We start from the raw sequence: 57,130 nt of genomic DNA on the forward strand, positions 1-57,130 counted from the left end.
GCTGTTGCTCAAGGCTCGAGACACTTCCAGAAAATGGCTAACGAAGCCGTGGGGAACCGCGGCACGGCGGACTTTCGTGCGGTTGAACGCGCCTGACCTCCCAGTCCACGCAAGGGTGTGTGGGGGGCGTCGCACCGCCCAGGTGGCAGCGGCCGACTCCGCAGCGCGCGCTGGGCGCCATCCTCCGCCTCCCGCCAGTGCGCACGCGCGCCCCTCATCCGGGTGCTGGTTGAGGCTGCAGGTTGCGCCGGGGTGGCGGACAGGGGGCGGGGCTAGTGGCTCATTGTGCGCAGCGCTGTGCGGCGCCGGCGGCCGGCGAGGCCTGAGTTGAAGTTGGAGCTGCTGCCGCCGCCCTGCAGATCACTTGCTGCCTAGGCAGCGCGCTGTTCTTCTAAAATGGCTGCCGCTACCGGTGCTGTGGCAGCCTCGGCCGCCTCAGGTCAGGCGGAAGGTAAAAAGATCACCGATCTGCGGGTCATCGATCTCAAGTCCGAGCTGAAACGGCGGAACCTGGACATCACCGGAGTCAAGACTGTGCTCGTTTCCCGACTCAAGCAGGTGAGGCCCGGCTAGGTCCGGGAAGGCGAGCTTAGGCCGCGCCTCGGAGCCCCCACTTCCGCCGCAGCCCCCGTCCGTTCGCAGCCGCCGGGGCCCGCGGGACTGCGAGGTGGGGAGGTCCCGGGCGGCGCCCGCGCGCGCGGGAGGCAAGGACCCTCTCGCGGCGCCCCCGCCCCCGCGCTCCGGGCCGGGCCTGCGAGGGGCCCGCGAGCCGCCCGGGACCGGCCGCCGCAGCCCAGCGCACCCCTGCCTCCCCCAGGACGTCCCTGCCAGGCTGCGGCCGGCCGGCGCGGCCTCCCAAGGGCGATCGTGGAGACCCGGGAGGCGCTCGGTCCCCAGCCTTTAGCGATGGTGAACGCGTGCATTTCTTGGCCTCGTAGGGACTGGTTACTTTGGTGACTTCTGCGAAGTTACCGTGTAATTGTGTCCAACCGTTTCCTCCCCCAATTGGGGGGTAATTGGTAGTGGGAGTTGATGGGTGGGTAAGAGAAAGGGTTTGTTTTCCGCTGGGTTTTCAGTTTTGCATTAGCGCAATAATCTTCTTTTTCTTCCCTGATTATCTTTCTGGTTTGAGTGAGCGTTGGAATTGTAGAGGAGAAATAAGTTTGTACTATAGAAATTAGGAAAGCTCATTTTAGTTCTTTACTTTCGTAGCTAGCAACTTCTATGCAATCGAGAATATTTAGACTTTTGTTCAGTATGATAATATGTGTTAGTTAATTTTCTTGACTGGGTAATATGTAAAACTCCATGTGATTTTGATACCTAATGATATTTCCTCCTGAAAGTTTCTCACTCTTGTAGTTTAATTGCTCCTTTGTGAAGTTGGTTTATGAAATGACTGGCAATTCTAATGTCTTGAGGCTTGAGGTTTGCTAATTTTTTTTTTCGTTTTTTAAAATAAGTTTAGATAGACTGTGTAGCATATTAACTTCTCTTTCTAATGTAGGCTATTGAAGAGGAAGGAGGCGATCCAGATAATATTGAATTAACTGTTTCAACTGATACTCCAAACAAGAAACCAACCAAAGGCAAAGGTTGTTACGAGTTATAAACATATTTTAAAATATATTTTGGTTATATAACTTGCCTCTGCTCTTGTGCCACTTGCCCTGTTTATATAGTGCTACTCTTTGCTATTTCCCTCTGGCACTCTGCCTTGTTGGGTCAAGGAAGAAAAGTTACTGTTGCCAAGCTTTGGGTGACTAGTAGCCCTTAAGATTTGGCTGAAGCTGACCTGAAAGTGAGACCAGTTCTTTCTTGCTTCTGAAAAAATTACAAAGTCAAGTTTCATAATATTTCTTCCTTCATAGTGTGAAGACCTGAAGAATAAAATACGGTTTAATACATGTCTACCTTGCCCCACAATTGGCAGAGTATTGATGGAATTCCTACCAAATCTTTCACCTTGGCTCCTTGCTGTTTTCTCTAGTATATTAAAATTTTATAACCTTTGTGTTTAGTATTTTGTTTGATTTGGTGAATTTAATTTGCATTTATGCCATTAAACATTCTAATTTTTAGTGAAATTCAAAAAGACCTTACCAATCATACTAACAAGGTAGGGAAAAAAAATCCATGACTAATTAGCTTAAAAATAAAAAGTTTTAAGTTATAGGGATATGTTAATGATTTCGATTTTATAACTTTTAAAGGAGGCCAGAATATATTTCTAGGATATGGTGATTTAATGAATAGGTAGAGGTTGTTTTAAATTAATATTTTAACAATATAAATGGGACTTAGATATATTTAAAAGGTTCTGGTAAGTGAAATACTTACTTGAATAATTACGGATTTTTCCCTCGGTCCTATAAGGACAGTGTCAGAGGGTGGGCATGATGTGGGTATCTGGATCCTGGTACCTACATACAAGTTCCATGCAGCTGCAGCATTTTAAAAACCTAACACTCTTTACTGCTTTAAGTGATCCTAAATGCTACTCTCTGCTGTAGACCAGATTGATTGAACTAGAGTAAAATGGTTGAATGGATTAACCTTGAAAAGAAGGAAATAGTCAAGTTTGATCTTAAGCAATCTGCATGAGTATTGGGACCAGGCACATCTTGATGCCATCTCACTGAGAGTTTTTGTAGGTTTGCAAGAGTGCCCTATTTGTGCCAAAGGAAATTGAAAGGGGCAAAGAAGCATTTTCTGGATGGGATGGGAATGGCAGAGGTAGAAATGGTGTTTAGAGGAGTAACAAAGTTATCTTGAAGATCTGTGGCTTTTAATGTAATTCTTAACTCAGTGTATCACTTTGAGCGATACATTTCCCTGTGTTAGAGAAGCTTGTGTTGAGAAGCCTCTGCTGACAAACTCAGAGGCACTTTCAAAATGAGGAAGCATAAAAAATTCAGAAATAAGTACATCAGGAGTTAACCATGTTTCTTATTGTGATTTCTTATAATGATTTTGATTCATGTCATTTATTTAGCATATTGTGGTAGTTTGATAGATGTTATGTATTAATCATAGTCCCAAATTATTTAAGCTGATTACTGATTTTAGCATGTAAAGTAAATCTCATGTGATTTATTCATTCTCACCTACTTTTAATTTAACTGTGTATCACTTTCTTTTTTAGTCATTAGGAACTTCACTCATCCTACCTTTAGCAATAAATTCAGCAATATACCATTTTAAGAAGTTTTTCAGTATACATATATATGTGTATGTATGTATGTGTGTATATATATATATATATATATATAGTAAGTATGTTAATTTTTTCCTCTTATATGGATTATAAGGATACTTGAAATTTAATTTTTCCATAACTCTGATGTTAAGGTATCTTGTAGTATTTAGTCAGGAGTTGTAACATTAATTGTCTGCAACACACTACAACTGAGTACTTCATGACATGTGTGATAAATAGCTCTTGTCTCCTTGAGTTCCATTTATCATTGTTCTGAAAATCCTGTGAATGAGAAAGAACATAATGTAAATCCCAAACTAAGAACCTAGTTTGAATTAATTTAGTTAAGATGCTTATAAGTAAGATTATTTTAAATTTTAAATTAAGTTTAAAAATAATTTTTAGACATCAAATTTGAATAGGGAAACTTAAAAATATTAATAACAGATTTTTAAAACTAAGGATTCAAGAAATTAAATAATATTGTAATATGATGTTCTTTTTGTCACATCTTATTTCACTTAGCAGTATCTATCTTGAAAGTAATTGCATCTTGGTCATAGTACTTTTCCTTCAGTGGGTATACTTCCTTTTTATAAAATTGGAAAATTTACTAGACCATCTGTAACGGTCTCTTAATTCTGAAATTTAATAATTATATGTAGCTAGGAGCCAGAAGAAACATTCTTTTTTTAGCTAAAATAGGTATATAAGGAAGGAACAGGAAAACTCATAGGTCCTCAGTCAGTATGGATATCTTTAGCTGGGAATACTAGAAAAGGATAAGAATAAAGAAAGGGATTACTTAGAGGCAGTCATGTAGACAACAGCAAGACACCACATTTAATAGCTTGTTAGGCAAAATAAATAATTCTTATGATGATGTGACTTAATGTAGCAATAAAATTAAATGATGTTGAATGATAAGGTAAGAGAAGCTTCATGGGTCTTGAACAGTTACTTAGGTGAAATATTAAGTTCGTTCTCTTATAAGTGCAGGGTCACTATTTCTCAAACAATTTTTTTGTGTTAAAGTGATTATGTTTTGACAGATTAGAGGAAAAGGAATCTGCATTCTTAAGTATATTGTAGAATATTTTAAAAAATGCTGTTATTACAAGCACAAACTCACAAACTTGTAACAAATGTTGATAATGTTATAGCGGGTCCTAATATTTATGGTTAACATATTTGTAAAATCTATTTGCATAGTTAGTGGGGTGAAATTTTAAGCTTAGATTGGTTCTCACTTCTGAGTCTTTTCACATTCTCTTTGCTATGAAATTTTTAATAAGTAACCTAGAAGAGCGCTTCACCAGTAAGAGTTACTGTCATTATTTGGGTGTGTGTTAAGAAAGCGGTTAAACAGGTAGAGCTAACTCCTCATTAGCTTCTTTTAGAGATTATAGATGTAAACTTTCTTTCGGTTCACCTGTAAACAGCATATCATTCTTTTGGATATTCAACCTTTCGAGTCGCCTCTAAACTTCAGCAAAAGTTACTTTAAGTAGTTAATCAGTGCAATATTCAGAAGTATATGTAATCAGTACTTAACGAATTGAAACTCACAATACTTGCAGGTTTAAAAAAGATTCAAACTGCTATATAAAATCTGTTTTGTTCCCACTATAGAAACAAGTTTATTTTGGGGTTATAGGTTTATCCAAGCATAATGCCTGATTATGTGTGGAAAGTACCACACTCAGTATAATTAATTACATGTTTACTGTGTAAAGCTTTCTAAAATTTGTATGCCAAGTAAGCATATAGTAATCAACCACATAAAATGAATTTCATATAATTTAGTATCAGTGTACTGTAATGCTTGCTTTTTTTAAAAACTGTTGCGTGTTTGGATGTTAAGGAAACTTTAATCAGAACTGTGGCATTGAGAAGCATTTTGGGAACAAAATTGTCATAAATATTTTTTGGGTACCCACTGGGCTAAAAGCTTTGTGGGGTGAGGACATAGTCTTTTATATACATTAATCTCTGTAATGCCTAGCATATTGCTTGGCACATAACATGTTTGTTGAATGAATACTGAGGGCCATATGATGACTTTCTTAACAACTGCTTTTAAAAATATTTCTTTTGGTGCTTATTTTAATTGTATATTTCTTTGTAGGCAGCAGTCTATCAGAGATTAATAGTCTTTACTATTTTCCAAACAGTTTTTCTTTTTAAGGTGCTTTTCTCAACAGCACTAGTAGCTTCTCCTTAAACACTGATTGTGAAATGTACTTACTTTTAGAGTATGTGAATCATGACGCTCGCCTTTTATCCCTCACCAAGTTGTTGCTGTGTTGGAAAGCCTCATAACTTTTGCTGGAATATTGTCCAACCTCAGAAGTTGTGTATGTCATTTTCATTTCACAAAATCAGGCCCTTTTACCTCAGCCATTAAAACCTGCATTTGACTTATGCAGTTGTATATGGTGGATTATGTTTATCATCAAAGCACTTTTGTACTTTTTTCAGCTATTTTATTGTGTCAAATGTGGTGTGTGTCAAGGATCCTGGTGGGGAGATAGATAAAATTTTCTAGTACTTTATGACAGTGTCTTTCTCCCATGTCATTCATCTCCTAGGCGTTTTGAATTAAGGACAGAAGACTTCAGACTTTTTCTTCTCTTTCATGAACTCATGTAAAATAAAGTGAGAATTGTCCAGGAATTAGAGGAAAAACCAGTCATTATTATCAGTTGGTGGCATCAGAAATGACTTTAATGAAGAGACTGAACAATGGCTTAGGATTTAAGGCTGAAATTTGCTGATTTATTTAATCAACTATAAGTTAGTCCTCACACATTACAATAAAAGGGCCTCGGTGTGGTGCAATTCCGGGAGTTAACCATTCACACCATAAACTCCACAGCCCGAGTTAGCCTTATGTGGCAGTTCTGGTAGCCTGGAATAGTAGTTTGTATTACGGCTTTACAGAATTGTTTTCCAGATCATAAAAGTGAAATGTTTTCATTTTAAAAATTAGATAATCCAGTGCTCGCTTTGGCAGCACATATACTAAAAATTAGATAATCCAGAAAAGTACAAAAAAGTGAAAATTGCCCGTAATTCCACCACTCGGATTTTATCACAGATAACATGATCTAAGGTATATATGTACATGTGCATGTACTCATAGGAGGTTTATGTTTAAGGATTTTTTTTTTTAACCTTGTCGAGAATTAATACCGGTTCATGCCTACTCAAGGTGTTTTGTTGAAGGTGGGTAGAATTTAAATTTTTTCTAATCTGGAGAATCTGAAAACGGTAACCTTTTATGTTCTTCTCACTCCAACTTCTTCAGTTATGCTCAGACTGCTCTACATTAGAGTCATTTGAGTTTTTAAAAATACAGATACCAGGCTTCTGCCCCCCAGAGAGTTGGTTTTGGTTACTCTGTTGGGGGCCCAGGAATCAGTCTTTTCTAAAAGTTCGCCAGGTGATTCTCATGCAGCTAGGGTTAAGAACCACTGGCTGCTCTAGATTACAGCTTAAAATTTAGCATCATTTTCATTCATCTCTTTCTGCCTGTCAGTTTGCAATTAGTTCTCTGTTACAGTTTTCAAAACACTTTCACATTGCTTTATTTGATGCTCACAATAATGCTGAGTTAAGCAGTGCTGTTTTCTTTTGATTGATAGGATAGAAAAGTAATCCGTTAAGAACTCAGTTACATTCTTGCTGCCTTTTAAAATCTTGTGCAAATGCTCACAAGTGTGTGTGGATGTTCAGTTTGGTTGTCTTTAGATGACACAGTTAAGAGATTTTTAAAAAATATACGTTTGGTGTTTTCCAGATTTATTTTATTATAATGAGTATGAATTATCTTTATGGTAGATTTTTAAAAAATAATAAAATGACCTATTGGATGACTGCTATGTTTAAGACAGTGTGCAAGGCCTTTTAGAAAACTGATTTCATTAGTGAAATACCATTTTAATAGAAGAGAGACTAAAACACATATGCAAATGGTTAACACAAGGCATAGTATGTGATTATTTTAAGATTTCATACAGTTGAGGACAGGTTGTTGCTGGAAACATCAGTGTTGTTCAGTTTGGCCTGGTCTCTGAGTCTTCCCCCCTCTTATCCAACAGAAATTTTATGACTGAACATTTTCTACGTTTCATAGCTTCTATAAATGTTTAGGGGAAAAGTTACTCAGCCACAAAATTTTTTTGGCAAAATTACTTTAAAATCTACTTGTTAAGTGAATTTTTTGTTTCATTTTGTTTCTGGAGGTATTTCTGAACTTGAAAAGGAAAATTACCAAACCTTGTAAGGACCAGTTTGCCTTCGAAGGAGAAAACCAAATTGCCATCCAAAATTCTTTATTGTTAATTCTGAAATACAAACATTCTGAAAATGAAGTTTTTTCTTAAGTTTGGTGACAAAAGTGAGGCTACTTATAGTCTTGATTTATCCTAATTGATGTTAATATTCATATATTTCATTGCACAAGTGTTTCCGTGATTGATTGAGAGAAACTGTTCCAGAAGCCACTGGAAGGTTTAAATTAACAAATGGTATATACACTATTGTACTCTCTTAAAATCTGACAGTTCTGAAACATGTCTGGCCCCAGTGGTTTCACTGAGGATTTGTGGACCCATACAAACAATGTTGTATAATTAAGGAGGTATTCTAGTGTCGTCTTCCTTTGGTATACATTTTTACTTGACCATTTTACTTTTGACCCTAAAATCATTGCAGTGAAATTTCAAAATAACTATATGTTACTACTATGATAGTTTGAGATGTGATAAGTAATTTTGCTTCTATTTTTTATTTTGCTATTCAGACTATCTTTACTACTCAATTTATTTTCTAGTTTTGTTCCTCAGAGCATTAAAGTTAGGCTTCCGACTACATTGCACTTTCAGTTAGCTTCCTCATCCTGGTGGTGCTACTTTGCTTTGGACCAGTTCCCATTTCTGTGGTATATGCCAGATTCCCTGAAGGACAAAAGATTCATTTATTAGTTTGTTGTAGGAGCTTTCATAGCACAGGCTTAAATGGGATATGGGGTATAAACGATTACTGACTGTACAAAAATGTGCCTAAGCTGGTGGTGCTTGTTGAATTAAGTGGGATTTGATTTTTCTTTTAAGTTATTTCTTATCTGTGACATCATAAAAGTTAGGAATCTGTCGATGTACTTTGTAACATCATTAAAGTTGGAGTTTACAGTCCTTACTGACAGGATGGGGTTGCACATGATGCTAGTTTGACTGGCGTGTCACGTCTTACCTTTGTTCCAGTGAGGGCTGATAGAAATTCTGAATTGAAATCCAGACCTTGTTTACTGCTAGCATCCAACCTAGAACCTACACCATTATCAGTCAGGATATATATAATGCTTGAGTATCTACTTATTATATAGCATTGTACTAGGTTCTGGGCTGGATGATGAACATCATAGCTTTTTAAGATGTGAATTATTTTTGTATGGTGGAGGGGTGATACTTTTTTTTTTTTTTTTTTTTGGCGGTACGCAGGCCTCTCACTGCTGTGGCCTCTCCCGTTGCGGAGCACAGGCTCAGGACGCGCAGGCTCAGCGACCATGGCTCACGGGCCCAGCCGCTCCGCGGCATGTGGGATCTTCCCAGACCGGGGCATGAGCCCGTGTCCCCTGCATCGGCAGGCGGACTCTCAACCACTGCACCACCAGGGAAGCCCAGAGGGGTGATACTTTTTTCATAAAGGAAGAAATTACAGTATAGTTTCTAATTCATCATGTGTAAACAAATGCAGAGTTACAGATCATGAGAGGAGTCAAAAACTAGTGTGTGAAATGTCAGTTTTCTTAAATATTATGTACCTATCAGGTTATTACTAAAGTTTCATCACTGTATGTTTGAAAATCTCCTCCTTGTGGTTTTTATGTTTACAAGCTTATGACACATTGTGTCCAGTACTTTCATGTGATACAGCTGTTAAAAACAATAAGGGATATAGCAAACTTGGACCTTTTTGTGTACCTCTGCCTCTTGTTGCCTGTTTGTCATGGGGCAAGTTACGTAATCTCTGTGACTCTCACATTTTAAAATTTTATGGATGTGGCTTGTGGAGCCTGTGTTCATGCTAAAAGAGATAACATTTTTAACAACTGGCACATTGTAGCTACTTGAACATCAATGGTTTTGTGGTTTTTGAGGAGTGGGAATAGGCCTGGGATTAAACTGAAGCACTACCCTTACTAACTTTGTAATCGGATTAACTTTTCAGCATTAGTTTCCTGTTTTGTAAAATGGGGCTAGTTAAGAGGATAAAATAAATGCATTAATACATATGAAGCATTTATCCTAGTGTCTGCACTGTGGAAGCTGCTTAAGCAGTGGTAGTGACTGCTGTTGTTGTTTTGGTTGATGTAGTGTAATTTGGTTTTCCTTTAAGTAAACTAAGGCAAGTGAAACTCACCATGGAGTGTGCATAGTATATGTAGCTTGTCATTATGCTGAGGGCTGCCATTTCAAAGATGGTATCTTTAAATTGAGTTAATTAACCACTTCTTACTAGAATAATGTCTTTTAAGTAGGTCATAGTAAGATGAAGTGGAAAGAATTTAAGACTGGAAATGAGAAGCCTTGGCTTCCAGTTCTGACAATGCCATTTACTAGCTTTGGGCAAGCTGTGTAACCTCGGGTTCATTTTCTCTTTTGTAAAATTGTGATTCTGGCCCTATGTACCATGGGGTGCTAGGAAAAATCAGTTGACCTTTTTTTGTTTAAGTGCTTTGCGGGACTTCCCTGGTGGCGCAGTGGTTAAGAATCCGCCTGCCAATGCAGGGGACACGCGTTTGAGCCCTGGTCTGGGAAGATCCCCCATACTGCGGAGCAGCTAAGCCCGTGCACCACAACTGCTGAGCCTGTGCTCTAGAGCATGCGAGCCACAACTACTGAAGCCTGCACGCCTAGAGCCCGTGCTCCGCAACAAGAGAAGCCACTGCAGTGAGAAGCCCGCGCACTGCAACGAAGAGTAGCCCCCGCTCGCCACAACTAGAGAAAGCCAGTGCACAGCTACGAAGACCCAATGCAGCCAAAAATAAAATATAATAAAATAAATTTTAAAAAAGCGCTTTGCAAATTGTAAAGCATTTTATATTTGTAAAGAGTAAATAGTATTTGCAAATGATCTGAAGGAGTTCACCCAAAAGCTCTACTCTATAGGTTATTTGGTGGTGTGTGTGTGTTGGGGGGTGGAATCCTATAGTTTTATTTTATTTATTTAATTTAGTTTTGGCTGCGTTGGGTCTTAGTTGCGGCACGTGGGATCTTCGTTGAGCCCTGTGGGATCTTCGTTGTGGTGCGCGGGCTTCAGGGCCATGGGGTCTGTAGTTGTGGCGCATGGGCTCTGTAGTTTGTGACACGTGGGCTCTAGTTGAGGTGCGCCAGCTCAGTAGTTGTGGCGTGCCAGCTCAGTAGTTGTGGCATGTGGGCTTAGTTGCCCCGTGGTGTGTGGGGTCTTACTTCCCTGACCAGGGATTGAACCCTCGTCCCCTGCATTAGAAGGCAGATTCTTTACCACTGGACCACTAGGAAGTCCCAGTCCTGTAGTTTTAAAAAGCTTATTTCTTCTCAAAGGTAGCATCTTTAAAGTTTTTATATTATGGAACTTTCTCTAAACGTGATAAAACAATTTAGTGAGCTCTTTCTCACCTGATACTGTTTTCTTTTGTAAGGAAGGAACAGCTCTCTTGTTGCCCTTACAGTAACTTCTAACTTGTATTTTCTGTAAAATACAAATGCCACTAAGCTCCACATTTTGTTTCTGTTTTGATTCACACAAGCCCTCAGGGACATGAAGACCTCTTTTAACCTCAGTGGATAAAAGAAAACTCTTTACTCTTAATCTTTTCACATATTTGGAAAGGACCAGTATCTTGTTTCACTTTTTATCTCTCATTCATGGAAAGGATTTCAAATTGGGAGTAGATGGAAGATAGGAGCTGGTGAGGAGACATGGGAAAAGGAGGCATCCTAACTTTTTTTTACAGTTACCTCACAACTAAACCCTCTCCTCTGTGGGTCCTGGGGGTCATGGAAGCTTGAGACATGGCAGCTCCTGTTTTACGCAAAGGAAAGGTTGATTAGTTAGCCTCAGGAAAGAACATTCATTAACATCTGAAAATCAATAAAAATTTAATAGTAAAATTTTAGCCGCTGTGATTTTTTTTTTTACAGCATTTCTGGTACATTAGGGGCTAGGTAATTAGTAGATTTTTGTGGACTAGCTTGAAAACACAAACTTTTAGCTTTGGCTCTGTGGAAAACTTTTTTTTTTCTGATGTGGAAGGCATTTTTAAAATTCCAACCACCAGTTTGCAAAGTTTTGAAGGTGAGGGTTGGGTCAGGGAGGCCTGTAGTCTATCTAGAAGCTCTTAACAGTTTTTGGTCTGAAGTACTTTCTACTTGCCTTAAATCAGTTAAATCAGTCATTAAGTTAAGCGCCCAGCGCTATTTATATTTAGGCCTTTGGAGAAACACAAAATAAGCATAAAAGCAGTCACTGCACTTAAGGTATTTTTTTAAATGGTGAAGCAAGATGTACTTGAGAGTACAAGGCAATATATAATCAGCTGATGGATTGTGAGGTGTCAAGTGTGGGAATTTTATTTTAGAGAAAGCTTGTTGACAAGGAGAACTTAGGAAGGCTTTATTGGGGGGGGATATGAGTCTTGAATTTAGCTATCAGATGTCTGGTTACGTATACAAATAGAGAACTGTTGAAAGGTGCTGCTACTTCTGGGAGAATTGGAGGTAGAGAATTTGAGTGGTGTAAAAAATGTATCTCATGTCAAGTCGGTTAAGATGATGGGTTCATATGTAGGATTCATTGTACAGTTTATTTTAGTGAAATGAAACAGCATGACATTGATAATAAAGCTTTTTTTTGTTTGGGACAGCTGTGGCCAGGTGGTTTATAGGCAGTTGGCATTAGCTTTGTCAGGTGATTTGGGAGTGGAGAGTGGTACCTCGGGGTAAACGTCTCTGAATGTTTTTTGCTTTTAAAGTAATAAAATATTGGTTGTTAGCCCATTTTCCTTCTTTCGCAGGTAAAAAACAGGAAGCAGATGAGTTGAGTGGAGATGCTTCTGTGGAAGATGATGCTTTTGTCAAGGTAAAGTGTTAATTACACAGGTTAAGATGTTTATTTTGAGCCTAACATTTTGCATGATGAATTCATGCATTTTACTTGAACAGTAGACACTGAAATATGTAGGTAAAATAACGATAGAGACTTATGTAATATTGTCAATCTTATTCTCATAGTTGAGAAATATAATAAATAACTTTATCTTTAGTTAAATGAGACAAAGCAAAAAATGTTTGTCTGAGCCTTTAAGTAGAAATCTGAGACATAGGGGCCAGAGGAACAGCTACAGGACAATTGTTATCTTAGTTCCTGGACAGGGTACTGCCCATCGCATTAGCTTTCGTATATAACAAACAGAACTTAGAATAATGTAGTCCCTAAAATGGAGGAAGTTGCTGATCTGTTGCTACTTGGTGAAGATCAGATTAAGAAATTTGTTTCGCCCCTTAAAGATAAGCCAGGTCTTTATTGGCTAAAAAAGAATGTATTTTCAAACTGACCAACCAGAAGTATGAAGTATTTTAATTTTAATTGAGGTTGTGGCAGTTCTATATACTGTTATTTTTAATCAGCATTAGATTTTTGTTTGTTTTCATTTTAATGAAGTGTGATCTGCTATTTACTGATCATTAGATCTTAGGTAGTGGAGCATTTGCAGGAATTATTTAATGAGCATAGTTCCTCTTAAATTATGTACATGTACACCCCATGTATTTCCGTTTTCTGTGTACAGTTAGGCCATATTGCCGTAACATCTTGGGATGTCTGTGTGCTCCACCATGAAGCCAGCTCATGTCCATTCACCCATCCATCTCTCCTACAGTCTAGCTCTCTACCCTCCCTACGTTATACACACACAAGCCACACAGCACCATGCGTCTCAATGCTTTGTATCTTGCACTTTGAGGGCAGGCACAGAGAGAAAGAGATGTTTGGTTGAGGAGTTAGCCCTGCAGTCAGATGGTTTAGGAAATGTTTGCTCAGGGATCCATTAAAATTGATGATTGCATGTCTGTAACCCGCTTTCGTTTGAGCATTTAAGAACTCTTCAGTCTTTGTATTCTTTTATCCTTGTGGTATATCTTCCATTAGGTTGTTCCTTTGCTCTTATTTTCTCTAGTTATCTTCACTAGTGAGTGCATGATTAACCAAAATTATACATAAGCTGGAAAAGTATTGTGACTTAGTAAAAACCCTTTTAGTTTTCACATTTCTAACTTCCTTTCAGCTCTTCAATTCATAAAAATGTTTCAGTCGTTTGAAACATTATGAGATGTAATATTGCTGTCTCTTATATGTACTGCAAAGGATGCCTTTGTGTAATTATTAAATGAACCTGGTCTCATAATGTCTCGAAGAACAAAAGAGCTTTTTAAAGAATCCTATTTAAATATATCTTCACTCTCTTTATATTTCTTTTTCCCTTTGGAAGTATCTGCATATGTGATGAATTTGATAGAAATTAAGTGAATATGCTTTCCCTGTTTCTCAGAGTTGGTAATTTTGGAATTTATACAGTAGTGGTGGGTAAATGTCACCTACTGCTTAGATATATGAATACTATAGGAATTACTTCTACTTATAGGTGAGGAGAATGGTCAAAGTTGGCACTTCAGAGTAGATGAAGTTCCCTCAGTGACTTCCCTTGTGATTTTCTTTTGTTTTGCACCTATTCTTCTACCATCATATAACCAACCACCTACTCCATTTTCAATCCCCTATGTTCCTCCACCCATAGGTAGTGAAGCTGGTTAAACCTCTGTCCCAGAGACACCCTGCTCCCCAAGCACTTCATATTCCAGAACAATCGTATTTCTTCTCGGTGCCCACCAGAAATTTCTATTCACTCATTGCAGTTCAGCTATGAATGATTAATAGTTATACCCCTGCACTTTTCCCCTTTTAACCCAGGAACTTTTTGTTAAATCTGCTAGATGTACCATGAGAATAGGAAAGGAGGAAGGAATGTTCATTGCTTTCAACTCTTTCTCTGCAGCTAATCAAAGAGGGAACTAGGCAGATTGCTGCTTTTCTTTGTTTCTACTGAGGTACCCTTGTATCCTTAAACTTCGAAGGGCAAACATATTCTTTCACAGAGGCAATCCCAACCTATGTTCCCCTGCTTGATCGGCTTTGTGGCATAGTGGTAGATTTCAAAGCTAATACATTTAGATTAATTATTTGCATATTTTCTAAGAATAGACATTGGTGTAACAGTTGGGATTCCTTATTATTAATTGGAAATAAACTTTATATTATCGTATGTAAGATTTCCGTGGTCTTTGAAGTTAAATCAAACTGTGACATGTGGAGAAAAGAAGTCATTTCTTTGAAGCCATGTCTTTAAGGACAGCTCGTACAAGTATGTGATTTGGTAAATATTAAACAACTGGAACTTGAGAGCAATCCAGTTAGTATGTATGTATTTCAGTGTAAGAGATTTGGGAACTCAGATGCATAGTTTAATGACCTTGGTATTAGACTCCCTCTATTTTTAAGGACACAGTGTGTCCTATAAAATGATTGAACTTTGACTTTGGGAATAATGTCAAAATATGATAAAAGTGAAAATGTTTAGAGATATAAATTACCAAAAAGGTTTGGTGGATAGCCTATAGTACTTTGCCTCGAGTTGTACCAAATTTTCTTACCATTAAAAGGACTGTGAATTGGAACATCAAGAGGCACATGAACAAGATGGAAATGACGAACTAAAGGACTCTGAAGAATTTGGTGAAAATGAAGAAGAAAATGTGCATTCCAAGGAGTTACTTTCTGCAGAAGAGAACAAGAGAGCTCATGAATTAATAGAGGCAGAAGCAGTAGAAGATATAGAAAAAGAGGACATCGAAAGTCAGGTCTTTAGCCAGTTTTTTTTAAAACGTGACACAGTTAAATTAAGTACTAAATAATAAAAAAGTATTTTTCTAGTTCAATGTGAAAGTCGCAGAACTTTCAAAAAATATATTTTTAAAGTTATTTATAAATCACCCAGACTCCTACCATCTAAGATGACCCTTTTATTTTTGCTTATTATCTTCCACATATGTATATATTTTTACCTAGTAGTTATCATGCCATAAGTTGCTATTCTATATAATATTTTCACATAACATATCATAATGACTTCATAATTCTTGTGTTACACCACAACTTATTAGACTGTTTTCTATGTATCTAATAGCTACTCCTTTAATTTGGGATATTTAACTTTTAAGTTGTTTACTACCCCGCTATGAATGAGTGTACCAATCTAACTCTGACCTTGCTAACATTATCAGGTGGTAGTTTTAGTTTCTTTTGTTTTTACTACTTTAGTAGATATAAAAGACTAATTTGCATTTATTTGGTTATTATCAAGTGTGGGGAAATTACTTGTGAAGGTTTAACTTAAAAGCATATAATTTTTAAGTCTTTTCTTTGAATGAAATAGATCATTTGTCCTGCTTTGAAGTATGTTAGTACATCTTAAGAAAATCAAGGGATTAGGGGGTCAGTATTCATGCTTAGAACACTTCGTTCTACCTAGCCTAATAAATGAAGGGCTCATGAAGGACATTTTTCTAATTCTTTTATCAATGTGACTAAGCGTTTCTGTTGGCATAAAAAATATAGCCTGAATAATTAAGCATTGACTTAGGACCCATGGTATCCATAGACCCTGCACAGAACACGAGGCAAGTGATAATCGGGTATAGCATAAAAGCATTCTCATGTTACCCAGATATTTTGTAAAGCAAAGCTATTGTATACCCTTTTACTTAGGAATTTGAAGCTCAAGAAGGTGAAGATGATACCTTTCTAACAGCCCAAGTAAGTTTACATTTAGTCCTATGAATTTGATATTGTGGGTGGAAGGGCTTGGAAAAGGAATCTTATTTTGACTTCATAATTCTTTAATTCATAAAATTGCCTTAAATTTAATACTGAGTTACTTACGTGGTATATACAAAATACTTTAAAGTGGCAGCTGAAATTTCTGTTGCCATAGAGGTAATTGGAAGTTATTACAACAAGGTTCCTACCATTTTCAAAATAAAAATAAAAACAGTCTATCCTTTGTATAAAACATGACTCTATTTACCAGTCTTTTGGGAAGCCTTCACACTCCTTGATTTTTTTTGGTCACTTTGGTATAAAATAAATCATTTAAAAGTACTGATATCCTTTTCAAAGCTTTAAAATTTTGTTAATTTAACACTCCTAGGATGGGCATAGTATAAAAATGATAAAAATCTGTTCAATTAATTTACTTGGGGTATGTATGTATGTATGTGTATGTGTGTATAGAAAATGACAACTCTTCTATTCTGTATTAGATTTGGTTTTTGGTATATGTGATACGCATAATGTACATTTTAAAGTATGATGTACAGATGCTGTAAACACATTTATAGCTCAATTTCTCTACTAAAAAATTATCCTTTGTCTTTTTCTCATATCTGTACTCAAGAATGCCTTGTTCATGTACCCTCTTTAAATAGTATACTTTCAAATAGAGATAAGGATTCCCTCTGTTTACTAGATTTAGAAAAAATAGTGATCCAGCCGTATTTCCTCACTCTAATATTTACTGGAAGAGTATATAATTGGGCATATATTCACAGACTGCTTAGCTGATTGCCTCTGGTCATACCTTCTTTCCTGCAACTCTCTTGCCTTTGAAATGCTGGTGACGCTGTATATCGGCTCTCTGTGTTTATTGCAATGGGGGAGAAATTGCATTTCTGGGAGAAATGTTTTTGTTAATTTGGAATATTCAGGAAGGAAATATTAGGACTCTGAAAGTCTGTAGACTTGTCCCCCATACTACCCTCAGGTACATTCATTTCTGAATGATGAAAAGTAGATGAGGAAGATCAACTCCCAGACTGGAGGAGTACCTTTTCTAGATTACTAATTTGCAAAAAGGTAAAGTTGAACTCTTCATATTCTTTGGCAACAAGTTTTTTAATTTTCATCAAGGGCCTCTCTTACAGTTGCACAGGTTGTGAGTATGTGAAAGCATCACATCTAAGGGTCCCCATTCTCATAATAGATTATATATTTATTGTAGAAATTTAACAGATAGAAGTATCTTAAGGAATGAGTGCCTTTTTCTAATTTTTGCAAATTTTTATGGGCTAGATTTGGACTTGCTCCCATTCCATCCTGAGAATGAAATAACACATATACTTCTCATCAAGGGGCAAGTTTTGCCTTATCATATCAAATGGGAGGTTACATCTTCAGAGAAGTTTTAAGTAAAATGACCTTTTTCCTCTTCCTAAATGATGTATAGTGGAATATCTAGAAATATATATGAATGTTTCTGAGTTCCATCATGATCTGATGCTTCTAAACATGACTAATGAATGTATTGTCTTACTACGTGTGTTAAGGAATACTGCATAGAGTGTACCCATCACACAGCTTCTGCTGTTATCAGTTCACGGGCAGTATTATTTCATCTATACCTCTGTTCACTTCCCCTTTTCTGCATTATTTTGAAACAAATTGCAGACATTGTATTTCACTTTAAAGATTTCAGTACGTAAAAATTTAAAAATTTTAGAACTCTTTTATTTTTTACATTATTACTCCTAAAACACGTTTTTTAATACCTTCAAATAGTTGTCCAACATTTTTTTTTAAAAAACAGGTTTTATTTGAATCCAGATACAAATAAGATCGAGACATTCTGATTGATTGAAATGTCTTTTAGGCCTCTTTTAATCTATAGATTTTTCTCTCCATCTTTTTTCCCCTACTATCTTATTTGTTAAAGAAATTGAGTTGTTTATCCTATAGAACAAGAGTTGGCAAAGTTTTTCTTAAAAGGCCAGATAGAAAAGGCCATTAGCCGTTGTGGGCCATATGGTCTGTCACAACTATCCAACTCTGCCATTGTAGTGTGAAAGCAGCCACAGACATTAGGTAAATGAATGGAGATGGCTGTTTCAGTAAAAATATTTACAAAAAGAGCATCTAGCATAGTTTGACAAGTCATAGAGCTTCCAAAGTCTATATTTTGCTGATTACATTCCTATGGATTCGTTCAACTCTGCTTACTGTATTTCCTGTAAATTGGTAAGTTGGTTATAGGATCCAGAGGTTTACCATCTGATTCCTGCGCCCCCATCTCCATCCCCGCAAGACATACAGCTAATTCCCAGGTAGTGTTGTATTCTTCTATTTGGATACACATAATGTTTGACTGTATCTTCTTGGTGATGGTACCAATCATTGATGATCCATACTGCACTGATTATTTAGGGAGATCAAAGTGGTGATATTCTAATTCTGTCATTTTTTTCTTTATTTGTTAGCTGGAATGTTCCTTGGAAAGAGAAACTTCTCCTCACCTGCTATTTGGTTACCCCGTGGTACCATTTACAAAGAAAGGCGGGATATATGTTTGATTATTTTTCTTTTATTTGCCAATTTTCAAAATAATGAGCTGGTTCATGAGCATCTCCAATAGTGACTAATGAGGTTCTTTTTTTTTTTTCCCCTTTTTCTCCCATAGTTTCATTTTGAACTCATGGACTTAAATATTTTTAATGTATTTCAGTCCATTGTAGTTATTATCCTTATTAATGCTCAAATTGTCCCATCTGTAGCCAGTGAGAGCCTCTTCAAGTTGGCTTTTGAGTCCTTTCAACATGATCCTAGTAGTCTTTGCTTCTGTGCTTTCTGGTAAAGATGTTCCATTTCCTGCTCCAGACCTGTAATTAGCCATTTTTTCCTTTTAGTGGTAAATGGTATTTCAAGACAATCATCTCCATGGTAGGGGTATTCATTGTCACTGGGTTATTCTTGTTTTCTAGGCCTTTTTAATGTACAGTGCTAGAGAATGTGTTTTTTGTTTGCTTGTTTTTGTTGGTTTTTACTTCTAAGATAAAATAGATTTTGAGTTCATAAGGATACTTCTAAGTTAATTATTTTCTTTATCTCACAGTGTATATACAATAGTCCTAGAATGATAATACCAACACCGCCATCAGTGTGATTTCTGAAAATAATTTAAGGTTTTTCCCCCCAGTTGTATCTCTCCTAAGGATGTACCCCTCTAGGAACAAACAAATCACTGTGTTTTAGACTAGTCTTCTGTATGATCACCAACTAATACATATTTAGGTTGACTTGTTTCATTTTATTTTCAATGTTTAAGTATTGTTTTTAAAAAATTTTAATCTGTAACTTCTTGTGAGTCTATAATTATTTCAAAATAAAAAGTTATAATTTTAAATTTAATTTTATAATTATTTTAAATATTTACATGGTTCCAAAGTCAAATCTAAGAGACAGGATATATTCAAAAAAGTCCCCTTCACCCATCCCCTTATTGGTGAACTTTCTAAAATTCAGGATTTATCCTTTTATTACTTGTTTTTAAAAATATAAGTAAATAGGCAGTGCCTTTGTATAGGGATATATTTATTTAAAGCCAGTCTTCAGGCTTTGACTTGAAGCTTAAATCTTTAGCTTTCAGGTGTTAGCCTCTAAGCAGTTTGTCATACCAGGTAGAATTTGGTTTGCATTCTGTTAGTTACTTATAATATTGTGAGTTTGGACATGTTTTCTTAGTCAATTTCTATGTCTGTAAAATGAACATTGTAAGTCCTACCTGCTAGAGTGATGAGAAGATCAATCATATACCCTGGCACATAGTACATGTGTAGTTAGTGGTTACTTGTAGTATTGTTTTACTTGCTTGAAGCTATCAGTTATTTGAGAATTGTTTGGAAAATTTTCTCCAAAATGTTTGTATTTGGTAATGCTTTAATTGTTAAAAATTTCCTCTAGTGTCAATCTTGTCAATCTTCTATGATTGCCTCATGTATATTCCTTTTTCCATTTGCCTTTGCCCCTAATGTTTCATTAACTTGAAGGGCCTTCCCTTTTTTTGTCATACGAAGTCTATATACCTCTCAAAGCCAGACTTATCTCTGTCTCCTCCATAAAGCTCTCTCTCATATCTCTCTCATGTAGTGCTTTACTGTTGACAGAGAACTTTTTACACCCCTTATCTTATTTAATTCTGTATATCCTATTTAGGTCATATGTTATCTCTATTTTGTAGGTAAACTTCACCTAGGTAGATGACACTACCACAGAGTAAAACTGTTTTAGTGGTAAAGACAGAATAAATACCTAAGTCTCATGGTGCCTAGTCTGGTATTCTTTTCACTAAATGACTCCACACTCGTAATTGTTGTTTTCTGAATTCCATTGTACTTACACAGTGCTGCAGTTAGTTCAGTCCCTCCACCTAAAAACAGCAGTGTCTTACACTACAGTTATTCAGTAAATTCATTCCACAAATATTTGTTAAGTGCTTATTATGTGCCAGGTATTTTGTATTTCCCAGAGTCTTTAGCGTATTGCCAGATAGGTAGCAGGTAGTTAGTGGTTTAGGGTTATTTTGAAGGTTTATTGTAAATTATTCAGACTGAATACAGTGCTTATATACAAGTCAGGGGAAAAGAGGCCTTCCAGAAGAGGTCTTCTTACTTAGCACATATATGTACATGTATCACAAGATTAACCTAGGGGAAGATAATAGAATGAGTATATAGTAAACACTTTGTTAACTGAAAAACAAGTCCTAGGCTTGTCTTTTATCTCTCATGAGTCATTGCTGCTCCTAGAATGAAATAAAAATAGAGAAGCTTTCTGTATTAATTTTCACATTTGACTTAAGGGTTATAGATCCCATTACAAAGGTAAACAACATAAACATTATAGACATTTGTTTTCATTTTCATATGTGAAATACATTTTTTCAAGATTAGCACAAAAAGTAGTTAATTTAAAAGGTTGCTTTTCATTGTGGTTACTTATTTACCATATTCCTTATTCTGAAAAAACATCTGTTTTCAGTGGAGGAAAATTATTTTCAAATAAAGTACATGTCATGTCTGTGCCTATATATCATTTACAGGGAAAATTTTCCACTGTCTTTCTTGTATTTCTTGGTTTGTTTCTTTATTGTAAGGAATGGTTTAACCTTAGTAGTGAGTGCTATGTTTACTGCACATACTGAACAATAACTCAAATATGCACTGGTATGTGGCTCATCTTTTCTACCAACCCTAGTTGTTTTTGTGCTTCACCCCCATTGTAATCAGTTTGTTTTCTGGAAGTTGGCTCAGACTCCTTTCCTAGGGACATTTAAGTATATGTAATAAGGCTAGTGTTACTACTATTTTGAGAAACTAAAGTTGTGAAACCCTTCAGAAGACCTGTTGAGTAATTAGGATAGATACCTAAAAACTCTTGAGCAAAGTAAGGCAAACCTTACCAATTATTTTAGCAGCTAGAAATAACGTTTCTAATTGGCAGAAAGTACAGCAGAAAGATTTTGTTTTTTACATCACAGTAGTTTTAAAAATTTTACTTTTTTTAAAATGGCGAATACTTTGGCCATTTTTTTTTCTTGAACATATCAATATTGCATCTCTAAAAGAATATCTTGGAAGTGGTGTGCTGTTGTATCCCAGGTAGATAAAGGAGAGGCAAGTTGCATTCTTTAAGTTACTTTATTCTGCTTTTAGGTAAAAGTTAAGATATTCCAGTTTATTTATCCTTCTGAGGTAAATGACTAAAAGAGAGTTTGGGAGAAAAAGACTTATCAGTAATTCCAGCATAACTCATCCTTCCTTTGCTGCCACTGCCTACCACTCCACCCAAGTTAAAGCATTTTTCTTTCCTTTCCAAATGTTGCACATTAGAAATGTAATGATTAAAACTAAATTCCAGCATAACAATTAGGAGATTATTAGAGCACAGTATAATGGACTTATATAATAATAGGATTCACATTGCTGTCAGTCAGTAATCTACTTGTTTTGGACTATTTTACTTCCTAAGCTTATGGCTTAATTGTTTCAGTGTTTTCAGTTTCCTTCACGTTACTTTAGTTTGTAGTACGATTGGTCATTCCCTAATTGGGGCACTTATGTGTTAACTTAAAGTTGAAAAATTATTTTAAAAATGACTTCTCAGAAATACGTTTGTTACCCAAATGTTAATTTTGAGCATATGGTAAAATATTTGACATTTTTAAGGACTGCATGCTTTTATATGAATCTAAAATTATGTTATAAGATTAATGCGGCATTTAAAATTTTGTTTACAGTTCAGTTTTGCCTTCAGTCTAATTTCCCTGCTAGGCTGTCGCTCTAAGGCACCGTTCTTAAAGTTGTAGTCCCTGGACCAGCATCAGCATCACTGAAACTTGTTAGAGATGCAGATTCTCAGGCCCTACTCCAGACTTGAATCAGAAACTCTAGGGTTGGTGCTCAGCAATCTCAGTCTCAATCCCAAGTCCTCAGGGGATTCTGATACAGACTCAGAGTTTGAGAACCACTACTCTAAGCCTTCGTGTATGGTAGCTTCACACCACCTTGACTAAAAACAATCTACTTCTACTCAGCTTTTATTTTAAAAGTTATAAGTTAAAACATTCCTTAATTTTTTTCCATTACTGAGATTATAATGCATATTACTAGCTTATTTGTTATGATCTTTAATTTTGGGAAATGTTTCTTTTTTGCTATAATTCAGTTATTTTTGTAGTATTAGCTTGGTGTAGACTAAATAAAGATTTTCCCCTCTGTGCTATTCTTGTTTTCAAGCCAGCACATGCTTAATTTTAGATTATGTGATGTCACAAATTTTAAAATTGAAATATCACATATTTTAAAATTAAAGCCAATCATTTAAAAAATTGTGTTACTTGTTTTGATTACCTTAGCAAAAATACCATTTTTAAAGTGGCTGACCACCATTGTATATGAGACAGCTTATGAATTTATTTTAACAGATTAAAAAGGAATGAAGAATTTGAAACTACTCTTGTAGTCATTCTTACTTCTGAAATGCCTAAGAAGGGAGTGTTTTTTGTTTATTTATTTTGTTTATTAATATGCATTCCATCCCTTGAAAAGTATATGTTTTCATGTTAGATTTTCTGGTACATTTTGAATAGTATGTCCTAAGAGTGCCTTTGAACCGAGTCATGTAAAATAATCAGGGCAGGCTTTTTATTGGCGTCTTTTTGCATCCTCTTTTTTTGGGGTGGTGGGGGGCCTGCCCCTCACGGCTTGCGGGATCTTAGTTCCCAGACCGAGGATCGGACCCAAGGCCCAGCAGTGAAAGCGCCGAGTCCTCACCACTAGACCGCCAGGGAATTCATAGTGGCTTTTTGATATGAGTAAGAGTCTGGTTATTTAAACTAGTTTTGAGTAGTGAAACTAAATAATCCAGTTCATTGTTGATATAATCATTGACAGATTTGCCTGTTGTGTAAAATCATGTATACCAGACATATGCTACATTTCTGTAAATGTGTTTTGGTTCAGTTCTGATTGGAATATCCTGTATTTGTTAGTGTTAGGTGTCTCTAATATTATTAAATCATTCAGCAATTAAACTTGATAGATCTTGTACTATTACTGAAATCCAGTTTTAAGTGAATTCATTTTACATTTGATTATTCTTTGAATTTCAGGATGGTGAGGAAGAAGAAAATGAGAAAGGTATGTTTGATGCTAAGTAGAGTTTAAAAATTGGTGACATTTAGAAAAACAGTAAATTATGTGAAAATAAAACATTCCTTATTTGAAATCTTATTTTTGAAATGAGTTTATTTTCAAATTTATCAACTTAGTGAATTAAGTTAGCACCTTGATTTTATTTTTCAATTGGTTTTAATTTTCTTTTTAACACTTTAAAGATATGTTCTAACTTAATGGTACATATCAGTTACTGTAGTGGACAATGCTATTTTTTATTTAACCCAATTTAAATTTTATTTTTAAAAATAACTCCTAGCATACGGTAAGTTGATTACATTCTTAAGACTGGTACTGCAGTAACTCATACGTGCTTATTGGGAGTCCTGGTATGTAATGGATAATTAATTTTACAACTAGCCCTAAAAATGTTGGGTGACCAGGAGACTGACTTTTTGTTTGCTGCTTAGAGAAATTTCGTACAGTCTTCTGACAGTTTCAGTAGTTTAGGAGAGCTATCTCATCCAATACAATTGCAGGGACACCAGTAGTAAAATATGTGGTCAGTATGAGGTTTATGGAAGAGTTCTTGGAAAGACGTCAAAGGATCCTCCTACTTTGGACTAGAAAGGACATGGAACAGGTTTCTAAGCAAGGCAGAATAAAAAACCTAGAAGAAATGATGAAGTAAAGCTACCAGCTGAAAATCTCAGATGCCCGAAGCCTTTCTATTTTGGGGGAATGCAAGACATCTTTGAAAATGGTAACTGCAGGACTGACTGGACAGGATGAAGCCTGGAAATAACCACTTTCCTAAACGTTATGGAGCAGGCCATCTTTGGAGCCTCCTGTAGCAGTTTTCCATGTGATTCTGGACTACACAAGAACTGAATAAGAAGAGCGAAAAAGATGAGGCCCTGAATACTTTGAAGACCGATTGGTATCCTCAGACTGTGACCTTTCAAGACGTCACCATGGGAGTTCTGAAGGTCACAAGGGTTAAATCCCAAGATAATTTGAACATTGAATACCAAGTCTGCACATTTGTCACTCTCTCATGGAGGAAAAAAATCTTCCATATGCCATTAACTTATAACCAGAAATGAAGAGCTGGTATCCTCAGGATGGAACCATTTCCTCACTTTTGTTGTTTGGTATTTGTATTTAGAGATCATTTTTTCCATGAAGAATAAGTGATCCTGGGTAAAGGATTGTTTATGTTAGTTAATACCCTTGTGTTTTTCTTCCTAACCTTCCATCAGTGCTAATAACTGGCTTTATATTTTCTAGGTCCTATTCTAGCTTATGAATATGAAATTGTTTAAACTTCTTGTTTTGCCGTATTTATTCCTGTTAAATCCTCTTAGATATAGCAGGTTCTGGTGATGGTACACAAGAAGTATCTAAACCTCTTCCTTCAGAAGGGAACCTAGCTGAGGCTGATCACACAGCTCATGAAGAGATGGAAGCTAATACGACTGTGAAAGAAGCTGAGGATGACAACATCTCGGTCACAATCCAGGCTGAAGATGCCATCACTCTGGATTTTGATGGTGATGACCTCCTAGAAACAGGTAAAAATGTGAAAATTACAGATTCTGAAGCAAGTAAGCCAAAAGATGGGCAGGACGTCATTGCACAGAGCCCGGAGAAGGAAAGCAAGGATTATGAGATGAATGCCAACCATAAAGATGGTAAGAAGGAAGACTGCGTGAAGGGTGATCCTGTCGAGAAGGAAGCCAGAGAAAGTTCTAAGAAAGCAGAATCTGGAGACAAAGAAAAGGATACTTTGAAGAAAGGGCCCTCGTCTACTGGGGCCTCTGGTCAAGCAAAGAGGTTTGTTTTTCTATGTCAGTTCTTTACGATACTGAATTCCAGCATTCAATAAGATCACTCTACATTAAGGGGGTGGCTTCAAGACCATGTACAGTAATTAGTACTTATGATCCTGCCTATAATATTTTTGACCGTCATAAGTTACTTTAAAAAAAATTCAAGATCTTCGTAATATGCAGTGTGTCCTACTGATTGCATTGTCGAATTGTCAGCATATATTTGTTTTTTTTGTTGTTTTTTTTCAAATTGACAATTTTTTTGTGTTTTATTTTTAAAAATCCTTGTGATGATGGTTAATGAACAACTATCAGTCCTAAGAACACAAAATGAAGTCAAGTCCCAGTCCTGAAATCTGGAGAAGATGGCCATATATCCACTGAATAGAATTGTCAGAAAATCTAGATCTTCAGGCATCTTGGGGAAAATCAGTGCAAGAATCCTAAGGGAATCATTTGTTCAAATAACCTAATCTAGGCCTTTGGAATTATTAATTTGTATGAATAGCACTAGTTTGAAATATAGTCAATATCAAGCTGTTCGATTTTTGTTCTTTTGTTTTTTTCTGTTGTGTTTTTTTTTTTTTCTTTTCAATTTTCTTCTGGTGATTTGCTTCTTTAGCTCTTCAAAGGAATCTAAAGACAGCAAGACATCATCCAAAGATGACAAAGGTAATGGATTTCTTTTCCTGTTTATTTCAGTGATAAATTTCATATTTTCATTAAAAAGTAATAATTGCCTGGGGTTTCCTTTGACATTACTTAGTCCTCAAAAATTGACATACTAAAATTTTTCGATGCCCTTTTATGTAAACAGTGGAGTTAGATTACAGCAAATTCTCAGTGTGATTGAAGCATTACTTTCTTAATTACTTAATTTTTAAACTGGTATGAATTTGCTTAAAATATATTTGGTCTGTGTTTTTTACGTTGTGTTCTAAGCATCTGTATGGAATATTCATATAACAGATATTTTGTTTTCTTATATTATAATTTCAAGTATTTTATCTTTGACTGTAGTCACTTTTAACCCCTATACACCACCACAGTCTTTTCCCTTTCTGTCTAGTAGGAAATATGGTATAAACAGTATTTGTGTATATTTGTGGAGCTGAAAGAAAGTCAGTCTCTTAACACTGGGTTTTACTTTCTTGATTCTTTAAATCAGGGCACACTTCTGTTAATATAGCCAGTTATACAGTATTTTAATTCTTCGGAATTTACTTCCTATTTGACTTATTTTGCATTGATGAGAGTTTTATGTAGAAAAGTAGATTTATTTTAATTTTTGTAAGCTTAAAGGTGCATTATTTGATTACTTTTTGTTACTGGGAAGTCTCAGTCTCAGTTTGTCTCCTGGTCATGTGCTTTAGTGTCATCTTGTATATGCTGTATATTGAAAAATATTTCTTGTGTTCTAAAAAAGCATTTTAAGGGAAAATAACGCCATTTAGGTACTATAGATTCTGAAAATGCCTTGAGTGCCTGAAAAAGTACTGTGTTCCTTTTACTTTTTTTAGTATATTTTGTTGGTATATTTTAATAATTAGAAATTTTTGTGATTGGTTTAGTAATTGACAATTAATTAATTGCATTACCCACATTCCTTACAGTTTGGTTAATGGATAAGATATAATAAATGTTTTAAATGTTATCCTTTAAACTTAGAAGACTAGTGTAGTCTTAATTAAATGTTAACTTTTTCCTGTCATTAAATATTTTTTTCTGTAGTTAGAGAAGTACGTGGGCCCAAATGTTACTGGTAAAATAAAAAAGATACACAAACTTCCAGTTCACATTTCATAGCAGATCGTTTGATACCTACATTTCTTAAGAACACAAATGCAGCAACCATTAATATTTAAAATATTTGAGTCAGGCATGTGTTGTCTCCTCATAAGTACACTGACAATAGTTCTTCAACTAAAACTTGTGGCTTGTAATTTTTAAAGCATTAAACATTTTACTCCAATAATGCAAAGTTATAAAAATTGTTACTTTTGTTTGCTTAGATACTGTTTCCCTTAGAGTGGGTAAGAGTTGTTTTCCAAGTAAAGTCAAATGAATGAAAATTCCTTTTTTATAATAGTACATTTGAAGTAAAGCACTGAAGGATGACTGACTAGGCCTGTATTTTAAGAAATGGCATTTATCTGTATGAAACCATAATTTGTGTATGGAAATAGTGCAGAAATAATTCATATAACCATTTACCTATTCTAAAGGATTTTGAGGTCTCTGATCTTATTTTTGTAAGTGATTTTAGAAGATTTTTTTTTTTTAAATACAGAGTTATCCAGCTGCATGTAATTCCCACTTTCTCTTACCCTTTCTCTGATAGAGGATGAAGGTGAACTGTGGTTCGCTCGTCTTTGTTATTAAACATTCAAATTCTTGAAAACAGTTTATCCCTTTGTTTGACTTTTCCCTTTGTGCTCCCAAGTTTCTCAGGAGCTAAAGCCCACCACAGATGTAGGTAATTAAGCAGTCTGTACAGTCCTAGATGACTACTTCCTGGTTGCCTGTATTCAGTGCAGTGGTTGAGTATAAGTTATTGAGCTTAACAGCAGAAGTCCAAGACATGTAATTTATTTTTTTTGCCTACTTTGTCTTAAAATTCGTGCAGTAGGAAATGTACAGATGTTCAGACATGTTTGTATTATCTCTTATTGTGTTTGATTTTAATAATAGATGTGTAGGATTTTGATGTAGTAAAGTTGTACTATCAACATTAGAGGGTATTATAATTTTGGAAGAATATGGCCCTAATAATTGTGTTAAAAATATTCCAATTGAGATACTTAAACTTCTATTAAATCTATTCTAGGAAGTACAAGTAGTACTAGTGGTAGCAGTGGAAGCTCAACTAAAAATATCTGGGTTAGTGGACTTTCTTCTAATACCAAAGCTGCTGATTTGAAGAACCTCTTTGGCAAATATGGAAAGGTACATACATTCTTTTTACCTTTTTATCCATCTTTCTGGTATCTCCATTTTAAATAGAGGTTATATTCAAAACAGTATATATAAAATCTAGTTTTTTGGCTCTCTTAGGACTGTTACAGGCATAATTATTGAGTTCTGTAGTAATGGTGAGTTTCATCATATAATCTCACTCTGAACCCTGGGAATCTTTTATTAAGAGCTCATATTTTGAGCCCATTTAAGCCAAGGACTGAGTTTGATTCATCACATTCATCATGATATTTCTTGGACCTAGAATTGCTGAGGCTGATCTGGTCATCTGGAAAATATAGGTAGATTAATATTAGGCAATGGGATATAGAATATGAGGGAAAACACCCCAAAACTGATGTGGTCCTTCTCATTATACAGATTCCAGTACAGTGGTGGTGAAAAATGTAAAACTGGTAAAACTTAATCAGAAGTTTTGATAGTTCTTTGATAGCTGTGAAGGAAGAGTGCAGGGTGTTAGCAAAGGGAGGCTTTACTGTGGTTGGTTCATCAGGAGAACTTTTTCTGGCATATGAGGGGAGCCCTAACAGAAGAGAAAAATAGTCAATGATTAAATGAATTGAATATTCAAATAATGGCTGTTGAATTAAGTTGCAGTTGATCTGCATCCCTTAGGGCCCTCACTACTTTCTACTTTACATTTTAGTGTTCAATATATTGATACATCGTATGTAACCTACTCTGCTGTAAACTCTTTGATAGCAGGGATCTTTATCTACTATACTATGTGTGCACATGGTAGGCTTTAAAATATTTATTAAATTAATGACCATTAACGGTAAATAGCCATTAATGAGTGTTACAAAAACTTATCTTATTGATTTTAGGAGGTTTTTTTTCTTCTTCTAATTAGAGAGTTACCTGCACATTAAGGAGGTTCCTGTAGATGTCAGATACAGAACACTGAGAATTGTGGTCCCATGATCAGCTGTGGTGTATTTTTGGTTCTGTTTTCAACAACTTATTGTTAGAGCTGTAAAAACGGTATTTTGATGTTGGCCTTTATTAGGATTAAAACTATATTAGGAAACCATGTACTTATAACAAGGACCTTGGGCTTAAGAATTAAGCTGTTGTTGGGGCAAGGCAGCATTTCCCAGAGTTGAGATAAAAGCTGATAGCTACCAGCTACCCACACCTTACAGCCTCCTAAATTCCTTACGTTCCTCTTCCTGACACTGCGTCCCTGTTCCTATTTATTCAGCACTACATTGTTCTCTCTCACTCATCCACCTCTGCCTTGTCTCTCTTAGCTATTCATTTTATAGAATTGAAATTATTTGTCACTTTTATATTGGTATACATTTTTAAAGTACATGGATGGAAAGTGTGTCTTTTTAGGGTGTGTTTTTAGGGTGTTTTTTTAAAAAATTAATTTATTTGTTTTTGTTTTTGGCTGTGTTGGGTCTTCGTTGCTGTGCGCAGGCTTTCTCTAGCTGCGGTGAGCGGGGGCTACTCTTTATTGCAGTGCACGGGCTTCTCGTTGTCATTGCTTCTCTTGTTGCGGAGCACGGGCTGTAGGCGCGGGCTCAATAGTTGTGGCACACGGGCTTAGTTGCTCCACTGCATGTGGGATCTTCCCGGACCAGGGCTCGAACCCGTGTCCCCTGCATTGGCAGGCAGATTCTTAACCACTGTGCCACCAGGGAAGCCCTAGGGTGTACTTTTAAGGTTGCTTTTTTACATGTGGCAGATTCTTTATTTTTGAAAGACCCATTATAGAAAAGTGTTAACACTTATCTAGACACTTTCTAGGAACTTACCCTTTTTGTTTTAATATCTTTAAGAGATTCAGGGTGGGCCTTTGATAGGGAAATTTTGACCCAAATCTAATTGAAAATATTATTTCTTTGCTTTCGTTAATTGTGCTATTACTTCATTGATGTGACTGTGTTTTGGCAATGTATTTGAAAGAAAAAAAAAGGAAAAAACTAAAAGCAGGTTAAATTGCTTTTTGACATTTTAAATTGTTCCCCTGAATATTTACTGAGTACTTACAGGCAAGGTAGATGGTGATCATAGAATAATATATGTCCTAAATTTATCCTTTATCCTGAATTTATACATCCTGAACATATCCTTTAATTTGAATAGTTTCCATTCTGAAGTTTAATCTATTTAGAAATGTATGTGGTTGTAAAGTTGTAAAACTTTCTGAAGTATAATCTCATTTTACAGGTTCTGAGTGCAAAGGTAGTCACAAATGCTCGAAGTCCTGGGGCCAAGTGCTATGGCATTGTAACTATGTCTTCAAGCACAGAGGTGTCCAGATGTATTGCACATCTTCATCGCACTGAGCTGCATGGACAGCTAATTTCTGTTGAAAAAGTAAGCTTGCTTAAGTGTTTATAAAAGGGAGGTTACTTTGAGGGCTAGTAATTTTCAATTTAAAGATGTTACACTGGTGGGGAGTAGAATTAGGAATGATTTTATTTTTATATATTCATTTCTGTTTTCCAAATTTTCTACCATCAACATACTATTTACAAACATAAAAGTGTAACATTAAAACACATATTTTTTTCTGTTTAAACCTTTCAGGTTAAAGGTGATCCTTCTAAGAAAGAATTGAAGAAAGAAAATGATGAAAAGAGTAGTTCAAGAAGTTCTGGAGACAAAAAAAATATGAGTGATAGAAGTAGCAAGTAAGGATTTATTTTGTTGATAAGCATATAGACTTTTTTGGTACACTGATGAAGTAGTCCTCATTTTGTTGTTTTCTTGCATGGGGTCAGGACACAAGCCTCAGTCAAAAAAGAAGAGAAGAGGTCATCTGAGAAACCCGAAAAAAAAGAAAGCAAGGATACTAAGAAAATAGAAGGTAAAGATGAGAAGAATGATAATGGATCAAGTGGCCAAACTTCAGAATCGATTAAAAAAAGTGAAGAAAAGAAACGAATAAGTATGCTATGCATCTTTCTTCTCAATCCCTTTCTAATGCATCCTACGATTTAATTTTTACAGTGGAAGGGGGAAACTTGAAATTACAATCCAGATAAATATTTAAACTTTGTTATTAGATGTCACTGTGGTAGAAAAGGAGGTCTAATAGACTGATTGTCTTCTCCTTTTCCACTCTTAGGAAACAGATGTCTTCTTCCACCTAAGCCCAGTTACTGTTAAATCTGGGCTGGCTGAAAATGGTCATTGAGTAATAGCTATGTAATTGATCTTTTGGTATCTCTAAAAGTATTTATGTTAGCAGATCAAGCTTTAAAAACTCTTTACCTTTAAGTTCTCATAGAGTAAGTTTTTTACTTCATGTATTGGTTTATGAATATTTGGTTGTCTAAGAATTCAGCATTTTTACATTATATTTTCTTTTTTTACTGGAATATTTTTAGACATTTGCTTACCTAATTTTTTTTTTTCCTCTTAGGTTCAAAGAGTCCAGGACATATGGTAATACTAGACCAAACTAAAGGAGATCATTGTAGGCCATCAAGAAGAGGAAGATATGAGAAAGTAAGTCTCTGAGACGGATGTTGTATACTATTCCACCTGTTCCCAAAAGAAGATAAGTCAGTATCTCTAAACATTTTGCATACTTCCATGCTAGAAAACCTAAGAAAAGGGGAATGTCATTACTCATTTAGGCTTTTTAAATGACCAGCTCAACTTGAAAAAACAAAATTATTTTAAGTTGTAGTCCTGTTATAATTTTTTTTTTCTACAGATTCATGGAAGAAGCAAGGAAAAGGAGAGAGCTAGCTTAGATAAAAAAAGGGACAAAGACTACAGGAGGAAAGACATCTTGCCTTTTGAAAAGATGAAGGAACAAAGATTGAGAGAACATTTAGTTCGTTTTGAAAGATTGCGACGAGCAATGGAACTTCGAAGGTAGGAAAAGAGTCTGTTTTTAACTATAGGTACATCTTTAACACTAGTTATAAACCAGATTTCTGGAAATTGTATTCCTACAGAAAGATATTTGTCACTTTTAAGAAATGCAGTAAAACCTAATGATTTCTTAAGTTTGCGTAGTATTTTACGATGTACAAAATACCTTTCCATCTATTATCTCTGTCTTGACAGTTCTGTAAGGTTAGTTATGTCCATTATATAAGTGAAAAAAATGGAGGCCCAGAGAGGCTAAATGACTCTTCCAATGCCACATGGCTAATGAGTGGCAGAGTCGGGACTCAGACCCAAGTCTTCTGACTCCAAGTCCAATGCTCTTTCCTCTACTCCAAAGCTGCCGCCATAAAAAACATGACTTTAAAGGAACAATTGATTTTTGAGATAGGATAGTCTCAATGTAAGCTATAGTGGTCAAATAATATGTTGACATTTTAGGGAAAACTTATTGTACTTTGAATTAGAGACCAAGTGAAGGCAGATTTAACCCTGTGAACCTTATTGTGTTTAAGCTCTGTCCCAAAGCAGGCATTCTTTTTAAAACAAAACGAGAACAAAACATTTCTATTTTTAGTGGCAATATCTCAACAGTTCATCATGAGTGCCCGTTTGCTTTCGTATATCAATTTTTGGATGCCACTTAAAATATTCTTGTGAAAGTGTTTCATAATATAAATTTCCAAATATTAACCTATACTGTCAAATGGTCACTTACCATGAAATTTCATCTGTTCATTCACAAGAGTGCTCCGAACTACCAGAGATACTTTTAGCAACTTAAATAATACTATGATTGCCGCACAGTTTACCTAAAGGAAATAACCCTTGCATTACTCAGAACCTTTGTTGGATGAGGTCTCAGCACGCTTAGCCTCCTGTTTAGAGGACCACAAGTTGAGAGGAGGGTGGGAGTGGGAGTTATTAGGCAGCACTCCTCAAACCCATTAGACCAGCACCCCTTTCATAGTAAACAAAAGAGTTGCAGCACCTTCTTTACTAATCTGAAACGAAATTGGTATATAATATACCTACCCATACAAATATACAAAAAATATCAATATAAAGCCTTAACTGTAATACGAAGGAAAAATGAAAGTAATTTATAATGAAGCATATATTCCAGATATGAATGTTTAGGCATGACTCTCTAGAAGATCTAATGAAGTAGTCAGATGTTTGCACCCTTCTTAAGACTCAGTGAGAATGTGACAGCTACAAACACAGATTGATACCGGTTTGTCATATTGGTGAGTCAAATACCAGGAGTGTTGTTGACGTTATGACATGATATCTGAAATGGTGAACAACTCTTGGTGAAGTTCTCAAGAAAGTATAATTTTCCCTCTTACTTATATGGAGTTGCATTCCTGGAAACTTTAGTGTACATAAAACCATGCCAAAGCAAATGAACCTAGCATTTATTAAAAATTAGTTAAGTTCTAGAGCTAGATTTTTTTCTCTAGAGGTGATTTTGTTTTGATGACATGAGTGTCCATTATGGTATTTGAAAGGTATATTAGGAGTGTTGGACAGTTTTTTGTTATACAGAACTATCTTGACTATTCCATGCATCAGAAGATAATTTAGAATCCTTGGTCCCTTTCACTAATTGCTGGTAACCGCCCCATGGTCCTTGTGATAATTAAAAGTGCCCCTCATATTTCCATGGGGGCAGTACTGAACCGTTGAGAACCACTGGGTTACTAGGGGAAGACATGGTGATAGACAAAATACACTGGGTGCCTTAAAGTAAGGAAATGATTTTTAAAAAAAAAACAAAAGCTTTTAAAAGTCTTAATATAATAACTTAATTTAGTTGAGCAAACATTTGAACTACCTCCTGAATCAAAGAAGCATGTTACCTGGAGCCATCTGTTATGGGCTGTGAACACTCCAAAAGAGGCTTTGAGGCAACCGTTTATTATATACAGCATTTGCTATAATTCATGCTGATGGTTATGATCCCAAGTTATCAAAAATAAGGCCTACCTAATTTTAAGGAGATAGACTGTATCCTATTTTGCTATCAAAAACAGTAGAAGTTATAGTTTTGTAAACTCATGTATGTAGAATATCTCCTTTTAAAAATGTTGATTAATTAATGGGCTGTTATAGTGGGATTTTTATTTAAACAGGAATCATGTAAGAGGCAACTACTCTATAAAATTCAGCTGTTTAGTTGACAGTCTTAATAAATAAGTGACAGTATTGAAATCTGTTTAAAGTTTTATTTTGAGTTCTCTTTCCAATTACATTAAAACTACTTAGAATGAGTTGAAGTTTAAAATTGCCAACCTCAAGGAAAAATACAAATTCAAAAGCTATTCTCTTTCACACAGTGCTAGCATAATTTAAGTATTTCTAAATACTGATTTTTGTTAGACGAAGAGAGATTGCAGAAAGAGAGCGTCGAGAGCGAGAACGCATTAGAATAATTCGTGAACGGGAAGAACGGGAACGCTTACAGAGAGAGAGAGAGCGCCTAGAAATTGAAAGGCAAAAACTAGAGAGAGAGAGAATGGAACGCGAACGCTTGGAAAGGGAACGCATTCGTATTGAACAGGTGCAGTCAGAAAATCTTTTCATCTTAAATAACTGACCTTTTTCAAACCCTGTGATTTTTGCCCTAAAATTTGCTTTACATGTTGTAAAGCTTCTATAGAATAAGTTTAGCTAATGAGCATTTATTAAGTGTCCCTGAAAGATAACAGTGAATTAGGTGCTAGTTAAAAATACATTTAGTCATGACTTTGTTCTAGCCAATTGGTAATACCTCGAGCTCTGCAATATCATGGCAGCCTAATAGTCTGAGCATAGGACTATGAGTCCAGAGTAGTTGTAATCCAGGCTCTGTCACTATCCCATTCTTAGAAAATAACTATTTCCTTACATATTATAGTGGGAGTGATTTCCCAAGGCTGGAAGGAAATAATGCCTCTCTTTGCAGAATTGCATCCAAGGTTTTAAGGCACTTAATCTTCATACATATTAAGAACTGTATTTCTAATTCCCTTTAGGTGCTTTTGTTGAAAATTATTAAACTAAATCTGACCTTCCAAATTTAAAAAATTGCCAGCTTTTAACACCCAGTCTCTGTTAATTTTCATGTTGCAGAACAATAGTCATAGCTTAGATTGCTAATTACTGAAGTCAGAATCTTTTATTTGTCCCAGGTATGTGTTTTGCCTGGTGCTTGCCTATGATGGTTTCTTAATGACAGGATTAAAACAAAGTTGCATATATACTTACCTTATGTTTTCATTTTGCATTGGTTGGTTCTTCCTTCTATGTTGTCTGAAGGAAAGACGTAAGGAAGCTGAACGTATTGCTCGAGAACGAGAGGAACTGAGAAGGCAACAGCAGCAGCTTCGTTATGAACAAGAAAAAAGGAATTCTTTGAAACGCCCACGTGATGTAGATCATAGGTAGTTGCTTACTTTCTTTAACAGTAGCTTACTATCTTATTCCTTAGTCCAAGCTAAGACTAACTCTAGAATTGGAGAGTACAGGCACCCATCACTGGAGTAAAGGGTCATAATCAACAGGGATGGGAATGATTGCAGTATTGAATTGGACCCAGTGCATTGTCAAGTAGAAGAGTCTGCTCTTCTTTCTGTTTCCCTTCCTAATGCAAATGTTTTTCCACTATGACTGGAAATACATGGTAGACTTCAGCAATGGCTCTCAAACTCAGACCCATTTTGAAAATTCTTACAGGGTAGTGCAGATGGTACAGAAATCAAAGTCATAAATTTGGGAAGACTAAAATATAGATTCTGTATGTGTTTGCATTCATGGTTCTTAATAGATTTCAAAATACAATATAGTCATTTCTCATTATACATTCTGTGAGGTTTAGTTGATAGTGTTGAGAAATAAGTGGAGTGAATGAATTGTGCTTGGGACTGACCCCTCTAACCTTTCCAAAGTTAAATATAACCAAAAAAGTTGTATACACCTAGTTAGAATTTTATCATAAAATGGTATCAAGTGTTTATCTTATTTGTCTTTTCCATTTAGTAATTTGAAAACAAACAATTTTTCAACTATTTTCTTTCCTGTGAAATTCCTCTAATAACTATATGACTTTGTATAACAATAATTTTTTGCTAGCTTGTAACAATGTTTTGTCTTGAGTTTATTAGCCCTCTGTATCCACAGTTCCTAGCATGTGGTATGTATGACTCCAAGTAAGTGTTATTTGATTGTTGTAAAACTAATTTATATAAACGAGCAAATATTTCTCTTCAAGGCGAGATGATCCTTACTGGAGCGAGAATAAAAAGTTGTCTCTAGATACAGATGCACGATTCGGCCACGGATCTGACTACTCTCGACAACAGAATAGATTTAATGACTTTGATCACCGAGAGAGGGGCAGGTTTCCTGAGAGTTCATCAATACAGTCTTCATCTTTTGAAAGGTAAACAGATTATGTTGAAAAATGCTGTATTTGGTATATGAGCCTTGTTAGTGATAGTTTGGTTCTCTATTAAAATCTTAAGAAGTACAGGTCAGGGCCTCCCTGGTGGCGCAGTGGTTGAGAGTCCGCCTGCCGATGCAGGGGATACGGGTTCGTGCCCCGGTCTGGGAGGATCCCATATGCCGCGGAGCGGCTGGGCCCGTGAGCCATGGCCGCTGAGCCTGCGCATCCGGAGCCTGTGCTCCGCAACGGGAGAGGCCACAACAGTGAGAGGCCCACATACCGCAAAAAGAAAAAAAAAAGAAGTACAGGTCATAACTGAGTGTTAAGAACAAATCATATGTTTGGTTTTTGTATTTATTAATGAGACTGTGATTCAGTATTCAAAATTAGTTTTATAGGCCACCATAACACAGTTAAGTAGGTTGGTTTTATCTTCTTAACCTTTAAAACTAAGTGGGAGTACTGTTAACTTTGGATGGGCCTCAACTGTGAAGAACAGTAAAATATCCTTCAGGTTGGTAGTGACTTGAGTGTTTGATGTAATTACCATTGGATGACAAAAAACCAACCTTCATGCCAGACATTTAGCTCAATTTAAAAGAATATATGTTATTATCAATAATTATGGCCATTTTTGGTCACCTTACCTTAAGTTAATTTTTAAAGAAGATGTTATTATTGTAGGTTATGCAAATAAAGTTAAGAAGAATAAGGCCAAGTAAGTACTTCTCAGGACCTGTGTTCTTTGTTTTGGATAACAGGCGAGAACGTTTTGTTGGTCAAAGTGAAGGGAAAAAAACACGTCCTTCTGCACGAAGAGAAGATCCAGGTTTTGAAAGGTATCCCAAAAATTTCAGTGATTCCAGAAGAAATGAGCCTCTACCACCAAGAAACGAACTTAGAGAAACAGACAGGCGAGAAGTACGAGGGGAACGAGATGAGAGGAGGACAGTGATCATTCATGACAGGCCTGAAATCACTCACCCTAGACATCCTCGAGAAGGAGGGCCCAATCCATCTAGACCAACCTCCTGGAAGAGTGAAGGAGGCATGTCCACCGACAAACGGGAAGCAAGGTATTTGTGTAGTTTATAATGACTAGCTAATGGTGGTTTATAATGCATTCGGGTTTTTCAAAAAAAGGTATAATAGAGTTTGATTGTGTATGTTTTTGGATTTTGTTTAACAGAGTTGAAAGGCCAGAAAGATCTGGGAGAGAAGTATCAGGGCACAGTGTGAGAGGGGCTCCCCCTGGGAATCGCAGTAACGCTTCAGGCTATGGAAACAGAGAGGGAGACAGAGGAGTAATCACAGACCGAGGAAGTGGAGCACAGGTAAATGCTTATGCAGGTTTATTGTCAACTCTCCAGAAATAAATTTAAAGGACTTACAAGACACATTGTATCTGTAGTATCATTTGAGTGTGGACTAGACTAGATTAGAATGATTGAGAGCTTCTTGTGAAAGATCTTAATGCCTCTTGTATTTTCAAGTCAGTAGTTGAACATAGTAGTCCAGAGAAGCAGGATACTAGCCCTGAAATTTTTTTTTCCTTCCAGTTTTATTGAGATATAATTGACATACAGAAAGAACTGTGTAAGTTTAAGGTGTACAATGTAATGATTCGGCTTAGATACATGATGAAATGATTGTAGCCCTGAAATTTTTATTAAACTTCCTGCGAAAATTTGAGAATTGTTATATTTGGTAGATGAGCCTTCCTAATGATGACTGGCTTTATTTCTTTTTTAAGAAATTGAGGCTTTCAAACTAGATGGGAAATCTTGGGCCCCTACTTGTGTTTCCCTTTCACCTTTTCCTTTTTTTTGTTGTTTTTTTGGTTTATAATACTCTCTTTTCTCCCACTTTATTAAGTAGCTTAAAGTATAGAACTGAAATAAAACAGTTGTCTCTTTCTTGCTCTTTTATTTTTAAAGGTAGGTAAGTGGAATATTTTGTATTTGCCTTTTTTACTCTTGTGACACTTTATTGACTTGAATATTTTCTACTAAGAAGTTAATGAATCTCGACAGAGGACATCTCTTAGCAATACAAATGAGCAAAAACCTTTTACCTGATTTGAAAGCATTCTGTCGATGAAATACTGGCATAATATGGGTGGACGGTAGCAGAGATAGAATATTCTCTTAAATTACATACAGAAAAGAATTCTGAAGTGTGTGTGTACGTGTGTCTCCATCCTTAGGCCTGTAGTATACTCTGGTGCTCTGTTTTGTATTTGAATACATACTAGGTTTTGTAGCAACATTTTTTACCAGAAAACTTTTTAATCTCTTGGCATTCTAGTTAATACAACTATGCACTTTCCATTTCATACAAAGCATTTTTGAAACGGATTTGGGCCTGCTGGGATTTATTAAGTTTTAATGTTTCTAGTAAGTAGAAATGTTCAATAGATGAATTCATTGAGCTATTTATCCTGAATAGAACATTTAACATTTGTTACATAATCCAGATATTCTGCCTTAGAGTAAAATTTAAGTCTCATAGACTAGTGCCCTTGCATTCACATGCCCTTTTTGCAAAAGGTATCCTGAGGGAAGAGATCCTGTTCCTCCCTTGGAAATTTGGTTTCCATGGTGTTGGTCTATAAGCTGTTCTGACTGTAGTATTGGGTTGGCAAAAAAGTTCCTTCGGTTTTTAAGTACAAATAAAAGACACATTTTTCATTTTCACCAAGAATTTTATTGAACAACATATTCACCGTTTTGTTCCACTACCTTCTGCCATTTTTCAGGCAACTTCATAATTCTGTCTTCCCAAAACTTTTTATCTTTATGAGCAAAGAGCTGTTCCAGGTGCCTTTTACAGTCTTCCAGGGAATTGAAATTTTTCCCATTAAGAGAATTTTGTAAAGACCAAAATAAGTGGAAAGCCGAAGGTGCAATGTCTGGTGAATACAGTGGATGAATCAGAACTTCCCAGCCAAGCTGTAACAGTTTTTGCCTGGTCATCAAAGAAACATGCGGTCTTGCATTATCCTGATGGAAAATTCTGTTTTCTATTGACTAATCTGGACGCTTTTCGTCGAGTGCCACTTTCAGTTGGTCTAATTGGGAGCAGTACTTGTCAGAGTTAATTGTTTGGTTTTCTGGAAGGACCCCCTTCTAATCCCACTATATACACATCACCTTCTTTGGATGAACACTGGCCTTTGGTGTGGTTGGTGGTGGTTCATTTCGCTTGCCCCACGGTCTCTTCCGTTCCGTGGTACGGTATCCACTTTTCATCGCCCGTCACAATTTGTTTTAAAAATGGAACATTTTTGTTACGTTTCAGTAGAGAATTGCATATGGAAATACGGTCAAGAAGGGTTTTTTTCACTTAACTTACGTGGAACCCAAACGTCAAAGCGATTCACATAATCAAGCTGGTGCAAATGATTTTCAACACTTGATTTGGATATTTTGAGTATGTCGGCTATCTCCCCCGTAGTATAATGTTGATTGTTCTCAGTTAATGTCTCGACTTGATTGCTATCAACTTCAGCTGGTCTACCCGACCGTGGAACATCATCCAGCGAGAAATCTTCAGCACAATACTTCGCAAACCAACCTTTGACACGTTTGATCAGTCACAGCATCTTCTCCATACACCGCACAAATCGTTTTTTGTGTTTCAGTTGCATTTTTACCTTTCTTGAAATAATAAAGCATAATATGCCAAAAATGTGGCTTTTTTCTTCCATCTTCAATATTAAAATGGCTACACAAAAATTCACCAACTTTGGGGTTTTTTTAAAATGCACACTGATATGACAGCTGTCACATACAATCTAACAGAATTGTTTTGAATGAAGTTAAAGACAGCTAAGCGCCACTAGAGCCATCCTACGGGAAAACCGAACAAACCTTTTGGCCAACCCATTATATCTCTGTAGGGCGCCTTCAGATTTCTGTAGGCTAAGTATCATAACTTTTGACTGTATTTTTCCCTGCAGATCCTTAGTTCTCTGCTTTTGTTTCTTTATGTTCACTATTCTTTTTTTTTCATAGTCATGGATGTAAGACCTTGTAAGAGCCATAGCACTAACTAGTGTGTACAGTAAGATGACAGCTCCTGTTTCTATGTGGTATTTTCATGTTGATCATATACCCCACCTTGATTTGTCTTAAGGTTTTGACCTCTCAGTATGCCTTCTTACATATATATAGAAGATCCAGGCATTACATATAGACCCAGAAATACTCAAGGGTCAAAAAGTACATGGGTGCTAGAAGGTATAGAAATAACAGTGCTGAATCATGTTCTGTCCTTCTACCTTTTCTACCCTGAAGCCTGAGAAGCTTCTTAGTTCAAAGTAGATAGAAACCTTTTTTCATATTATTCATTCTTTCATCTTCTCACACATCTTACTAATTTCCTTCTGGCATTAAAAGTATACCATAAGGGGCTTCCCTGGTGGCGCAGTGGTTAAGAATCCGCCTGCCAATGCAGGGGACATGGGTTCGAGCCCTGGTCCGGGAAGATCCCACATGCAGCGGAACAGCTAAGCCCCTGGGCCACAACTACTGAGCCTGCGCTCTAGAGCCCGTGCTCCGCAACAAGAGAAGCCCCCGCAATGAGAAGCCCGCGCATCACAACCAAGAGTAGCCCCCGCTTGCCGCAACTAGAGAAAGCCTGTGCGCAGCAGCAGAGACCCAACACAGCCAAAAATCAATAAAAATAAAACAAATTTAGCAAAAAAAAAAAAAAAAAAAAGTACATCTTAAGTAAATTGGCCTGAGGCTGAGTCTGTCCTGATTTTTCTTTTAATATGTTATTTTTTTAGCACTATCCTGAAGAACGGCATGTGGTTGACCGCCATGGACGGGACACAAGTGGACCAAGGAAAGAATGGCATGGTCCACCTTCTCAAGGGCCTAGCTATCATGATGCAAGGCGAATGGGTGATGGCCGGACAGGAGCAGGCATGATAACGCAGCATACAAGGTAAGTAGTTAATCAGTTAAGACTTTTCTGCCAGCATGCAACCAAACCTTTTTCCTTTTCCTTAAAGGTCACTATAGTTTCTGAGAGATTGAATTGCAACTAGTAACAACCCTAGGTCTGCCCAGGTATTTCCTCATATTAACCCAAAATCCCCAGGGCAGCTGATGTTAATTTGTGAGTTAACGTTCCTCATTGTAAGTTAATTGATTGACACTCTGGCATATCAGTCTCGATACAGGTAGGTATGTACGTCAGAATCCAGTAGATAATGAAGCTTTTGAATTTCATGTTGGAACCATCTTCTTGTTCACTATCATTCTGAAAATTCCTAGAAAGGAAGAAGAAACTGAAAGTATGTTCTGCTTCCTCCCTTTTCAAATAGGTCTATTAAAATTTTTGGACATTTATCCCAAAGCCTGTTCAAATGCTAGGAGATGAGCTTTATTTTCTCTTCATACCAACATCCGTTGTGGCCCTTCAGCTGGCAAGTGTTTGGCCTCTCTCTCTCCCATGCCCTTTTTTCTTTCCCATTCATCTGTCTTAGAAGAGACAGTGGCTTGGCTCAGTGATCCAAGTTACTACTCTTCTATTGGTTGCTTCTAGCCTCAAACTTAAGTGACTGTTTACTATACTTGTGCCCTGCACAGCCTCATCACTCATTCTGTCCTTGGTTATTAAAGGTCACCAATACCTTTTTTCTTGACAAATATAGATTCCTTTATTTTTTTAGTTCTTGGGCTCCTTGGTGGTTAAGCACTGTTGCTTTTCCTTTTTTAAAACATTCCTCTGTTTTCTAATGTACCATAATTTTCTTTTCTACCTTTTTAATTTACTTATTGGCTCCTTCACACGGTTGGATTTTAGATACTATTTTTTATTTTTAGCTTTATATCATGATCTCCATGTAAATGCTTGGAGGTCTCCATAAATTCAGGGTCACAAGCAAACTCATTCGTCTGCTGTTTAAAACCTTTGTGTTTCAGTTGTTGTCTCCAGCTTCTTTTGATTTGCCATTGCCAGACTGGGCCTCATCTTTATCTTTCTCCACTCCTAGCATAAATTTCTAAGTATGGTTCAGCTAAAAATATATATTTGTGGTAGCTTTGTTTTCTTGCTCATTTCAGCTTCTATCAGATCTTCCCAAATGAGTGTTTTCTCTCCTCCTTTTTTCACGTTATTTCTAAATTTAACTGTTGGGACTGTTTTCTTACACTGTTTACTTGCTCCAAAACTACAGACAGCTTCTTTAGGTTACAGGATCTAATCCAGATTCCTCAGCCTGGCATCCAAACCGTTCTGTAATTTGGTTTTATCCTACTTAAACCATTTCACCATGGGTTTTTCGCTCCCAAATTTGTTGTAGGATTTTGGGGTGGGTCTTTATTCCTGTATTATCCGTTCGTACCTACTGTATTGCATTATACATATAAAAGAAATTCCAAAAATATTTCTTGAATGATGTCCTGTAGTTCAGAGGTTCAAATTCCTAGTTGATGCTGATGCTGCACATCTGGGGGCCACACTTTGAGGAACACTGCTCCAGTCCATTCATTCACAGACCATTAAATGGCTTACTAAGAGGCAGAGGCTTAGACGTGAGGTTGCCTGAGTTGAAATCCTCACACCACCATTTATTATCAGATCACCAGTGTGATCCTGGGCAAGTTACTTAGCTTCTAGATCTGTCTTTCTTCATCAGGAAAGTGGGGTTAGTAATGGTACATACCTCACAGGACTGTTAAAAAGAGTAAATTATTTAATATGGGTAAAGTACAAAGAACAGTGTCTGTTAAATGATAATCACTTTTTAGGTATTAGCTGTAATTATTTGTTCTTTTGTTCTCTGACATTTTTTTCTTTTAAACCTTTTTCAGTAATGCATCCCCAATTAATAGAATTGTACAAATCAGTGGCAATTCCATGCCAAGAGGAAGTGGCTCTGGATTTAAGCCATTTAAGGGTGGACCTCCACGACGATTCTGAAAATTAGCTCTCTGCCACGGTTTCAAGATAATTTATTGAAATCTCCTGTAAACTTTACTTGACTACTTATGAAGAGGACCTCTGACTTGCTTGAGATTTCTGTCAGACTTTTTCTTTTTTCTCTTTTTTTAAAATTTAACATGATTGCTTCTCTCAATTTTGGAGAAGATGTTTAAATAGTTCTGTTGTAACTTTTAATAGTTTTGTGTATCATTCAACTTTTTTTCTTGCAGCACCAAGACACATTGGAAAAGATAGGAATCAAAACCATTTTAATTCTGTGTGAATATAAAGCGTAGTTTTCAGGTGTGTGGTCGTAGTTTAATTTCCAGCATTAGCTCTGTGGTGTCAGGCTCTAGAGTTACTTCTTGTCACCAAGCATTTTCAGCCTCCATTTTGAAGGCTGTTTAAGCTTAAAAAGTCTGCTGTTTAATTTTTAGAGAATAAGATTGTTCCTTGCATTTCTGAGTATTATGTAACCTATTTTTGCAGAAGGTACTGTTACATTAAGTGCATCTGTGTATCCTGGTTTTAAAAAATGTACTCTTTTTTGAAATAAACCTTCATATTCTGTATAGTTGCTAAAGCGTTGAGAACCTTTTTAATTGTAAAATGAGAACCGATTTTCAGTTTAGTGTAGCAGCACACTTGTTCAGGTTTGCATGGTATGAAACCAAATAGATTACTGAAACCTTGGCCATGAGGTTTGTATCACTGAGGTTCTTAGACTGAGTTGTGCAGGTAAGTGCACTTTTAGGTAATCTGCACTGTTTGATGGGTAAATTCCATCTCTGGGAATTGTGTGGGTATTAATGTTTCCATATTCCCAACTATGTTGAGAAGTGGAAAAAAAAAAAAACCCAGGTTCTAGATTGGTGAATCAGTTGGGTTTTGTAAATACTTGTATGTGGGAAGGCATTGTTGTCTCTTTGTGAAAATAAAAATCCACACCTGGAAGTGTATGTGTCTTTGTTTCCAGCTTTTTAGGTGTTAGTCCTCCAGCCCTTTTCCTTACTCCAAGTAATTGACTAGGTTTAGAACTTTAACAACAGACTTTTGGTTTTTGTTCCTAGGAAATAAGTCTAACTTTGACTCTTCATCTCAGTAGCTGGGCAGCACACTTTGTTGAAGTGTTGGAACCTTAAGCACTAACCTTACTGGTTTTTTTCCTTAAGGCATCTTTTCCAGGAAAGTCCTTCAAGGTAAATTCAGAATAGCGCCTCTTAAAGCCTCGCATATTCCTTCATATAAATCAGTGATGAGTAATTCAAATGGCCTAGATTCTTGGAAAACTCAGCAGTCTGTATGCTCATACAGAGTAGAAGATGGGTGCCAAGGGATTGCTCTGAGGCCACCTTTTGATTTGAGCAGGAGTCTTTATAGAAGTTCTTGTAAGTGTCCCTGAGTGGATATGGCTGTGCCCATGAGATGGCTCAGACTTCTGAGTGCTGTGGGCAGCCAGGGTACCCTTGTCTTTGACTCTTTGGGGGAACTGGCACTTTTTGTATTGTTCTGGATTTCATACCCTTTTCTTCCCTTCCTAACTCTATAGTTGTGGGAGCAGGTGATTTTGTGTGGGTGTGTATGTGTGTGTGTGTGTCTAGGGGTCTATTTCTTCATGTCCTGATCCCCTCTGCACTTTGTAGAATGGCACAGTGGAAGCCTCAGTATGTATTGGAGTGAACTAACTTCTACTCCGCCTCTCTTTGTGACTTTGGGTCTCTGTGTCACTTCTGATCTTTTTCCTCATTTGTAGAGTGGAGCTATGCTTACCACAAGGGATTACACAGTTGCTAACATTTATGTGCTGGGCAGTGTACTAAGCATCTTAAGCGCATTGCTTGCCTAATACTCAAAAGAATCCTACTAACTGTAAGTAACAATTATTGTCCTACCCGTTTTTCAGATGGGGATCTGAGAAGTAATCTCTTAAAGTATTAGATCTTTGATTTGTTATAATCTCTTCTACACCTACACTGAATGGTACAACAGTCTACAGACTGGTAGGTAGTTATTTTTTCCTCAGTTTGCCATAGTATAGCATTTTCAAGTTGGAAAAAAACAACAAAACCACCTTCTGAAATTTTGGCATTGAATTTGGGAGTAGCCCTTAGGGTTCAGGGGCACCAGTTAGTAGAGATCTGGCTGGCTAAGGATCAGTAGTGAAAACCAGTTTTAGAGATTTTGTAAAGGAAGATGGGTTCCTCAAAACCAAGGAAAAGGAGAAAATTTTGTTACTCTCCTTATACTTGTTGAGCAATCCAAAAATGTTTCAGCAATCCAATAATATAGAAGGTTTCAGTGATTTAGGGAGTAATAGCTTACAGTGGTTCAAGAAAAAGCCCGCACTGAAGTCAGAAACTACACATACCCAAAATAGTTGTAAAAGAAAAAAAAAAACCTTCAGAGTTGCATAGAAAAATTTAGAAACCCTTCTGCCTATGTTTGTATCCCTTGTTAGATTGTCACTTAACTCAGTTCCTCCATACTTAAGCCTGTTCCAACAGTTAAACATTTACTGAATCCTTACTGTGAAAATGTCAAATGACTTGCATTTTTTCCAACTTCGTCTAATCCAGCTCCTTACCTAAAGATGAATCTTTTCCAGTACCTCCAGGGCTTGATTAGCTTTCCTCTCAGGGCCTCTGATCTAACATGTTCACCTACCCCCCCCCCCCCCCCCCCCCGCCACAAACTAGCTAATCCTCACAAACATTTAGTCACTATCTTCAAAGTCCGTAAGGCTGCCATACATAAAATTCTCTTTCCTACATCACTTAAACTGCCTCAGTCAACAAATACTGCCTATTTTTACCTGCAACGAATTGTTTTCTGAAATCCTTAAGTGCTTCCTGCAAAATAAGCTATCTTTCCTTTCTCTGTTATACTTAGCCCTTCTAACCAGGCTTAACGGTCAGGTTCCAAACAGTTAATTTTCACCTATGTATTCTGTGCTAATTACCTTTGTCTTATGTCCACACCACCAAACGGCATATATTTTTCTCTTCTCTGTTTTAAACCTTCAAATTATCACCTCATCTCCCTTGGAATAAATCTAAAGTCTTTGGAGTTGCACTACTTCTCTCACCTCATTTCCTGCTACTCTCCTTGCTCACTTTGTTTCCATCACATTGGCCTCTTATTGTTTCTTGAATACAGCGTCCCGCCTCTGGCCTTTTGCATTGATTCCTTGATCTGGAATGCACTTCCCCCACATATCCACATATCTCACTTCAAGTCTTCATGAAAATGTCATGTTCTCAGTGATGCCTTCCCTGGTATTATATTTAAAACTGCCACACTCTTAGCCCACCCTCAGTATTCTCCCTCTCCCTTCCCATCTGATATTTATCATTTGTTTCTTCCAACTGGGCTGTAAGCTCGAGGAGGGCAGCAATTTTTGTTGGTTTTTTGTTTTGTTTTCACTGCCATATCGTGAGCACCTGGCACTTAGTAGCTTCTCAATATAATTGTCAAATATATGGAGAATTCAGAATTTGTATAGAAGGGGCTTAGGGGCTGTAGTCTGGTAGGAATGGGGGTTGGGGTGGGGGTCTGGGCTTTATCTTGAAATTGCATTGGTGTAACCAACACACTTTTCTAAGAAACCTTGAGAGTATCTGGTGAGAATTGAGGTAAGGGCTTGAGGACGGCCAAAAGCCTCTCCAAGCCACCCTTCGGAGAAGCCACCAGTAAGAAATGGGACCATTTAGAGACAGGCTGCCCAAACCATCAGATGTAAGCCACAGAGATGCCTGCCTTAGGCATGAATATTAGCCATTAGATCATCTTTGCTCCAGCTCCAAGCTCACCAAATCATATATTTGCTTCCCACTTGGATTTGCCAATGGGGTTAGGAAGCAAGAATATGAAATCTGCTCAATAGTTAAATTTTTATCGGTTTATTAGAGACTGCCTAAGTACATCAAAAGCTCAAGCAGTAACCAGTCATTAGGATAAAGACAGTTTTCCTTCTCTAAAATTTCTAATGACATCCATCAACATATATTAACTCATTAATTTACTCATCATATGCTGCCAGGCATTTGGGAGATGGAGTGGAGTGGAGACAGATCAGATGCCATGACAAGTAAGATATATGGTGCATTCCTTAAGTATACGATAATAAGACAAAATTCTAAAATATTATTCTGTAAGATAAGGAACAATTGAGGTTGAGAATCACTATGGAGATATAGCTCAGAGTAAGAAGGACCAAACGCTCTTTGAAGAGCAGCTGAGAATTTTATGAGTAGTAGAGTTTTCCTCATCACTGCTCCAACACGTCATTTTAGTTTCAGAAACGCTGTCTTGCCAGTGGGATGAGATGCTGTGATTAATGTAATTTTCTAGTTAATTGATGATTAATAACTTCATATAGTTGAATCACTTGGGGTAGGGGAAGGGGAACTTCGGCATCAGCTTTAGAAACTTGTGTCCAGGGCTTTTAGAACTGTCTTGGTTGAGCTCTGAAATATTAATACTATGTATTATTTAGATAAGAAGTACTTTGTTTTTATTCTATTAACTGGAGAATCACCTTTAAAAAGGATTATAGATAGATAACAAGATTAAGAGACTAGATCCAGAGTTAGAAGTCTTGGAGTCTGGTTCTGATCCTACTAACTGGAGCATATAATCTAACCTTTATGGTCCCCAATTTCTTTATGCACAGATTTATGGCTTTTATGATTCCTGTCTAACTTACAATAAAAATTCAAATATAGGCAACTCTGGTCATTCTAACTAATCACAGGAGCCTAAAGGGGAAAAAAGTCTCGTCATATAATAAGGTAACTAATACTTAAAGATTAATGTTTGTCAGGCATGGTAAATATATTATGAGCTTGACTTTCATCACAGAAGTTAGTATTTATTGAGCACTTACCATGTGCTAGGCGTTGTACTAGGTAATTTACATGCATTAACTCATTTAATTTCCACAACAGGCTTATGATTTAGGTATACGTACTGCTATTATTCCCATTTTAATGTGTGAAAACGAAGGAACAATTTGCTCAAGATCATAGAGATAGCAAGTGGTGGAACCAAGATCCAAACATAGGCATGTACTTAGAAGAAGATAACTTCAAGTCATTTCATCCAGTGTAGGGGAGATAGGACCAGTGACTTATATGTGATATATTTGATACCACAAAGCAAATAATTTCTAAACATCTCCTCTATATGACAAAATTATTTTCCATAATAAGCATTTCCTGTATTCTTTAGTTTTAAATTAGTGATTAAAAAAGAATTTTCAGTTTAAAAGATATTACTACAGTTCAGTAAAGTATTTTTTGCATCAACTAAAATTTGTACTTACGAAGCAAAAATATTACACTTTATAATTCTCACTCTTTAACTATTTTAAAAAATTTAAGCATAAAATCTCAAGGTGGAAATGGTGAATGACAAATGAGGTAACTCGAGGTCTAGTTTTCAGTGTATAGGTCTCACACATATTTTGATAAATTTATATTTAGTATGTTTGATGCTATTATAAATAGAATTTTAAATTTCAATTTTCCATCATTTGTTGCTAGTATGTAGAAATACAGTTTTTAAATTTTTGAAGTAAAATTTACAAATAAAATTATGCATACATTTCAAGTGTACAGTTTAATGAGGCTTGATAAGTGTATACACCCAAGTAACCACTACCATGTTCAAGATGCAGAATACTTTCATCACTAAAGGTTTTCCTCGTGTCCTTTCCTGGTTATTACAGTTCACATGTTCAGCCCTAGGCAACAATTTATCTGCTTTCTATTACTAGAGATTCTGTTTCCTAGAGTTTCATATAAACAATGATAAAATAATCTCTACTTTTGTATCTGGCTCCTTTTGTTCAGTGTAACATTTTTGCAATTCATCCATGTTGCTTTGTATATCAGTAGTTCCTTTTTGTTGCTGTATAGTATTGCACTGTATGGGTGTACTACAATTTTTTATGCATTCACCTATTGATTAAAATTTGAGTTGACAGTTTTTGGCCATTATGAATAAAACTGGTATGAATATTTGTGTACAATTCTGTGCACATGTTTTCATTTCTCTTGAGTAAATATGTAGGAGTGGGATTGCTGGGAATATGTGTGTGTATATATATATATAATATTTATATTTTTTATTATGTAAGGCATACCTCATTTTATCATGCTTCACAGATACTGCTTTTTTACAAATTGAAGGTTTGTGGCAACCCTGCATTGAGCAAGGCTATTGGCACCATTTTTCCAACAATATTTGCTCACTTCATGTCTCTGTGTCACATTTTGATAATTCAATATTTCAAACAGTTTCATTATTATATTTCTTATGGTGGTCTGTGATGAGTGATCCTTGATGTTACTACTACAAACTCGCTGAAGACTCCGATGGTGGTTAGGACTTTTTAACTGTAAAATATTTTAATATTTGTTTATTTATTTTATTATTTATTTTTAAAAAGATCAATAGGGATTTAATCATTAAGGAAAAGTTGATATTTAACATGATATAAGGCTTTGAAAAATATGGACTTTGTTTTTTTAGTACATAAGAGGATAAAGTAACGTTTGTTTTTTTTTTAATTTATCATTTTATTTTTAACTTTTTATTTTATATTGGGGTATAGTTGATTAACAATATTGTGAGAGTTTCAGGTGTACAGCGAAGTGATTCAGTTACACATATACATATATCTATTCTTTTTCAAATTCTTTTCCCATTTAGGTTGTAACATAATATTGAGCAGAGTTCCCTGTGTTACAGAGTAGGTCCTTGTTGGTTATCCATTTTAAATATAACAGTGTATACATGTCAATCCCACACTCCCTAACTGTCCCCTTCCCCCCTGGTAACCATTAGTTTGTTCTATAAGTCTGTGAGTCTGTTTCTGTTTTGTAAATAAGTTCATTTGTTTCATTTCTTTTTAGATTCCACATATACGCGGTATCGTATATTTCTCTTCCTCTGACTTAATTTCGCTCAATATGACAATCTCTAGGTCCATCCATGATGCTGCAAATGGCATTAATTTTTTTTTATTTTACTAATCTTTCTATCACAGAATCTAATCCAATACTTGGCATAGAGTAGACGCTCAGAAAATGTTACTTTGAAATGTTAATTACTTTGACGCCAAAAGAAAAATTAGTAAGCCCCTGTCTCATTGCTCCTTTTTTTTTTCTTTATTGGAGTATAATTGCTTAACAATAGTGTGTTAGTTGCTGCTTTATAACAAAATGAATCAGTTATACGTATACATATGTTCCCATATCCCCTCCCTCTTGCGTCTCCCTCCCATCCTCCCTATCCCACACCTCCAGGCGGTCACAAAGCACCGAGCTCATCTCCCTGTGCTATGCGGCTGCTTCCCACTAGCTAGCTACCTTACATTTGGTAGTGAATATATGTCCATGCCTCTCTTTCGCTTAGTCACAGCTTACCCTTCCCCCTCCCCATATCCTCAAGTCCATTCTCTAGTAGGTCTGTGTCTTTATTCCTGTCTTACCCCTAGGTTCTATATGACATTTTTTTTTCTTAAATTCCATATATATGTGTCAGCATACAGTATTTGTCTTTCTCTTCCTGACTGACTTCACTCTGTATGACAGACTCTAGGTCTATCCACCTCATTACAAATAGCTCAATTTCGTTTCTTTTTATGGCTGAGTAATATTCCATTGTATATATGTGCCACATCTTCTTTATCCATTCATCCGATGATGGACACTTAGGTTGTTTCCATCTCCGGGCTGTTGTAAATAGGGCTGCTATGAACATTTTGGTACATGACTCTTTTTGAATTATGGTTTTCTCAGGGTATATGCCCAGTAGTGGGGTTGCTGGGTCATATGGTAGTTCTATTTGTAGTTTTTTAAGGAACCTCCATACTGTTCTCCATAGTGGCTGTACCAATTCACATTCCCACCAGCAGTGCAAGAGTGTTCCCTTTTTTCCACACCCTCTCCAGCATTTATTGTTTCTAGATTTTTTGATGATGGCCATTCTGACTGGTGTGAGATGATATCTCATTGTAGTTATGATTTGCATTTCTCTAATGAGTAAAAATGTTGAGCATCCTTTCATGTGTTTGTTGGCAGTCTGTATATCTTCTGTGGAGAAATGTCTATTTAGGTCTTCTGCCCATTTTTGGATTGGGTTGTTTGCTTTTTTGTTATTGAGCTGCATGAGCTGCTTATAAATTTTGGAGATTAATGCTTTGTCAGTTGCTTCATTTGCAAATATTTTCTCCCATTCTGAGGGTTGTCTTTTGGTCTTGTTTATGGTTTCCTTTGCTGTGCAAAAGCTTTTAAGTTTCATTAGGTCCCATGTGTTTATTTTTGTCTTTATTTCCATTTCTCTAGGAGGTGGGTCAAAAAGGATCTTGCTGTGATTTATGTCATAGACTGTTCTGCCTATGTTTTCCTCTAAGAGTTTGATCGTTTCTGGCCTTACATTTAGGTCTTTAATCCATTTTGAGCTTATTTTTGTGTATGGTGTTAGGGAGTGATCTAATCTCATACTTTTACATGTCCCTGTCCAGTTTTCCCAGCACCACTTATTGAAGAGGCTGTCCTTTCTCCACTGTACATTCCTGCCTTCTTTATGAAAGATAAGGTGACCATATGTGCATGGGTTTATCTCTGGGCTTTCTATCCTGTTCCATTGATCTATCTTTCTGTTTATGTGCCAGTACCATACTGTCTTGATTACTGTAGGTTTGTAGTATAGTCTGAAGTCAGGGAGCTTGATTCCTCCAGCTCCATTTTTCGTTCTCAAGATTGCTTTGGCTATTCAGGGTCTTTTGTGTTTCCATACAAATTGTGAAATTTTTTGTTCTAGTTCTGTGAAAAATGCCAGTGGTAGTTTGATAGGGATTGCATTGAATCTGTAGATTGCTTTGGGTAGTAGAGTCATTTTCACAATGTTGATTCTTCCAATCCAAGAACATGGTATGTCTCTCCATCTATTTGTATCACCTTTAATTTCTTTCATCAGTGTCTTATAATTTTCTGCATACAGGTCTTTTGTCTCCTTAGGTAGGTTTATTCCTAGATATTTTATTCTTTTTGTTGCAGTGGTAAATGGGAGTGTTTTCTTGATTTCACTTTCAGATTTTTCATCATTAGTATATAGGAATGCCAGAAATTTCTGTGCATTAATTTTGTGTCCTGCTACTTTACCAGATTCATTGATCAGCTCTAGTAGTTTTCTGGTAGCATCTTTAGGATTCTCTATGTATACTATCATGTCATGTACAAACAGTGACAGCTTTACTTCTTCTTTTCCGATTTGGATTCCTTTTAGTTCTTTTTCTTCTCTGATTGCTGTGGCTAAAACTTCCAAAACTGTGTTGAATAAGAGTGGTGAGAGTGGGCAACCTTCTCTTGTTCCTGATCTTAGTGGAAATGGTTTCAGTTTTTCACCATTGAGGACGATGCTGGCTGTGGGTTTGTCATATATGGCCTTTATTATGTTGAGGAAAGTTCCTCTATGCCTACTTTCTGCAGGGTTTTTATCATAAATGGGTGTTGAATTTTGTCGAAAGCTTTCTCTGAATCTATTGAGATGATCATATGTTTTTTCTCCTTCAGTTTGTTAATATGGTGTATCACATTGATTGATTTGCATATATTGAAGAATCCTTGCATTCCTGGAATAAACCCCACTTGATCATGGTGTATGATCCTTTTAATGTGCTGTTGGATTCTGTTTGCTAGTATTTTGTTGAGGATTTTTGCATCTATGTTCATCAGTGATATTGGCCTGTAGTTTTCTTTCTTTGTGACATCCTTGTCTGGTTTTGGTATCAAGGTGATGGTGGCCTCGTAGAATGAGTCTGGGAGTGTTCCTCCCTCTGCTATATTTTGGAAGAGTTTGAGAAGGATAGGTGTTAGGTCTTCTCTAAATGTTTGATAGAATTTGCCTGTGAAGCCATCTGGTCCTGGGCTTTTGTTTGTTGGAAGATTTTTTTTATCACAGTTTCAATTTCAGTGCTTGTGATTGGTCTGTTCATATTTTCTATTTCTTTCTGATTCAGTCTTGGCGGGTTGTGCATTTCTAAGAATTTGTCCATTTCTTCCAGGTTGTCCATTTTATTAGCATAGAGCTGCTTGTGGTAATCTCTCATGATCTTCTGTATTTCTGCAGTGTCAGTTGTTACTTCTTTTTCATTTCTAATTCTGTTGATTTGAGTCTTCTCCCTTTTTTTCTTGATGAGTCTGGCTAATGGTTTATCAATTTTGTTTATCTTCTCAAAGAACCAGCTTTTAGTGTTTTTTTTTTTTTTTTTTTTTTTCTTTTTGCGGTATGCGGGCCTCTCACTGTTGTGGCCTCTCCCGTTGCGGAGCACAGGCTCCGGATGCGCAGGCCCAGCGGCCATGGCTCACGGGCCCAGCCGCTCCACGGCATATGGGATCCTCCCAGATCGGGGCACGAACCCGTATCCCCTGCATCGGCAGGCGGACTCTCAACCACTGCGCCACCAGGGAGGCCCCAGCTTTTAGTTTTATTGATCTTTGCTATCGTTTCCTTCATTTCTTTTTCATTTATTTCTGATCTGATTTTTATGATTTCTTTCCTTCTGCTAACTTTGGGATGTTTTTGTTCTTCTTTCTCTAATTGCTTTAGGTGCAAGGTTAGGTTGTTTATTCGAGATGTTTCTTGTTTCTTAAGGTGGGATTGTATTGCTATAAACTTCCCTCTTAGAACTGCTTTTGCTGCATCCCATAGGTTTTGGGTCGTCGTGTCTCCATTGTCATTTGTTTCTAGGTATTTTTTACTTTCCCCTTTGATTTCTTCAGTGATCACTTCGTTATCATGTAGTGTATTGTTTAGCCTCCATGTGTTTGTATTTTTTACAGCTCTTTTCCTGTAATTGATATCTAGTCTCATAGCATTGTGGTTGGAAAAGATACTTGATACAATTTCAATTTTCTTAAATTTACCAAGGCTTGATTTGTGACCTAAGATATGATCTATCCTGGAGAATGTTCCATGAGCACTTGAGAAAAATGTGTATTCTGTTGTTTTTAGATGGAATGTCCTATAAATATCAATTAAGTCCATCTTGTTTAATGTATCATTTAAAGCTTGTGTTTCCTTATTTATTTTCATTTTGGATGATCTGTCCATTGGTGAAAGTGGGGTGTTAAAGTCCCCTACTATGAGTGTGTTACTGTCGATTTCTCCTTTTATGGCTTTTAGTATTTGCCTTATGTATTGAGGTGCTCCTATGTTGGGTGCATAAATATTTACAATTGTTATATCTTCTTCTTGGATCGATCCCTTGATCATTATGTAGTGTCCTTCTTTGTCTCTTCTAGTAGTCTTTATTTTAAAGTCTATTTTGTCTGATATGAGAATTGCTACTCCAGCTTTCTTTTGGTTTCCATTTGCATGGAATATCTTTTTCCATCCCCTTACTTTCAGTCTGTATGTGTCTCTAGGTCTGATGTCGGTCTCTTGTAGACAGCATATATATGGGTCTTGTTTTTGTATCCATTCAGCCAATCTGTGTCTTTTGGTGGGAGCATTTAGTCCATTTACATTTAAGGTAATTATCGATATGTATGTTCCTATTCCCATTTTCTTAATTGTTTTGGGTTCGTTATTGTAGGTCTTTTCACAGGGCTTTTTTCACTTAGCATAATGTTTTTAAGGTTCATCCCTGTTGTGGCGTGTATCAGTACTTCATTCCTTTTTATGCCTGAAAAATGTTACGTGTATGGTTATATCACACATTGTTTATTCATTCAGAGTTGGTTGATGGACATTTCTCTGTTTTTGTTAACTTTTTATTTGGTATTGGAGTATAGTTGATTAACAATGTTGTGATAGTTTCAGGTGTACAGCAATGTGATTCACTTATACATATACATGTATGTGATGCACATTTGGTTTGTTTTCATCTTTTAGGTATTGTGAATAATGCTATTATGAACATTCCTGAACATGTTTTATGTGGGCATATGTTTCCATTTCTCTTGGGTATACACCTAGTAGTGGAATTGCTGGGCCATATGGTAACTCTATGTTGAGGAACTGTCGTGCTGTTTTCCAAATTGGCTGCAAAATTTTATATTCCCATGAACAGTATATGCAAGTTCTGATTTTTCCTTTTTCTTACAATATTTACTGTCTTTTTATTCTAGCCAATCTAGTGGGTGTGAAATGGTATCTTGTTGTGGTTTTGGTTCGTATTCCTCTGAGTTATAAAACCGAGCGTCTTTTCCAGTGCTTATAGGCTATTTGTACATCTTCCTTGGAGAAATGTCTCTTCAGACCTTTTGTTCATTTTTTATTGTTATTTGCCCTTTTTTTTATTGAGTTGTAAGAATTCTTTATATATTCTAGGTAGAAGTCCTTTATCAGATATATGATTTGTAAATATTTCCTCCATGCTGTGGGTGGTTGTTTCACTTTATTATGGTATCCTTTGAAACAAAAGTTTTAAATTTTGATGAAGTACAATCTACTTTTTCTTGATGCTTGTGCTTCTGGTGTCATTTCTATGGATTCATTGCCAAACCAGAAGTCATGAAGACTTACCAGTATGTTTCCTCCTAAAAGTTTTACAGTTTTGGCTCTTACATTTAGGTGTATGATCAATTTGGGGTAATTTTTTTTTTTCTTCCGGTACGCAGTCCTCTCACTGTTGTGGCCTCTCCCGTTGCGGAGCCCAGGCTCCGGACGCACAGGCTCAGCGGCCATGGGTGACTGGCCTAGCCGCTCCGCGGCACGTGGGATCTTCCCGGACCCGGGCACGAACCCGTGTCCCCTGCATCGGCAGGCGGACTCCCAACCACTGCGCCACCAGGGAAGCCCTGGGGTCAATTTTTTTAATATGGTATAAGGTAAGGGTCAAATTTCATTCTTTTGCATGTGTATCATCAGTTGTTTCAGCACCATTTGTTGAAAAGATAATCCTTTCCCCGTTGAGTAGTCTTGGCACCTTGTCAAATTCAGCTGACCATAGACATATGGTTCTATTTCTGAACTCTAAATTCTATTTCATTGATCAATATGTCTATCCTTATGACAGTAACATTTATTTTTGTTGCTTTGTAGCAAGGTTTGAAATCAGAAAGTTTGAGTCTTCATTCTTTGTTCATTTGTTGTTATTGTTGCTGTTAAAACATTTTTGTATTGTTTCCATGAGGAATATTAGCCTGTAGTTCTCTTTTCTTGTGATGCTTATGAAGGTAATACTGGCCTCATAAATATAATAGAGAAATGTTCCCTCCTTTGCCTTTTTCTGAAGGAGTTTGTGTAAGATTGGTATTATTTTGTTCTTAAATGTTTGATAGAA

The 57,130-nt window shown here is 36.4% G+C and overlaps 1 protein-coding gene across 4 annotated transcripts; it reads left to right on the forward strand.

Moving 5' to 3' along the window:
- Window positions 1–307: 307 nt before the first annotated feature.
- Window positions 308–44,787, forward strand: SLTM (SAFB like transcription modulator). 4 transcript variants are annotated; one of them, XM_060097281.1, is made up of 21 exons: window positions 308–558; window positions 1,508–1,595; window positions 12,261–12,325; window positions 14,962–15,159; window positions 16,067–16,114; window positions 23,799–23,826; window positions 25,170–25,638; window positions 26,257–26,306; window positions 28,462–28,580; window positions 30,789–30,938; window positions 31,152–31,255; window positions 31,346–31,431; window positions 31,990–32,075; window positions 32,287–32,450; window positions 34,851–35,031; window positions 35,769–35,893; window positions 36,721–36,891; window positions 37,656–37,970; window positions 38,084–38,228; window positions 41,687–41,847; window positions 43,722–44,787. In XM_060097281.1, the coding sequence occupies exons 1-21, from the start codon at window positions 397–399 to the stop codon at window positions 43,828–43,830; spliced, it is 3,024 nt and encodes a 1,007-aa protein (XP_059953264.1). In that variant the 5' UTR covers window positions 308–396; the 3' UTR covers window positions 43,831–44,787. The 4 variants fall into 4 exon arrangements, with proteins under 4 accessions (XP_059953264.1, XP_059953262.1, XP_059953263.1 ...); XM_060097279.1 differs by having other exon boundaries at window positions 309–558; window positions 31,346–31,512; XM_060097280.1 differs by having other exon boundaries at window positions 309–558; window positions 25,224–25,638; window positions 31,346–31,512.
- Window positions 44,788–57,130: the final 12,343 nt, after the last annotated feature.

This window comes from Mesoplodon densirostris, chromosome 4, assembly GCF_025265405.1.
Source record: "Mesoplodon densirostris isolate mMesDen1 chromosome 4, mMesDen1 primary haplotype, whole genome shotgun sequence".
NCBI lineage: Eukaryota > Metazoa > Chordata > Mammalia > Artiodactyla > Ziphiidae > Mesoplodon > Mesoplodon densirostris.

Bases quoted from the DNA above. Each gene is read 5' to 3' on its own strand.
- SLTM (XM_060097279.1), top strand. From the start codon at position 397: ATGGCTGCCGCTACCGGTGCTGTGGCAGCCTCGGCCGCCTCAGGTCAG. The intron at 35,894-36,720 runs GTAGTTGCTTAC...TTTCTCTTCAAG, and splicing joins CCACGTGATGTAGATCATAG to GCGAGATGATCCTTACTGGA. The intron at 37,971-38,083 runs GTATTTGTGTAG...TTTGTTTAACAG, and splicing joins ACCGACAAACGGGAAGCAAG to AGTTGAAAGGCCAGAAAGAT.